Genomic DNA, 72,089 nt, shown 5'->3' with positions numbered 1-72,089 from the left:
GGGTTGGAATGTGGATGGGTGATGCATGTATGGATGGTGGTGATGGTGTATGTAGTGATGATAGTCATTGCTAGTGCATGAATGATGATCTCCCTCTCTCTCTATCCCATGTTGGCGATGATATCATTGATATTTTGTAAATATCGAGATATTCTCGCGGAAAATTGATCAAATAATATTTATCACATGATTTTCAAAATATTGGAATTTTCTTTATTTCTGGTGAAATCGTTGCTTTTTAACATAAAATTAAAGGAAAAGAGAGATTATTTTATGACCATAAATTAAAATTTGAAAGTTAGTTATTAGTTTAAATAAATATTTTTAATATTTTATTTTCGGCTTTAAAAATGTCGATATATATATATATATATATGAGAATCTCCCGAGATATTCCGTAGTAATTCGTAGACGAGAAATTGCCGAGAACAAGATTCGGGTCCCTATGATGATGGATGGCTATATGTGCTTGCATTGGGAAAATAATATTCCTGTGGCGGTACGCGTGCGAGTGTACGCTTCCGTATATTTGATGGAAATAAATGAAAGGAGATCCCAAGGCTACACAGAGCGTGATAGTTTTGGGATAAGTTAAAATGCAGGTGGTCCACTGGACTGTTGAAGTGAAATGGTAGTACACGCACATCAATGTGAGGCCCACCTTCTAGTAGGTGCTGCCAACGATAGTTGATGTAAGATTATCTAATCATTTAATTGAAGATCACAAAGAAATCTAATTGTGGATATGTTTAGTATATTAAAGGTTCTTGATTAAAGATCTTAGACCATTTAATTATTTAGATTGAAGATACCTCGTGTTGACCTTGGTATCGATTCCCTAGTGGGGGTGGCTAACAGTGAAGTGTGAACCGATTCCCTAGTGGGGGTGGCTAACAGTGAAGTGTGAACTAAGAGTGGGTGTACTAACAAGCTAACAAAAATAAAATAAAATTATTTAGATTGAAGATGTATTATGTCAGATATTAGATCAGCTAATTGTTAATCGGCCACTTAAAATTTTCAGTCATACCTTCATAATCCATGGATTTCGGAAAAAAAAAGGTAAGCTGTGGTAAATGAATAATTATTTCTTAGTATGGTAAATTCATGTAAGCCCCCTTATGATGTTGACAGCTTCACTGCAGATGAGGAGAACAAGATATGTAAAAGGTGTGGGTCATTGTGATACATGTCCGATGATGCTGTTTTATTAGCTCATTGTAGGGCATGAGCCAAAAAATAGGCAAATTCAAAGCGAAGGTGCATGTGAACCTCATCACAAGCTATAAAGGAAATTGAATGCCTACTATTAAAATCTTTTTTGTGGGCCACGATAACATTTCTTTTGATCTTCAATTAAGTTTTGGATACTATTTATATTTGTGTTTTTAAGTCTTCCATGTCTTTCATACCTTATGAACATGTTGGATGATGTATGCACATGGCCCTACACAAATTTTAGCTTTTAATAGTGGGGGATTAGATTTCAAATCTCCAGGTTGTTTGGTAGCATAAAGTAAATGGGTTTCAAATCCAGGAGGTTTCAATATCTCATCGAAGAGGGAGTTTCAAATTCAATGTGAGAGCTTGGATTACATTTAGAATCCTTCCAATGGTTGCATGTGTAACAAGTGTCTCACGTGACTATTATTGATCTATTGGGCACATGGCCCACTAATGATATCCCAAAATAATTAGATTATCAACTACATCACTATAGTTATTTTAATATGATGATCAACATTGTCCAAACATTGTCCATTTAAATCAACGTTTAATAATTGTTGGTTAGTCACTCAAACATGATCTTGTGCTTGTGGCCCATCCAAGACTTGGAATTTCATCATTTTCGGGCAAAGCATATATTTCAGCGGGCTTATTACAATCATCGTGTCAAACATTACATACGTCACTAATTAGAGATGTTAAAGTTGATTTAGTAATTAAATTCAAGCATTTGTAGATGTACCATGTATAGCTACTTTTGGATTAAAGTTGATTCTAATTCCCAATCCTGGGTGCCAAACACAATAGGAGGATTTCAAATCCAGGGGGTTCCAAATCCACACTCCCAAAGAGGCCAAATGAGTAAGTAAAAAAGATAAAAAAGATGGGTGGCATAGATTAGACACATACATTATGGTAGGACTCACAAATTTTATAGAAGCATTCCCCTTGATATAATCTTGACTCTCAATGCATAATTACTCCCATTTTCTTCTTTTTCAAATATGTTATACAAAGTAATTATTGTTTATTTACCGCCACTTATTTTGTAAATGGTAAAACCAACCAACTTTAAAGGAATTGACATTATTTAAAATGAGAGATAATAATTTTTTTTTAAAAAAAGTTAATGCTTTAAGATAAATGCTTTACTAGTATAATAGTTGTTTTTTAGTAGAGAGAGTTGCAAATAAATTATTTTCATGGCTATAAATGTTCTTGAGCTCCAAGTTCTATAATAAATGTTTTATCATTGCAATAAATGTTGTCTAATTCATGGATTTGTAGTTGGATATCCGGTGCTTCGAAATTTATCATATCCAAATTTAATGCAAATTCATGAATTTGACAACTTCATGGATTTGCCAAATTTAATCTCATTTTTTTTTTAATTCAAACATTTAGGAAAATAAAATTTGTGATCCCAAGCAAGGCCAAAGAAAAACAATAAGAAAAAGAATTCATAAAATATAATAAGAAAATCATAGGCCTTTTTTTCTTCGTCTTCATCATCGCCTTCTTCTTCTTCTAGAATGTAACCCTATTCGCTCGTTCTTCTATTTCAGATGTGTTGCTATAAATTCAATCAAATTGGATAACTCATGCTTAGATTAGGTTTTCGTGTGTGGGTGTGCCAGAGTTTACTCAACTCAAAGTTTGACTAAACTACTCGTGTTCCTTTATGTTGAGCTAAATAGATTGGAAACTGGGATTAAAGATCCAGCGTCCTCTCTACCATCAATATTTGTGCTTTCATTCATGCGATTTGTGAAAGGATAGTGGTTAGCCTTTTCGAATGGATTCTTTTTACCTTGTTACAGTACATGTGAGTTTATGAACTTAATGACTTGTTCTTTCACCATCACTCTCAGTTCAATATTTCTCAAAGGAAAAAGAATACATGTAAATTAAATAAGGTAAAATGTTGTTGATTTCATTATAATTAATTGACAAGTTGCGAGACAACCAAATGAATAAACGAAAAAGGAAAAGATATATACCTGATGCATCTATCAGACCAAAGCATCGAGGCGGGTTTGATTAGATAAATTGAAACTTAAATGATCACCGTCCTATAAGGTTGTAGAAATTTACTTATACCCCTTAGGTATTATAGCGAGAGCCAATAGGCAGTAGCTATGTAAAACTAGAGTAGGCTAAGCTACGCTAAGAAAGATAAATGAAAGATAATTTAAAAAATAGATTGATGTATTTGGCATAGGGCCTCGAGCTTTTCTTCTATTACTCCTTTTATAAATTGTTGAGGCAGTGAAACCCTTGTCGAGGTTTCCTTGTTGATCTTGCATCCTTCTTACTCACACCATAGTTTTGGATATGGGTATCTCCTTAATTGATCCATAACTAGCAGCTTGCATTGGAAAGAAATGACTCCAGCTAGACCCAAGCACGATAGCTTCTCTATCTTCTTCTTGTAATTGATCATTTATGGAGATGTTCATGTTACACTAAAGATCAGGCTTAGAAATTAATGTCAAGATTCCTCTACTGAAGATAACCAGACCGACGACCTGACCCAAATCAATCCAGCCACTCAATGTCTCCTGCTGATGGCCCACCTTGTCAACTTCAAGGTGTTAGATTGTTCGGATCAAATCTCCTCCCATACTTAGCCATCCCACAGGTGATGGTTTGGAGTGATGGTGGAATTTGACACCTGATACAGGTATGCCATTGGCCTAGATCTACTCCAGTTCTCCCATTCTCTTAATTCTGATTAATGTACAACGGGGAAGTCTTAAGACATAAATATTGCATATTTAGCCTCAATTATGCGTTGCCTTTCCATATAATTCAAGTATATTAAATGGATCTGATTAGATATGTTTTCTACATGTAGAATGATTTTAAAGTCTAAAGTGAATATGTGCTTAAAATAGTAAACTAAATCCCGAAAAGAATATAAGTTAAAGAATAAAAGATTGGAGGATGGAATTGAAGATCTGAAGATCCAAAGATTCAAGGAAAAGAAGTACCGAAGCTGAAAAAGCGACCGAAGAACAAGTGTATTGGAACTGAAAGAAAGCAGCAGAGTTCAAGGGATCGACTAGAGGGTTTGATCGATTGACAAAATCCTTGAAAGATCTTGATCGATCAAGAATTAGATAAAGGAAATTTGGATTTTCATGTTGAGCTTGTTGGACAATCTTTTTCATGTTCGCTCGATCGAAGTTCAAAGTTCGATCGCTCAACAGTTAACGGAATTTTGAATTTTAGTTGCTGGACTTTTTTGGGAATGTTTGATTGATTGATCAATCGACGGTGGCAGTGACTGCGTAAGTTCCGATTTTTCAAGGGCGATACGAAAGTGCAGAAATTATACCTATTTAAGGAGTCGTTCCCTACAATTCTAAGTGTACTCTAGGGTTTGGAGAGGGAAACAACTTGGAGGAGCTTCGATAACGCATTCCCACTTCGATTTCTTCTATGGTTCTAATAGTTTTCTATTTTTCCTTTGTTTTTGAGTTAGCTATGTCTAAATAATATCTTATCTAAGGCTAAGGGGTGAGGCTTCTAGTTGATTATAATATTTTAGTTTATTAATTAATACTTTAGATTTCATGATGAATATTTAATTGAATTAGATTTAAAACTTTTGGATTATTTATCGCTGGGTCCGTTGTGAACTTCGGGTACAACGAATGCTTTGAAAGTGCTATTTTTTGGATTAATTAGAGAATGAATCAATCTGTAAAATTTATTTATACTCTGAGTACAATAGATGCTTTGAATTCCCTGCAATTGATGTCCGAGTGCTTGATGAGAAAATCATTTAATTAAATTCTTATATTGTTGGAATGTTTGTGAATAGATTAACTAATTTATCTTCCAATTAGAGTAAATTGAAATTTGGTCCTAGTTGAGTTATAAAAGATGAATCAATGAATTAGACGTAGTGATTGTTAGAAGTGGATCCCCATATCCTTAGTTGTTCTGTAATTATTGTTTTCACCCCATCTTATTCACTGAATTTTCTTATATCTTAGACTCAAACGGTAGACTAGTTCTAGTTGTGTTCTCACATTTCTTGTGGGTCGATCTCGATCTCACCAAGTTATTACTACATCATAGTCCTACACTTGAGATTGTTTATCCAGTTTTTGGCACCGTTGCCAGGGAATGGCGTTGAACACAATAGGTTAGTTTCTTCTTCTTCTTCTTCTTCTTTTAAATTTTAAGGATTTTAGGTTAGGATTTCATTTTTCTTGACTTTTTTTAAACATAGGGTTACTCTTTTTTCTTTTCTTTTTTTGGGTTTCGAATTTCAAAATTTTTTTAGGGTTTCTTCTATTCTAACATCACTAAACTTGCTTGCTTTTGTTTTGTAGGATTTTTTTCCTAATTCTAGTTCTTCTTTATTGGTAACATCCTTCCTTACTCTCTTTTTAATTGCTTTCCATATTATGACGTTTCATTTTGCTTATATACAGTTACGTTTCCATCACAATCGGTACTCTTTGTCCTTTGACCATCTTCATCTTTTCTCTCCTTCAGTTTCCTTGCATCATGGCTTATTCTTCTCAGGATGTCAAACCCGTGAAGGGAGTGCTTGGGTTAACGACCATGGAAATCTCGACTCTTGAACTGCTCGATCTTGTTCTTCGTCGCCTTAGGGACTCCATTCGCTCGGATATTCTAACTCCTTACGCTTTCCTATCTACTGCAGGCCTCATGCTTAGCCTTTATTTTACTCCCACTATTGACCTTGAACCTCTCTCACATTTCTTCCCTTTATACTCTGAAGATCAACTCTTGCTCCAGAATCGTTCTTTATCATGGAGTCAGTGGCTAACTACCGATTTAAAATTTCGTAGCATGACCCGACTCCTGATTGGATAGTCTGGATGAAAAGGGTTCAAGCCGCATTCGGTCATCTTTGGTAGAAAATCGGGATCTTCGATTGTATCCAGCTTTCTCGCTTTACCATCCTTATACAATCTCCTCTATCGGCCATGGCCATTTGTTTATGGGGTCAGTCAACCAATACTTTTCACTTTTTATGTGGGTTTATGAGCCCGGCTATTCTTGATATATGCACCCTTACTAGATTACCTACCTAGGGTGAGCATGTTGAACCATTTAGTTCTTGGTCTTCTAGCGAATTAAACAACCAGAATGCTGATGGGTCTCCATATAACGCATTTATTCATGTTGAAATGGGTGACAGTCCGGTTACCTATCAGGAGCATTGCTCTTTTCTCCTCTTGTGGCACTGCCATTTCGTCTTTTATGTGAAGGCTGGGCAGATGACTAAGGAGTACAATGCCTTGGTTGATGTGTTAGCTCTCAACCGACAACTCGTCTTTACTTCCTCTCCAATTGTGGTTATGAAAGTATTTTCACTTTTTCCTTTCGGCCGTGGTCGAAACCTCTCCAAATCAATCTTCTACCTACAGTTACCGTCGGTTAGTGTATTTTCACGTCGTAGAGCATACTTTTCATGATTATATAGAGTTCTTTCTTATTGAGTTGTGACTGTTCCCCGATGTGTATTTCTTCCCATTCCACGAGATGTCTCACGGGCCAACTTGGTTTCATCGTACGCGACATGGTCTTGTTGAGAATGAGGGCGTTCATCGTATGACCTATGGTCTTATCTCTTTTTCGCTCGGGATCTTCCTAAAAGCCTTCATCGTTTTCTCCTTGTTTACATGCCTTCCCGTTCGTGGCCTAAATGCAAAGACCATAGTAGAGTTTTATCCATCCTTCTCATACGCTCAACAATTTAGGCTAATCCGAGGTCTTCCGCTTCCCCATGCATTTTCTGGAACAACATATTTCCATTGTTGCGGGCAAAATTTCATTCTGCCGAAGAGATGAAGCCCATTCAGACTAACTTCGAGGATACAATTCTTCACATTTCTTATGTTCCATGTCTTTCTTGTTACGCACACATTATCCCTCAGTTTTGAGATTGGTGAGTGTCATACTAGAAGAAATATCCATCATCAATCACGACTGTGTAACCATCTGTTTCCTCCACTTCCTGGCCCTATGAGACCAGCCGCTTCGTCCAGTGGGGTTCCTTTCGTCGATCAGTTGTTCCAGGACGTGGCTCATCTGCTATGATATGGTTCAGACATCCCACCCCGTGCAAGCTTCTATAAATGCAGGGGCAGCTCAGCCGTCTCAAGCCCCTTCGTCAGCCCGATCGACTCCTGGTTTGCCAGAGAAAGTTGATATGGGGAAACAACTAATTAAGATGCCTTCTTGTTCTGATAATGGTACCAAGTGGTCCATCCTTCGGGTGGTATTTCTATCAGATGACAACTATCTATCTCCCATGCCAACTTAGAAATCGTTTGGATCTCTGCCTCATTCCTGTGGTGTTTTGGTCTAATCCATCCTCACTATTTCCTAACCCATCTAAAAAAGGATGGATTGAAATTCTATAATATCGTGTGGACCATCATGTGACAATTAATAAAATGAACACAAAATTCCTCAAGGCGCCAATAATCAACCTGATCCAAAACGATCATGCAGACCGCAGTAGAATGTAAAATCAAAATTAAAACCTGTAAATACACTCGATGTGGTCTACCTTAATTTCAGAACAGATGAGTTATGGGATGTCTCTTAATCCTGGTCACCTCATCTATGAACCGATTGGATGTGATATAAACATAACGAAAGCCCCAGAAAAGTTACTATGGTTGGTGTCTCCTATCCCACTGCCCACTATGGTGTGACCCAAATGAATCTTGGATGAACATCTAGCCCAGAAATCATCTACATACAAAACTCACGTGGGCCATACCACATGAACTTACAGATTTCAGCCGTTATCTTGTTTTCTTACATCGTTACCCATGATGGGCCCCAGTTGAGTTTTAGATGGGAAGCCTCGCCTTGCCCGCACGTATGTGAACCCAGCTGTGGCCACACGTGCCAGCATGTGTGGGACCTGGATGCAACCATTGGTAAAATCTAACGGAAGGGACCCGGATGCAACGGATATAAATTAATCAGGTACCTTAAAAAGGGGATTAATTTAAGTATAGGAATGCAATATCCAAATTAACAAGTTAGTCGTATGTAAAAATCCCACCGTGATGTATGTGAACTCCATTCCGTACATCCATTAGGCATATGGCCGAAACATCACTCCTATACGTGATTCAGGTGGGCCAAATGAGTGAAAACAGTTTGAAGGGTGAGGCCCACCCTCCAAACAATTTCCCTTCATGTAAGCTGACTGATTAACGGATGGGACTGATGTTTGGGCCCTGGGACAATATTTGAGTGTTTCATGTAATGGGTGGAGTGGATTTCATATAATCATCGTGGTGGGCCCTGAAAAAAATTTCAAGGGTGGATCTCTCCAACTGTTTCCTTTAGTATTGCCCAGCTGATTCACATTTCAGCCTGATTTTTTTCTCTAGACCTAATTTGTAATCATGGATGTAATAGCCAGAGTGGATTTCTCTTGAGCATCTTAATGGGACCATGTAAAATCAATGGTGGGCATCCGTCTCCCAATTGTTTCATTGCATATAGCCCACCTGAATCACGAACCGAAGTTGAATTTTGAGCCCTGACGCACCTGATATCAGGGTGAATTTCATTTAAACATCACAATAGGGCCCACTTCAACCACATTTGAAGACCTACTTGTCCATCATAGCCCATGAGTGCCTCCAAAGTCTTATCATAATCATATTTTTGGAACCCAGCATGCTAAAACACCCAACCAGCATAACTAGAAAAGGGTCAGGACCGGCCAACTTGTTGGTCCTTAAAGCAAGCAGCCAGGGACCCACCAAAAACAGCCCATGGGATAATATATGCACAATCGCCCATTGGAACAGGTCAACCTATCTTCCGACACCTTGATACAACTGCCATGAACTAAAGATAACACTCTCATTTGCCAAGTTGACGTCCAACCAATCTTATGCAGAAGCCACTATGGCGTGCTTATGATCATAATTCAAAAAAATCAAAACTCAACTCGACGTCTAGCTGGGTTGAGTCGACATGAAGACTCGAGCAAGTCTTTACTTGACTCGGCTCAATTTTTTAATACTTATAAAGTAATTAGTCAGTGTGGAAATCTTAAAATGTTAGGAAGCAGTGAAGTAAATAAGATTCCTGAGTTTAAACACAAGCATGCTTCTTAGCTCATTGGTAGCATCTCTTCCCTCAATTCGAGGAGATTGCCTAGTCAAATCTCACCTCAGTTTGTCTTTTGAAAAAAGCGCTTGACTGGGCGAGTGACGTGGTTGGGTCACACCAAGTTGTATTGAGCCGTGTCAACTCAATGAGTCTTGTCAAGTCCCCAGCGAGTCACACCCATTAGTAAGTTTCCAAGAAACTCGGCTCGTAATCTCAACAAATTGACTTGGCCAAGTTTCAAGTTTCAGAACTATGCTTATGATTCCAAATAAGCACATTGGTTTGATGGTGGTAATCAACCCATATTCCTAAAGGGTGATGATCATCAGATCAGTCACATCTTTTAGTTGTCATTCACAATTACCCGAGAACAAAGAACATTTGTGTTTTAATTACCAAAATAAAAGGTGCACTTTTCATATAACATAAGCATTGTTAGTGCAATGACTCGGAGACTGACATGCCACTGTAAACCAACATACGTTACATTGTGTGAGAGAAGAGTTTCATTAGTTCAATCATTCAAGGCCAAAATGCAAAAAGCTGCATGTTTACATGAGATGGATAAATGGGTGTTAGTAAAAACTTACATGTAGCTTGCTAATGGTGTCTTCTGTTCCGTGCTGCTTGAACTGCTGTCAGAGTCGCTGTCGGCTTCTTCTGAGGCCGTGTCTTTCTTCCTAGTGTTTTCGACTACTTTTGGCAAGGTGGGATAGTAAGGGTGAGATTGCTGGGAGATGTAATTCATTGGAGGGAATGGTCGGTACCCATAAGAAGTTGGGAACGGGCATGGCGGGTACGCATTCGTATTATGCCAAAATGACAATGGCATGAATGTGTTCATTGGGTATGGCGGGAACATAGGATAGGGTGGTGGGGCTGGACCCATGTGCGACGTGCTGCTAGGATTGGGGCCGCTGTTCGAAGTATTTGACATTGGAGAAGCATTGGTCAGTGTATGGGACTGCATGGAATGGAATGCGGACATTGCTTGCGTGTGGATGGAGTTGTACCCCATAAGCCCAAACTGGGTGGGAGGTATAGAGGCGGAAGAAAGAGATGGCGGAATTGCAGGTTTCTGTGAATTTTGAGTCTTACTAACTGGAGGTGTTTGTCTCTTTCCGTGCGATTTTGGGGCGGCCAGAGCTGGCTTACATGACAAGGGCTGTGAGTTGGGGCTAGCCTGCAGTAGAAGCAGAAGGTTTATTACAAGCAAACCAAGAAAGTTTTGCATGAACAAAATGAAACTTGTGTTAGATGATGTTTGGATACCCTGCCAAGTCGCAGGACGTATGGATTTTTCACCGAAATAGATAAGGATAAATTTATGGATTTTTCACTGAGACACCTGGGATTTGGACAAAAGTTTAGTACGCCCACTCAAAACTGACCCTTGCTCTCTTTTCAGATGCAGATGCATGCAGAATTATATGATCCTGTACCTGAGGTTTCGCCTTGCATACATGGTTTTCAGTTTGGAAAAGTGGGCGCATGGTTTGCTAATCTAGAACGTTGGTCCATCACATCCCCTCCATGTATAGACCCCACAAATCTCCTCAATAGGGCAATCCTAACCATGGTCTGAATATTGTTTGATATGACTTCATATCGGTTTCGGTCTAACAAAATGAAATGCGTCACCACACCAAAATGGGACCAAGTCAGACCGAGTTGGAACAAGTTATTCCAGTTTAGGTTGATGGGCGAGTCGCAATCCGATACCGGCAGTTAAATCCATGATCCTAACATTTTGATTGTGGGCTACAAATAGATCCACACTCAATAAAACAAAGTCCCATGGTTAGTTGCCAAATTCCTCCAATCTGGGAGATTTTTGCCATATGATCCATCCACGAACAATGGTCCAGATCTCCAGATTACTGAACCATGGGCCCCACTTGGGAGAAACAAAAACATATGCAAAACCTCAGGTCGAGGATCCTATTCCTCCTAAACAAAATAGTTACATCCAAATGCAAATGAATGAGAGAAGATGTTTGTGTATTAGGACTCAAACATACAGTGTCATAAAGAGTAGGTAACGGACGAAACAAGTCCTCCCCTTCTGCATCCTCATCTGTCCTGCAGTAGAAATGTTTCAAAAGTTCAAATTAATAGTAAAGCGATGACTCGTGGCCCACATTTCCATGCACTTCACAAGGATTAGTGTATTCAAGACTAACACCCCAATATGATAACTACATTCATGCAGCACCCATGCCGCACGTGGAGGCAAGGCAATCTAGCAAAGCAGTAAATCAAGAGACTGATTTATGTGCTACCATTTTATTTTAGATTGACCCTTTGCTTGTCCTGAAAAATGTTCATGTGGAACCCACCATTTTGGTATTCCAAAATCATTAATGTGGCAGGTACCATGGTATATCAGAAATATGCCAAAAATCTCCCCCATTAGATGGGGAAATTGGTTGCAACTATCCATTTTTATTGAATGATAGCCCTTGGTGGGTCGAACAAAAAAAAAAAAAAACTCTCTTTCAGCGAAGCATCAATCATATCATACCTTTTTTGTATTAGCAACCCACCTTTAAGGACTCGAGGAAGTCCAGCATGAAGATTTTAGATAAACTGTAGCATACAAAGTTGATTACCTATAATATTTTTGAAGCAGGTCCAAGTTCCGGTACTTGGTTTCCCTCTGCACAAGGTCATCCGGAAAACCAGCCATGAACAGAAGTGTGATACCCAAGGCCTTGAAGAAGAAGCTCCCACAGCGGATATGTATCAACAATGCCATGTCACACATCAGTGGCCCGAAAGACTTCAGCTTGTTACGTCCCATTCGCTGTCGGACATATCTGAAGAAAACCAATCACAGAGAATTTCTATATCAGGCTAAAAATTGTTTACTTACGAATTATGATGTTATATAACTTCAGCTCTCTACTGAATTCATTCTCAAATCTTGGTGTACCAAATATGTGTTTTTATAGAGAGAGAAGAATGGTTCTTTTTATTTTCTTTTTATACTGTCAATTGAACAGCAATCAAAAGTCCAAAGAAAATGCACGAGTCCATTAATTGGAGGTTGGACTTGGTTAATTATGCAGTTTTTTGGTATATACCCAGTCTAATGTGGGGCCCATGATTTGAACATATCAACTGAGATATACATATGCCACGTGTACAATGGCTGTGTACATGCCTGGATCGCTACAACATACCAAAGTATCATTTTTTTTTTCTTTCTTAAAAGTAAATTTACAAGAAATGCATTCCTGACATGGAAACAGTCTTTAAGTGAATTCTCGAACACAAATATCCATAAAGTTTTTGGAATGTGTATTTTTTAAAGGTTCTCTTCATACGGATAACTTTATATGAACAAAAGTCTTTCGTAGACAAGATATTGCTTGCCAAGTTGCTGGGACAAGCTGAAAAAGATGATACTAGAGATGTACTGCCTGTCTGAACAATGAAATCAACAAAGACACTAGAGGTCGTTCGGAAGCATGGAATAATAAAAGGGTGGAAAGAAAACCTTTCTTGGAAATAGAATCTCTGGAAAAAGATTCTCTTTGTCATCTTTGGGTGATGGATTGCAATTCCATGGAATCATGAGTTTACGTTTGGATTGAAAAGGATGAAAGAGAATTGGTCGGTGAGATGTTCTAAAATTCAAGGGAAAAAGAAACTAGTTGTTGTAAGGAAAAGCTTGTGGTTCCAACTTCTATGAACTAAACAATTTATATCAGTTTCCAGCAAGAAACACTTTCCAGCCGTTGCCATGCATCCAAACATGAGAAATAGCATGCCTTATTGGATTTGTTTCGACAAGTCACAATTTCCATGTAGACAAACGACCCCTGGGGAATGATGGACAAAAAAAAAAAAAAAGAGACGTTAGTTTTATGCCATGTAACAATGCTCAAGAGGGTGCACCATGCAAAAATGCTAGTGAATTGAACTTATATTGAAATGTATATAAAAGGAAATGAAGGGCCCCACTTACTCATTTTGGGGAAGATTTCTTGTTCTTCCTCCATATTTAATGCACAAAAATAAGCACGACGGACAGCTTGGGTCAGATGGACGCATAGCCTTCTCTTCTTCAAGTATTTGAACAGGACACATGATGGGATTTTGCTGATTCGGATAGAAAATTTTCCTTCGCACACTGGGATGCTCATATAAAACATGTTCCTTCAAAAAAAGCTCAAATGGGCTGAGGATAAAATATATGAAGAGACTAATTTATTACTGAAAACAAACAGAGACACAATACTTGCTTGAATTGCAATGGACCATTCAACAAACTATCAAAAGGTTTATGCACAAAGAAGCCAATCATAACCCCCATTCAATTGCCCTAATGCACTGGTTTTTATGCAGTAATAGTAGAAGCAGTGGTTCTGTGATCCAGACCATTGGTCTGTTGGGCCACATTGTTGATGGGTCATGCCCCCATAAACTCCATGATAGGACAATCATAACCTTTCGACTGGAAGCCTGCAAATAGATGGTTAAGAAGAGAAAATACAGCATTGGTCCAAGTAAAACTGAAAAATGGCCCAAATTTGTTGCTGTCCAGACACACATTGATATGGACAGAATAGTCACATTGCAGTTTGTACAAGTAGGGTTCACGATTCCATGATCTGGAACATTGGCCCGTCGGGCCCCTGCATGGACCATGCCCAAAAATCTCATTGATAGGACAAACCTAACCTTTCAAATTATGGTCTGCTTAGTTCACATTCATCTGACAAAAAGACCCAAAATTGATGGCTAGGATCTTCCAATCTGAGACAACCCGGGGGAATGCTCCATCCACAACATGCCCAACATGTACCAATGATCTGGATCACTGACCCATGGGCCCCACACTATAAACTGAAAACCTGAGTACATTGTGCATATCCTCAGATCAAGGATCCCATACTTTCTAAGAAAGATACTTGCAACCATCATATTCAATTCATAGATAGTCGGCGCTCTCATAAAATTGCAAACAAAGTTTTTGCATCCAAATGCGTGATGAAAAATATAACACGCAAATGTTTTGAAGCACATGAGTTCTAAATTATATAAATCAAAACAACCTTAAACCATAAGTCTATATCCCTGATAATCTTAAATGTAAGCATTGGCAAGGTGCATCACATAATCCAATATATTTAGAAACAAATATTATGAGAGGAATCTAGCAATGTTTGTGATAAAATTGCATACCCCAGGATCCTTTGGAGATACATATGGCTCCCCTTTCCGTAATATCCTAAAATGATTGAAATCCAATTCATACATATCTTCACATCCATGCCGTATACCAAGAGATGCAAATACAATAATTTTGCGTATGGTATGGGACTGAGCATTTTTTAATTGAAGCGCCTCCGACTCCATCATTCTCCTAACTTCCTTTGGACAGAAAGCCACCTTTGGGGGCTTTCTATATGATGATAATAAAGTCCCCAATGGTTTATTTCCAATGTCCTGGCTAGAACAATGTGTTTCTATTGAAGCCTTTTGTTTTCTTGGCTTTTTGCTTTCTTTCCTGTCATTCCTTTTGAGTTCCCTCACATTAGATGTGTTGCTGGCATCGTGAGATAGCTTTGTATCAGGTGACAAAAGCCCTTTGTTTTGATCTCCAGGTACTTCTTGCTTCACACTCAAAGTTCTCGATTCAGTCTGAATATGCGGTCCATCATCAACGACTTCTTCGTGGCCCACCAAATTAGTTTTTGATGCATTGGCAACATGGGAATCATCATCTTCATACCTATTTTTGTCTTCAATATCGGTATCATCCTCATCATAGTAGTCATCATCATCATCGCTGTCATCTGTATCCCCACAATCTATGACGGAATCACCATCTTTAAGTTTGTCGAAATTTGGAAACTGGGTCTCGTCCATGCTCATCCAATTGACTATGTGATCAGGTTGGCTGCTTGTTTCCACACATGGAATTTGGTGCTCCATCTTCGTGGCTCCGTCAATATATTTTTCAGCCTCCGCATCTTTTACTTCATCATTCCTCGTCTCAATCTTTTGTCTTTTGAACTTCTTGAAGCTTCTGTATGTTGCACCAGGACAACCATCCTAGCAGAAAGGATGCTTGAATGTTATTTACTTGAGGAGATAAACCAAGAAAAATCTTCAAAAAAGTAAAAAAGAAAAAAGAAGAGCAGATCATGCACTAACCAGATCAGAATATTGAATGAAGTTTCATTTGAGTTTTAGTAAACATGGGATGGTGATAGAAAAAGAAATCACGAGACAATCTCATGATTTGCAAGCTATGGGAATGGGCAGCTATAAGTGGAGATAGTCCTCGAGCATTGAATCATGGAGTTCACATCAAGAGAACAATGAGGGTGCAACTAATTCACCCAAGGTAAAGATCTTAAGGTGGAGTTGAAGATCTTGGGCCTATAAATAGCACTTACAGCCCTACACTATGAGTGTGTGTGTGCCTCCTAACTCAATGGTACAAGTCTGGCAACTGCATCTTCATGACTCTCCTTTGTTTGCTTTCCCTTTGGGAGGGTATGTGTGTGTGTGTGCGAGCTGGTTGCACTGGCGGTTAGTATTGGGTGTGACCAGTTGGCGAGCAAGCATTGTCAATGTGACCCTTCAACATGGCTGATTCCAGAAACCGGGTAAAAGAGGAAGGTCGATGTCCGGTTGGCAGGTAACCATAATACTCGTGTTGATCTACCATTTAAAAGCCAAACCATAAGCAGAAAGGCTAAGACAACGACAATGATGATGATGTTCAAACATAGCAAGTGTGTGGACAAAAGAAAAGAGATCATTGCCTTCTTCTCAAGAATAGCCTTGAATTCATAAGGAGAAAAATATCTAAAAACGAAAGATAAAATTTATATTATTGATGAAAAGTCTGAAAAAAAAAAAAGTCTTTTACAAAGCCATTAACATCACTTATATAAGCCCTAAACACTAAATTTGTAACTTTTCCGAGATAGTAAAACTTTCCTAAAATAGTAAATGACTTTTAAACAGACTCAAACTCTTTCCCATGACTTAAACAAGAACTTTAAGCTATTATAAGACTTAAAACCCTAAAACACCCTTCAAATGGCAAAAATCAAAACTTTCTAGAAGTAATAAATTTTAACTCAAAATTAACTCCTAAAATGACCTATTTTTGAAAAATCGTCTGGGGCCTACCTTTGGCATTGCCCTCATGTAGAGCTCATTGATAGCTTTCCAACAACATATTATATGTGCAAAACAACTAACCAATTGCAAAATTATAGCCGTCAAAAGCTATACTGCGTGCTGGACCCTTGGATCAAACTCTCTAACCTGATTTCATTCAATCCTAGCCATCCATGTGATTTTCCTCGACCTTGTCCTACATTGACCCCTCCACTTGAAACATTAAATTTGTCCCCGAGTTTAGAATGGTAGTAGCCCATCAGAATGACTCAACCTTGTAGCATGTCTTTTTTCATCTTTGACAGCAACTGATGGTGAAGGCCTACACATTGGATTGGAATTTTACACTTATGATGGAACTTTCGAAAACAGAACCTTACATTCTATTTCTTTGCAATCCTTCACATCTAGGGTATCAACTTCCACCTTTTTTTGTAACAATGGATTTGTGATTGGTTGCTCTTGATTAATGTCCACTAGGCATATTGTTGTTGCTGCCATTACCACCCTTCGATCTATGCACTTTGATTAATGTTGTCGAAAAGGTAGAAGTGTGATGATTTGCTTAGAGCTTGACGGGATGATTATGGAAGTATCGATCTCCTTAGCCATTGAGTCATCTATATTTGTTGATCCACTGGTCCCCTACGTCAATTTATCCACCAAGTAAGGTTTTAACCCAATCGAACTTTTCAAGACCGACCGTCAATCCATCCATGGATCCATCAAGCGATCCAATAGTGGGTCCTTAGTGTTGGCATATGTTGATGCACATCTAAAGCAACTGATCCATCCATGGATTCATCAAGCAATCTGGTGATGGATACCTCAAGAGGAACTCTTTCATCCGCATACATCCACTCTTCTTCTTCATCCTCAAGAGGCACTCCATCTACATAGGTCTACTCTTCTTCTTCAACATTTGATTGTCAAGAAGCATCTAACTTCATGAGTTAGCTTCGCCTCCGTAGGATTGTGGCCTATGATTTGGCATGGATGTTGTACCTATCAAACCTCGAATTGACTAACTGTAAGCCACTTCAACGGTAATGGGCCATTCATTACCATAATATATTTGCAATCCAGGGCCTCAATCAACCGATCAATTTTCACATAACTCTTGTATATTGAATGATCGAATTCTCAGCAAAATGCCACACACTCCATGCTCATCAATGTTTGATTCGCTAAAACACCCCCTGTAGGATTGTCGCTGCTGACCTACTATTGGATTCCATGACCTATGGAAAGGCCTCGCTCTAATACCAAATAACGTAGCAAGTATGTGGATAAAAGAAAAGATATCACTGTCTTCCTCTCAGGAATAGCCTTGAATCCAAAAGGAGAGAAATCTCTAAAAATGAGAGATAGAATTGATAATATTGTTGAAAAGCCTGAAAAAAGTTTGTTTAAACAATTAACATGACTTATATAAGCCCTAAACCCTAAATTCGTAACTTTCTTGAAATATTAAAACTTTCACAAAATTGTAAAATTACTAAAAGTAGTAACAACTTCTAACTTGAAAATTTTTCACATTACTTAAAGAAAGACATTCAACTATTACAAGATTCTTGAAACCCTAAAACACCCTCAAAATAGCAAAAACCAGAACTTCACAAAAATAACAAATTTCAACTTATAATTCAAAATTAAACCCTGGAACAACCTAATTTTGGAAAATTGTCCCAGGGCTAATGGCCTTTGACATTGGCTAGCATGTAGAGCTCACTGATAGCTTTACAACAACATATTATATGCGCGAAACGGATAACCGGTCGAAAAGTTATGGCCGTCATAAGCTATATTGCATGCAGACCATTGGATTAAACTCTCTAACCCGATTTCCTTTGATCCTAGACATCCATCTGATTTTCCAAGACCTTGTCCTCCATCATATTCCTATCTTTATCATAACAATATCAAAAAATCTAGATAGAAGTAGCTTGATAAGATGCCATGTTAATTCATAGGGGCCTATTTGGGTGTAAACCATAATGGGAGTGAACTCATTTGCATCTAAAACCACGAGCATTTTGCAGAAGTGGAATCATCTGGTGAAACCCAAAAAAAGGAAAGGAAAAAATAAATGCAGAAAGAAGCATATTCTAAATTCTCATGTCTAAGAATATGCCCAAAATGAGAATGGGATAAGTGGAAGCAAGCTCCCATCAGATTCAGTGGACAACATTCCAGACAGGCCCGTATGAATTCATTTGATAAATTGAAGTTCCCATCTGTGGAGAGATAGCAACTTATTTCTTGTAACTGTGTATATATCTCATCTTTCTAGTTGTAGTCCTACAAAATGGATGCGTTGTTTTCCCATTCAAACCATCTCTACTTCCACAGTAATCTATAACGTTGACCCTACACCACAAGAAGGAATTCTACAGTCAAGATTTCAAGTTTTCCCAACACTGTATATATGTGTGTGAGGAATTCGACCTCCCTCCTCATTCCTGATATGAGTGTGTCTGTATGGATGTTTATCATATCATTAGATGAAATTATCACAATGCATTCTCAATATGGTACAATGCATTCCTATATTTTGAACCATGGCTATGATCTAATAACATGAAAACTTTCCATTTTACATTCACCAATGGACAAAAACTAAGATTCAAAGTGCATTACATTCAGTCTGTTTTTTATAAGAACTAACTAAAAGTTGACGAAGCTTACTCGCAACGTAAGGGAAAGAAAAAGAAAAAGAAAAAGAAAGAAATTGACAATGCAAAACACAAATGGAATTAGAAAATAGAACTCCTAGATCAGATAACCGTACTTGCTCGGCGGCAGGGAGAGACGCCTTCTCTCTCGCCTGTATTTCTGCTTCCAATAATAATATTCTGTCCATAAGCTCCACATTCTTCTTCCGCTCCCTCTGCAGCTCGGCTGAAATCTCTGCAACGACATCGATACCTCCTCTTGATTCTCTCTCTTTGCAGCCCAACAGAACTTGTGGAGCTGAAAATTCACTGCATGAAGAACACGCATTGGTTCGAGCAGAACAGTCTGCAGATAAAAGGCCCAAGTCATGGCTTCCACCACACAATGCAGAAGCATTCACCATCCCAGCACGAGATTGCAACTCTGCCATTGATGAAAACCGAATACCTACTTCAGAGTTGAAAGATTGGGTCAAAACTCAAATAAATGTGAGAGAAATTGAATGCATATGAAGTAGAATTTCAGGAAAATTATTCAAATTTCAGACCTTTAAAAAAAAATCTGTTTTTCTTAAAGCAAAATAAATAAATAAATAAATTAAATAAAAAATAAATAAATAACCAGAAAACACAAAAACACACCATGTAATATCTAAAGCCAATATAGTAGATAAGCAAAAAACGTGAATACGTTTCTATTGCAGAAGAACAGAGACTGAGAAAAAAAAAAACCATTAAATAAAAAATAAAAAATACAAGATAAGACAATATTAGAAAATCTGCAGATGAATTAAAAAGCCAGATATTTATCAAAGTTTCAGCAAGGATCCATTTTAAAGAATTTATGTTTCTTGCAGCAGGAACATAAAAAAATAGAAACCCATCAAGTAAAAATTCAAGCAATGCGGCAAAGTTCAGAGCTTTTAGCAAAAACCCAATTCAAAAAATCTATTTTTATTGCAAGAGGAGAGAATATCAAAATCCCATGAAGCAAAAAGCTCAAGAAATGCAGCATACTTCAGAGATTTTGCTAAGACCCCAATTCATAAACCAGGTCTTTTCTTCTTCTTCTTCTTCTTCTTCTTCTTCTTTTTATCAGCAGGATCATACGAATCGGCAGCAGCAAGTTCAAACCTTTTTAGCAAAAAACCCAGTTCAAAAATCATTTTTCTTGCGACAGAAGAGATAATATCAAAACCCCATAAAACCAAAAACTCAATAAAGGCTGCAAATTTCAGAGACATTAGCAAAAAAACCCACTTCAATAAAACTGGTTTATTCTCAGCAGAAACATAAAAAATCAAAAGCCTGTGAAGCAGATATGAAAGATATGCTGCAAAGTTCAGAACTTTAGCAAACACCAAGATAAAAAATCTGTTATGTTTTTCTTGCAGGAAGAACAGAAGTAGTTGGAACTGCAGAAATGCTGCAAAGTTCAGAGCATCTCGCAAACTCCCAATTCAAAAATCTACTTTTTCCTTGCAGAAGGAAAAGAAAATGGGAGAGAGAGAGAGGGGGGCAAGTTCAGAGCTTTTAGCAAAAACCCACTTCAGAAAAACTGTCTATGTTGTAGTAGAAGCGTTGTAGCTGAGAATCCATGAAGGCATTGATGAATTAAAACAAGGCGAGAGATGTATTCCTTTGGTTTTCTTTCAGTTTGTAGAAAGAGTCGCGATGGTCAGGCATGCACCGACCCCTCGTATTACGTGCTCTCTCTCTCTCTCTCTCTCTCTCTCTCTCCCCTCAACCCGAGTTCTGAACAGTGTACTCGGGTTTTCAGTTCTATCGAGTGGGTCCACTGTACTGTAATCCAGTCCATTGTTCTGTTGCCTCCCACCGTGGATGAATCGTAACCCAAAAACATCCCAAACTCGGGCAGGAAAATCATGCTGATCTTGGTACTTTTTTCATTTGGATCCATGTGGGGCACACCTTGATGTATGTGATTTAAATCCACGCCGTCCATTAGTTTTAACAGACCATTTTAGTCCATGATTTCAAAATTTAAAGAGATCCAAATCTTATATGAACCACACCACATGAAAAAAAATGCTGATTGAACAACCACTGTTAAAAACTTCTTGGGGACCACGGGAATGTTTATTTTCCATCCAACCTGTTGATAAGGTCAAAAGGATCTGGATGAAGGGATCAAAAAATTATCAGATTGATCCAAGACTCTTATGGCCCACAAGAAGTTTTTAATGGTCAATCAACACTATTTCCTATGCTGTGGTCCACCTGAGATTTGTATCCGCTTCATTTTGGGGATCATAACTAAAATGAGCTGTAAAAACGGATGGACGGCGTGGATCTAAGCCACAAACATCAATGTGGGCCTCACAGTCAGGTATCCACAAAGCAGCGCCCGGACTGGTGCTCTTCTAAACCGTCCATTTGTATGCTAATCAAAAGATAGCATTTTTGTCGGGGAGATACGTTGGTTGCCGTCCATACATAGTGGGGCCCAGTAGATCAGTCACGACTCTAACAAGCACCACGTGGATAGAACTCTCACGAGATCCAGCCCGTCCATCAGGTATCCAGAACTCAGGTAGTCAACACCACAGAAAACAGCTGGAATGGGACCTTCACCATCAGCATTTTGTAGGGGAAACCGTGGTTTTTATCTGCAATCCGATCCATTCATCATCCGTGCCTCATCAGGATGAAAAGACTACCCAAAAATCCCAGTATTCTAAAACTCAGGTGGGCCATACCATGAGAATTTATAGGTTTTTTTTGTATAGTTTTTAACTGGGCCATTTTTGAATTAGTCTGAATTTTGCATCAAGGCTAAACAACGTCAGCCCACTTAATGGACGGAGTTGATTTCATGCATGCTAATTCTTATTTGCACGTTAGAGTTACGTACGAACGCGAGTTACACAAAATCCTCCTTTTTGTAATTGAAAACGCGTGTATACTTTCAAAACCCTCGGGTTGCGAATCGCACGGAGCATTGTGTGATATGATAGTTTGCCACGGTTTTGTTAAATTCTGGTGTATCATCCATCGTACACGTGTTATGTATGGACATTAATTCAGAAAGATCATATTGTATGGATCGTGGTGGATGAAACTCTTCAAGAGTTAAACTGATTGAACAATCCTGACCATCGAATTGTGGACTATCAAAAGTAGGTCAAAAATAAAACAGGTTGCTTTCCAAGTTGGCAGCAATCTCTCAGTGGTTCAGATTCTTTTTTCAGTGCAAATTTCGGGTTATGATCCATCCATGATCGGACCCACTATTTTGACGGTCCAGATTTCTGTTAGGAGACATCAATCTTTCGATAATGGTGGTCGACTATCACATTAGTGTAGGACGCCAGATCTAATACAAAGCTTTTTACGCACAAGGCGGATTAAAAACGTGGGGCAATTTTTATTTTTATTTTTTAAAAAAAGTGAAATGTATTCGCCACGCCTTTTTTTCTTTTTCTTTCAGTACTCTCAATACTTCACTTACTTCCCTCTGAGTAAACTCTGTGGGGCCCACCGTTATGTATGTCTTATCCACGCCGTCCATCCATTTTTCCAGCTTATTTGCAGGGATGAGCCCAAAATTGAAGCAAATCTAAAGATCAAGTGGACAACACTACAGGAAATGGTGACAATTGAACGGCTATCGTTGAAAAATTCTAGGGGGCAAAGGAGTTTTGGATGAAGCTGATATTTGTGTTTTCCCATCATCCATGTCTGTGTGACCTTATGAACAGGTTGGATGATAAACAAACATTACCGTGGGCCTTAGGAAGGTTTCTACGGTGGACGCCATCATCCCCTTGTCTCCTATGGTGTGGCCCATTTGAGATTTGGATATGCTTCTATTTTCGGCTCATCCCTTACAAGGAGCTGCTAAAGTGTATGGATGGCTTGGATGAGACATATACATCACGGCGGGCCCCACTACACAACCCGCATCCGAAAGGAAAGGCTCCAGGCTTTGTATAAACTCTAGGTAGTGGACCACACTTTCCATGTTTTGTGAAACACCAATAATGATAAAATGCTGTCTTAATTAGTCAGTTAGTGGCATCTAGTGTACCATAATAGCTGCTTTTCATCATCCACATGGGCCTAAATCGACTATTGATCTTCATTCCCAATCTATCTTAACCATTCATCTTCGATATTAGTGTAGTCAGACTGCTCATCTTTAATATTGGTTGGCCTAATCATGCCGTTTGTTTTCAATATTAGCTTAATTGGCTACACATTTAATAGATTTGTGCATATTACTGTAACATCCTGGATTTTTCACTGTTTTAGATTTTCGAAAATCCTTGAAATTTTCTTCTGTAATTAGTTTATAATATCACTTACTGACCATTAGTATTCAATGTTAGTTGTACACGGTTGGTACCAGTACGAACCACAAAAGTCCAATTAATCAACCGTAGGAAGCCAACAAATCCGCCTGGATCTTGACTAATAGACCAAATCAACCCTGTTACTCCTTTAGCCTAAAACCGACGATTCAGAGTAATCATGACCAAATTTCCACTTTCACTAGTTATAAATGGGTCATACTATGAACATAGTTAATCCAAATCTTAATTATTGCCTACGAGAAATCTCACTACCAAATTCATTCCAGAAATACCCCGATTCTCCGAACAAGTTGTAGACCGCTCATTGGTGGGTCACTAGTTCCAAAACTATAGAATAATGTCCGTCTTACTGAGCTTGACCTCCATCGCGGGAGTCGGACCTAAGTAGTGTCCAGAACCGCTCAACTTGAACCGAAAGATGAGTGCATGAGAAAGGCAAATACCCTAAAGAAAGGAGCTAGAACTTAAGTGAATTGAGTCGTCCACTCTTATGCAAAGTTAAGGATTTCGGACCGTCGGGTTGCGATCAAACTTCACATGTGGAATAAGGATATTTCCTTGTTCATATCCGTATAGTCGCGGCCCCGATCTACTATCGATGACCATTGAACAGACTTCTAATCATATCTGTCGATCGGCGCATCCAAATGGCAGACCGATCATGTTCATACGTAGATCATCATTATGGCAAACTATCCTACGGTGTATATCAATATGTACACCCCATAATGGGCCCTAGAGCTTAGACAGACCCTCTCATAGGTCTAGTATAGTAAAAACCTAGCCCTTGGGGCCATTTACACCAAATCTAGCATTATAAAAGGGCCTCATTTGGGTACCCCCTCTCCTCATACGATTTTGCCCTAGAGAAGGAAAGAGAGAAGAGAGAAAAGGGAGAAGAGAAAGAGGAAAATGAAGGAGAAAAAGAGAAGAAGAATGAAGGAAAGGAGTGTGTGGTAGAAGGTGGGGCCCAAGGAAGCTTAGAACCTTAGAGAAATACCTTCCCCTTTCCCATATCCATAACCACAACCCACTTCCATTCGATTGGGGAGGTAAGAACCCATTTTTTTGTAATCTTTGGGGTTGAGCTACGAAATGCATGTGATCCTAACATGCAAGTTCATTTGGCTCAGGATCTATACGAACTGACCCGCGAGTTCGGCGACCTTAGATCGTTTTCTAAAGCCTTCAACGATCCATATGTGCAGACTATTAATCTTTAATGGCCTAGCACCAATTGTAGCATGAGTCTAATGATTTTGTTTGTATGGATGATGCATTTGGAGAATCTAGGGGAGAAAACCTAGGAATTGTTGGGTTGTTTGGAATTGTATGGAATTGTATGACATGTTGATTTCTCATATGATGTTGTCCTTGCCTCTCACATGATTTAGTACGAATTGATGATCTCATGTTTATGTCTTGTTTGGTTTTCTTCACATAATGTTGCCCTATAGCATGTATGCCTTATTAACTCTTGTGCATTTTGATTCTATGAGATGTAGGAAGTGCTTAACTTCCTCACCAATTCACACAACACACATGCACTTTTATTCATGATATTGTTAACATCCTTTGCTAGGAGATTCTGAATTGCATGTGGAGGTGTATGAGAACATGATGTTGTTTATGCTAGTTGATAACCCTATCAGTTGGCATGTGATGAATCCCACACAAACCCTTAGGGTTGGTCAGGAATACGAGAAGAGCGAAGACGGCCCTGTTGGTATGTCTGTCTTGAGGCTAAACCCATGGATTTGGGAGAGTGCATGTGGGCGACAATAGTTAAACTACATGGGTCACTCATACCCGATGTCGTTCCGTCACGTACTTGCCTGAACTCATGCGGTCTAGTTTACTGGCTGACCAACCTTATATGTTAACCATGTTTGCTCACATATGTATGGAACTTGGAACACCCTACAATTGTAGCCCATCGATAACCAAATTGAAACTGATCCACCGCCTCGTGAGCCGGGCATGATGAAATAGGACACTGTGTCCGAGCTGTCGGTCTACGCTGGGGTGACGCGCCTCCCCGTAGTGACCGCGAGCAATCCCTTCTTCTTGGCACTCCTCATATGCTTGAAGTCGGGGATGAGGAACCCGACGGGATCAAGGATCGCGGTGCCCGGGCCTCGCACGTTGAGGGGTCTTGGCACCGCAACTAGTTTAGGACATTTGATACGCAGGGTGTATCAGTTTCTCTAACCTGCTAGATGAATGGACTTAACTAAGAACTTGGCTAACACGACCACATTGCATCGCACTAGTTAGGGTGGTGACTCGACAGTCGAGGTTGCTCTGAGGGAGTGTTAGTCATACACGATCGTTAGATGGAATCACTCGAGGGAGAGTTGTGGCGAGGGCATGCATCATATCATCCGTCATGCATGCGCATTAATAAGATTAGTCAAGTGTTTATGATTGATTGTTTTTCATTAAATTTATATTATAACTGATACTTGTTACAATTTAAGACTAATAGCACTCACTGAGTTGTTCACTCACTCCCACTCTGGGACGGTGTTTTAAAACACCAACCAGACTCTTCAATAGCTGCAGGTAGCGATAAGTTCGAGGAGCCAGACGGCGCAAGCCTTGACGAGGAGGATGAGCTGTCTTACTTCCAGCTGATGGGCGGCTCTCCATTGGCTTGATAGGCAGGACCTGGATCACTGAGCAGTGGGCTCAGCTTTATTCTTTTTGGACATATTATTCTTTTTATAGTTTTGTTGGGCAACACCTTGTGCGACCCGTTTATATTTTTGGACCTATATATATACTAGATCTATTTCATTTCAGTAGACTTGTGTAGTTGTGCTTCATGTTCCAGGAAATTCCAGGTTGTGCATTTAAACCTGATTAAATGCATATTAATGAAAATCAGTTATAAGTGATACTCGGGAACTAGGGAGTCGAGTGTATGCACGACCTCCAATTTTCAAGGTGTTACAAGATGGTATCAGAGCAATAGTTTGGAATCAATTGGGTCATGGGTCATGAGCTCACTAACGCGTCCGTTAACTTAAGAGAGAACGCATTAGGAACTACGGAATGCTAGGAACCACCCCAGTCCCTAAACCGTCAGTCTTAGACATAAGATGAAACTTCCAAGGTGTTAGGGTTCGGTAGAGAGAGGGAGTAGTAATGCTAGAGAAGGAGATCCGAGAGTCTTACAGTGCCTCGACCTGTTCCCGGACAAGAAGTCAGAAACTTAACAGCGAGACCCGATCCGACTAACTAGGAAATTTAGGTAGTCTAGGCCACCTAATCCCTAAGGGCCCGTTTGGCCAACTGCGTTAGGTGGGATTAAGGTAAATGGAATGGTAAGAGTAGCAGTACATACATGCGTAAGGTATTGTCCCTAGATTGTCCATATCCCATGTTTTCCAATACTAGGTTTGGGATGCATGCAATTAAGGGCCCGTTTGGCCGGGTGGATATGAAGGGATTGAATGGTACTGGGGTGGATTGCATGGATTTCTAAGTAATGATGGCGTTGTCAGTAGATTATCTTTAGATCCATGGGATTGCTCTATCCCTGGATTGCTATATCTAGTCTGTTTGGCACGCCCAACCAATCACGGGATTAAACCTTCCCAGCCCTTCCAATCCCTCGAGCCAAATACGTCCCAGGCAAATTTAAACGAATTAGGGTGGATTGGATGGGATTTAAAGGTAATGATGGTGTTGTCAGTGGATTGTCTTAAGATCCATGGGATTGGGATCAGATCACCGACTCTGTTTAGCACGCCCGGCCAATCCCAGGATTTAACTTCCAGTCCCTTCCAATACCATCCAATCCCTTCCAATCCGACTGGCTAAACGGGCCCTAAAGGTAAATCGCGGGATTTCCTTTCAAATTACACTTGGAAATCCCATATCACACCTTTCAACACAAGACTTATTCTATAAAGCCTATGAAATAAGTTTTTAATTTCATCCCATACCCATTCCACACATGCCATTCCCAAATCTTGAGTTGGGAGTAGCATTGCAATCCCATTTAGTACAATTAAATGCCCTTAGCCAGACAGGCCTAAGTCGAAATCTCTCTTTCCAACATATCTCCTTAAATATTCACCTAACATCACCCTATTCTTGAACTTCCCCAGTACATTGGTAGGAACGAGTCAGAAATCGAAATATTTGACGGTCGGAAACATCGTTCTAGACCAGATGAGTGAATATCGGGCCAAATTTGGTAGTTTCGACCCATTTGGGGGTAAAGAGTTAGAGCTGAATGAAAATTTACTGAAAATAGTGAAACTGAAAAAAAATCAGATTTTGGCCACTAACTAAGAGGAATTTTATGAAATAGATAGCATCATTGCGTAGAACAACTTCTCCTACCCCAAAATCATATATGGCCCGTCCCGGGGGGCCTTACCGGCGCCTGGTAAACATCAAATAAAGTGGGCCTAGCCCGCAGTACAAAGGCCCGGCGGGACCCCGCCCACACGACCCCGCCCAGCCGACCACATGACCCCGCCCGGGCGTCCAGGGCGTCTGCGGGACCCCGCCCAGACCTCCAAAGGGTCGGCGGGACCCCGCCGAAAATTTCTGTAATTTTGGGTCAAATTCAAAAATTCATATCTCCCTCATTATTACTCCGATTTATGTGATTCAAAAGCCAAATTGAAGATTAATGAGTAGTATTATAAAAAAATGAGAAAAAAATAAAATAAAAATTATAATATATTTAAAATTAAGATATTTTACCAACTATCTAAAAAAATTATTTTTATTAATTTCGGACAGTTATTGCTGCTAGAATTTTTATAATTTATTTATAACTCCAAATGATATGAAGTTTTGTAGTATGACTTTAAACTTAATTATGAAACATTATAAAAATTTTAAAAATAATTCAGTTACCAAAAGTATAACAAACCTTATAAGAAATAGAGACATTTTCTAATCATATAAAAAAATCGCTAGTTTCAAACAAATGTCACTTCTAGAAATTTAATATTTTTTTCTACAACTCCAAATGGAATAAAATTTTGTGAAGTGAGTTTAAGCTTAATGATAAACTATTATAAAAAATTTTAAAAAAAATATAACTAAATATATAAGAAACGTTACAATGGCCCCCGCCCAGGCAGCCAATGGGTGGCCCTTTTTGTGTTTTAAACATGTGTGGGGTCACTTAAAGACCCTTCTCCCAACCCTTCTCTTCCTCATTCCAAAAACCACAACCCATTTCTCTCAAATCCCTCTCCTCATCCATGAAGCCCATCCCAACAACCCTTACTCAAATCCTTCAATTCCTCTCAAATCTTCATCAAAGCTCTCTTCTTCTTCTCAAACCTCATTTTCAAAGCCCTCTTCCATTTCTACATCAAAGCCCCCTTCCATATCTAATCTTCATAAATTAAAAAAAAAAACCATTATTACAATCCCTGAAGTTATATAAATTACTATATTTCAAGACTTAATTGAGTCATATTAAGTAAATTCGAAGGTTTTAGAAATGAGTTTACGCAGTAGCTTAATTGAGAGTTTCACCAGAAATGTCGTCAAAATTTATGGTTTGTTTCCCTTTTTCTTCAGTCTTTTATTATTATTATTGTTATTAGTTTTTGGGTTTATGACTTTCCTAAAATCCCAACACATACTTTTTAAGTCAAGTCACCATCAAACTCGTCTGTGAGCCTAACTCCGCCCTAACTTGGCATGAGACATCCAGTTAACTATTTACGTGGTCAAGTTGGCTTGGGCTTTGAATCCATGACTTCTAACAAAGGTAGAAATACCACCAGCAGGCCAATTAACATGCACATGCAACTGCGTGTCCTTGCATTATTTTTATATTTTACTGATATATATGTATTTTTATTTTTATTTTTTAAAAAATTTTAAATAGTATTACTTCAACTATATTTGAATAGAGTTGAGTAAAACTAGTCATAGGTCTCGAGTCAACCCAACCCAACTAGACATTGAGTCGAGTTTTTATTTATTTATTTATTTCTAAAACATGTGATGGATTAAGCTAGATATTGGGATCTAGGACTAATATCCGGAGGCATCTAACGGACGAGTTGGATGATACTTACATGTCATGGTGGGCCACACATAGGTTTAAAAAAGGGTTGGTACTTATCATACATGCATGCTTGCTTTAAAAGACCCTGTAGACTTTCCTATATTAACTAATAAATAGTTTTCTTAGGTCTGATTTGGATCTTGTCTAGGTTGAGTTCATTATAATATTTGATAAGATGGAACTACATGTGGTAACTTATCATTCATTGATTGATGGATGGTGTGAGTTGGGTAAGAAAGAAGTTGCATTGGACATTTTGTTGTTGTTGGGTGAGAAGGGTATTTTGCCGAATGGCGTTACTTATACTTTGTCGATTAAAGCCTACTGTAAAGAAAGTGAGATTTAAAATATATATATATATACATGATATAGCTCGTTTGACTCTATCGCCTAGTTTGCTTACTCGGCTTCACCATTTGAGGTGTGCATGTAATAGTTGTGTTGAGTTTAGTACTGGATGGGACCATGTCAAGATGCAAGTGTAGTCAATGTAAGGCTCCGCCATAGCCGGTTCTTGGATCCTAGTGTCATATTTGGAGTACTTCCCTAAGTACAGACTATGAAGCACTCGCACACACCCTCATTGCAAATGAGTCAGGCTACCACCATAGCGTAGTCATGCTATTTTGGAGAGTAGAGTAACATAAGAGAGCTTTCAAGGTAAGCGAATTTGTTACGCTAAAACTCAAGAATGGGGTCTATGTGGTTAGTTACAAATGAGGACCCGTCTTCCTTATGTAAACCTAAGATTTTTTTAGCTACCTTATATGGATAGTTAAGATAAGGCTTATGATATCATCCTGCGGCTAAGAAAACTTTAGAAACCATCTAGATAATCCTACGTAGTCTCTATAATATATTCTTTTACCACTCTAGAATTTTCTATACATGTATGAACCTCTTAACCTACAAAATGTGCCAAAATGCCCAGTTTCATGGAATAGTCTCCTTGAAATTTCTGATATATCCATGACATCAATTAACAGATGAAGATTGATGCCTTGTGGGTTGCCAATGAACCAAGTATAATTTATTTTTTTCATATTGGAGTTTTAGTATTTTGTTTCATTTTAGAAATTATTTCTAACCATGATAGAAATCGTCTAGTATGATTAAATTAGATTATTTTTAGTATATTTTTTTCTACTTCAAATAGTTTCTAGAACGGTTGAACTATGACTCTTGAATAGGGTTGAGTTTAATTGTTTAATACTTTCTAAGTTCATATTTGATGCGGTCTTCATTAAAATATTGTAAGTTTTCTTATTTTCTTATGGAATCAAGATTCATACCACATTGAGGAGATGATGTTCTTCCTCTTTCCTTTCTCGGGGCCTTTATAGGGTCACCATCCCTTTAAACCTCTAAAATATCGTAGAACTTTCGATTCTTTATTCTCTCTCGAAATTAATGAAACCCAAACATGGTTTGCTCATAACCCACTAGCCATAGGATCGAGACGATAACATAAAGATACAATCTTAGTCCATTGGAAACCTTATTAGGGAAATTGTTTAACCATAAGCATAGTGAAAGATTTATTGATCACTAATTTGGACATTAATTAAGAAGAGAACTCTCTTTGTACAAGACCTGAATGACAACTTTATGAATAAAAGATTTTAACTTTTTAATAATGTGTGATTTTTTTAAGCATTTAGATTGAATGGACAACGAAATTACGGAAGTATATTCCTGCGAAGCATTCGCGGCTTGGCCCAATTCTCAATCCTGGGCGAGTACCAATGGACTCACTGCTTTGACTGAATAGAAGACCAGGATCCAATCCAATCCACACAACACACATGCACCTTTATTCACGATATTGTTAGCCTCCTTTGCTAGGAGATTCTGAATTGCATGTGGAGGTGTATGAGAACATGATATTGTTTATGCTAGTTGATAATTCTATTAGTTGGCATGTGATGAATCACCACCCAAACCCTTAGGGTTGGTCAGGAATACGAGAAGAGCGAAGACGGCCCCGTTGGTAGGTCCATCTTGAGGCTAAACCCATGGATTTGGGCAAGTGCGTATGGGCGACAGTAGTTAGACTACATGGGTCGCTCATACCCGATGTCGTTCCGCCACGTACTTGCCTCTCATATGGTCTAGTCTATTGGCTGACCAACCTTGTATGTTAACCATGTTTGCTCACATATGTATGAAACTTGGAATACCTTACAACCGTTGTAGCCCATCAATAACCAAATTGAAACTAATCCACCACCTCGTGAGCCGGGAATGGTGGAATGGGACACTGTGTCCGAGCTGTCGGCCTACGCTGGGGTGACGCACCTCCCCATAGTGACCGCAAGCGATCCCTTCTTCTTGGCACTCCCCATGTGCTTGAAGTCGGGGATGGGGGACCCGACGGGATCAAGGATCGCGATGCTCGGGCCTCGCACGTTGAGGGGTCTTGGCACCACAACCAGTTCAGCGCATTTGATACGTAGGGTGTATCAGTTTCCCTAACCTGCTAGATGAATGGACTTAACTAAGAACTCGGCTAACACGACCACATTGCATCGCACTAGTCAGGGTGGCAACTCGGCAGTCGAGGTCGCTATGAGGGAGTATTGGTCATACACGATCGTTAGATGGAGTCGCTCGAAGGAGAGTTGTGGCAAGGGCATGCATCATATCATCCGTTATGCATGCGCATTAATAAGATTAGTCAGGTGTTTATGATTGATTGTTTTTCATTAAATTCATATTATAACTAATGCTTGTTACAACTTAAAACTAATAGTACACACTGAGTTGATCACTCATTCCCACTCTAGGATGGTGTTTTAAAACACCAACTAGACTCTTCAATAACTGCAGGTAGCGATAAGTTCGAGGAGCCTGACAGCGTAAGCCTTGACGAGGAGGATGAGCTGTCTTATTTCCAGCTAATGAGCGACTCTCCATTGGCCTGATAGGCAGGACCTGGATCACTGAGCAGTGGGCTCAGTTTTATTCTTTTTGAACATATTATTCTTTTTGTAGTTTTGTTGGGTAACGCCTTGTACGACCCGTTTATATTTTTAGACCTGTATATATACTATATCTCTTTCATTTCAGTAACTTGTGTGGTTGTGCTTCATGTTCCAGAAAATTCTAAGCTGCGCATTTAAACCTGATTAAACGCATATTAATGAAAATCAGTTATAAATGATACTCAGGAACTCGGGAGTCGAGTGTATGCACGACCCCCAATTTCCAGGGTGTTACAATTACATTAGGCTTCGATATACTTAGGCAAACTTAGACAAAACTCAATATACTTTTTTAAGCCATAAAACACTTCCATGGATATGGAATCAAAATTAATTAATGAGTTTTTACCTTTTGAGTTGTTGGGCAATGTAGTGTCACCAGGAAGTGAATTGCTTGGTTACAGGAATTCCCTTAACCCATGATATGGCTCAAATGAATAAAATAAATAAATAAATACAATCATTACTTTGGTAAGGTAATTTTTTTCTTTTAATCATAGTTTTTTTATTGACATGTACAAATGATACTTTTTTAGAAGGTTTTAAATTTTTGTAATCCTAGAATTTATAACTATCCTAATGTGCTAAGTTTGTATTATTAAATTCCAACTATTTCCACTGGTATGGCCCGCCTAAGTTTTATGTTTTCCAAACTTCTTATGTTAAGTAAAAGAATATGGGGTGGGAATAATGGATGGCTTGGATGTCAACCTTCATGCATTGAGTTGTTAATGTAGAAACATTTGTATTGGATCCATCCTAATGCATCATCAAAATAAGCCGATCCATGTATGTACATGCATGAAGCATTGTCTATATGCATATCCAAGTGTGCAATCCAATGCATAGGATCCCATGAATTCTCTTCCATGGGCCAATCACAAGCGTTCGCGCTCAACTCATTATATATTTGTTTAATCATTATATATTTGTCTAATCAATGAAAGGATTTTTTTTATTTTTTATTTTTAAAAAAAAAAACCCAAACCTATCCATGTTTGGATATTTCCTCTTATATGCCATGTTAGGATGTATGTAGTTTTCTTATTTTAAACTATCATGCATATTTTCTTTTACATATTGTTTTAAAGCCTATTGCACCATATCTGACACTCTAAATTAATCAAATCAAAATAAACTTAAATTATAAATTTTATAAAATAATGCATATAATGATTTTAAAATTAATTATCTGATCAAAATTATTTACAAAAACAAATTTAGCTAACCATATTGATCGATTATCTAATTTCTAATATAAGGTTATAAATCCTTTATTAAGAATTTTAGTTCTAAGAAATATTTAGATTAAACAACTGACTCACTATAATTTACTTAAAAGGGTTCACATATCTATAAATTGAAGTAATTCATTAAATCCTCATTAGGACCTCATATCTTTTTAAAGTCCAAGGATAAGCTTAGCAACGATAAAAAGTACAAGCCAAAGCTAGATGAAAAAATTCAAATTAACCTTCGATATTTAGTTAATGGAAACACATCCACATACCTACAAGCGTGACTTACTCGCTAGCTATGAGCATGGGGTCTTTACTCTTGCCCTTGTGGTACACTCACAAGAGTTTCAGCACCAGGGTAAGGGTTGAGTACCCATAGGTGGTGAAATTTCCCCGGCACGGGGTCTTTACTCTTTACTCTTGCCCTTATGGTAGGCTCACAAGAGTTTCAACATAGGTCAAGGGTTCAAGTACCCATAGGTGGTGAAATTCCTATGGGAAAAGTCACACTTTGTATAGTTATTGGGCTCGTCACACTTTGTATGCTAGTTAGCCATGATAATATTTTAATTCTACTCAGAACTAAATAAGTTAGGTGATAAACTTATTTCACATCAAACTTGCTAGGTTTTATTTTTTAATTTTACAAAAATCTTGAAAGTCTTTCAATCAAATCCATCTCAATCAAATCTATTCAATTAATGCACAATAACAAAACATTAGTAATTAAAAAAAAATTAAAAAAAATGGAAGTTATCAGATCAAAAGGGCATACATTTTCACACACAGTGGGGACCATGATAAGGTTGTGATCACCAACCAATCTGATCTGAAAATGCAGTACACCTTAGTTAGATGCAGTCATCTCACAACAGAAATTCTTGATGATCTCTCTTTCTACAGGTTTGTCTCAATGACTGTTTAAACACATGCCATTGATGCTCTTAGGCTGTGGACCAATCTGCGGTTCTAGTTTCTTCCGCACGTTTTTACCTTTTCCAAAGCTGTTTTTTAAATTATTTAGGATTAACAAACACAAATGCAAAGGCAACTCGCACTAAGAAAGATAAGAAGCAATATGCTCCATACGTGCCAAAAATCGTGCACGTGTGTAAGATCCAAGCCATTCTATAGCTGGGCCCCACTGTGAACATATCATGGATGAAAAATCAGGCCAGTCCCCTTCACAGTTAGGTTGCACACGTGAGTCTAATACAAATGGTTGTTCCATCTTTTTTTAATCTTTTGCACGCTTATCCATCACTCAATGAATGGATAAGTGTGATTTTCTGATCATGGAATGTTATCAATGGGGCCCACCTTATGGATGGATCAGATCTCGCACAAGGTTAGTGTTCGCAATGTAATGCTGCGAATTGCCTCGTGGAGGGAACCATCTTGTCCTGTTTTTTTGAATTTTAATTATTATTTATTTATAAATAAATAAAAGAAATGGCATGGGAAAGATGGAAATTTTCACCTTGACTAAAAACCCATTTCCCAAGATAGAAAAATGTGTGCACACGTGTATATTATATCCCTGGCTTTGGTTTACTACAAGATAGAAAAACAAGCTCACGTGCAACACTGGTACTTGCATGGTTGTCTCAAATGCAAGTGTGTCAGGGGAATATGAGACTAACCTTGGATTCCATCATTCCAATTATAATCTATTAGTGGGCCCCACATCAAATGTCCTTCTTGAGGGAGTCTTTCTCATGAGTACCCATGCATCCGTTGATTTTTCTAATCTGAGATTAGCAAGTGGGCCACTAATTTAAGGTTGATTGTCTTGTGGTTTGTGTTGAATAAGATGCAGAGGGCTGTGGTACTTAGACTTATCTTAAACTAATGACCTGCACATGATATGTTATAATAGCTGCTTGTTAGCTTAAGTGGAATTATGAGCCAGAATCCAATGATGGCTCATCACCATTTTAAGATGTGGTGACTCATTCTCTTCACACGTGGCAGTTGTGCATGTCTATCCAGACCATCCAAATTGTGGAGTACATTGTGGATGGATCATATTTCTAAAACCACACCCATAGATGAATCATAACCTTCCATTTGATAGCTATCAAATGGATGGGAGCGTGTAGAACACTCAAGCTCTTTGGGCCCACCATGTTTTCTATTTGCGATAGAATGAATAATGGAGATGGGATGCCAACCATAGCTTTGTGTCTATGCTTTTAATGGGAAGATATTTTAAGACGTCAGGATATTTTGAAAACTGAAAATTGTAATTGCTAAATTTCACTAAAAAGATACATAAGTTAATTTTGTAATTTTTAATTCTTTTATTTTAATCCATCTTTTCTTTAGAACGCATTTGTGGCCGCCATAATGATAGTATGAAATTCACTTTGTAAATCTAGAACTCCACGGTAGTAAAGGCGATGTATGATGCAGAAAATTGGGCTCCTTGAAATAATGCCAAGGACTCGCTCACCAAACGAATACATAAAGTGGGTCAATGGTTAACATTCAAATCATATCTCGGAATGGTGGGTTTTATCTCTTGAATGGCTTCGATAACACCCACATACATGGCCAACTAGGAGTGAGTATTCCTTTGGAACCATGAGGATTAAAATACCTTGTATCTGATACATCTTTTTTTTTTTTTTTCCAGTGAGTACACTTTTAAATATCTAAACCGTTAATACAATTGAAAATATATACTTGAGTAGGCACTACATCTAACAATAACCTGCCATTCAATTAAATCCTTGCTGAGCTCAGTACTTGAGTGCACCTCGAGGTTAAAAATCAGCTAGATCTACAACCGGATGGACCACACCATACGAAATAGTGTGAATGAAATACCAACCACAGATTTATGTGTGGGTCATCATGTGGTGCATCCTTCCTCAAACCCATTAATCAGGTTTAGCTCACCAAGATAAAGAGAGTATATAAAAATCAACCTGTTAAAAAACTTGAGTAAAATCTTAACCATTGAGTTCACTTGCAGTTGAAATCTTAGCCGCTTCTTATTAATTGAATTTCTCCACTGATTTTACTAAACCCCTCAGTTCATGTGTCCCATCCTAAAACCCAGGTCATCTACTTATCAGTTAAGCAAAACAAGCACAGTGAATTAGAATCCCTGCATGTCGCTCATCCAATGAGTAAACCAGATGGTTTTTGGGTTAGAGAATGTACACTTTGGGGCCCACCCTTGTTAAGTCGATCATTCTCCATTCAGTCGGGTCGGGTTAACTCAGTAAACCTGATTACATCTTCATTGGACTCGACTCGGTATTTAATAATTAAATCAATTACTTCTAAAATAGTTATAAATAATTAAAAGGGAAATGCTCATGTCCAACCAGTTGGATGATGAGTATCCCAAGACTGGATAAATTTTGAGCTAGCAATGAGCCAGGCCTGGGCTAGGTGAAATCAACTTTTTTTACACGCCTGGCCGGTGCGTGGCTAAAATTCCAGGCTCAGATTGCATGATGACCCCAACACTGCATAGCTTGTGGTGGGATTAAATTGGTTCATGTGAGTGCCCTGGAGTAAGTACAAAACCTAATAACTTTCAAACATGTTTTGTGTAGCCCCATCTCTGATAGCGCCATGTGGCCGAATCAAATCCTGCCACGTCCCAATACTCCAAGCTACATGGCAACATGTTGGGGTCACGACACAATCCATGTCCTAAAATTCCAACCCATCCAATAGGTTAGCCTCAACATGATAATCAGCTAGTGCAAAAATCAATTCACACCATTCAACAGGTGAGCCGCACTATATAAAAACAATGGACATACCTGCTGCTACTACGATAACAAAATACAGGTGTGGCCCACCTGATGTATAGATAGGCTGATTTTTTCAAAGGCGATCGTCATAGTGAGGTTAACCATTTAGGGATGTCGCATACACAAAATAGGATGTGGTTGGACAACTAATCAGCCATCCAACTTGTCAGAAACGAGTCCCTCTACTCAAAATCACGTCTATTCCGGGTTGAATCATCTAAGTTCTGAGTCGAGTCACCGAGTCATAGAACCTGATAAACCCAACTCTTTGATATGGTTCCAAATACTGCATAAATTTTTTTCTTTTTAAAAAAAAGACCCTGATACCAGCAGCCCATCAAATAGAGCACAGTCATCAAGATATGAGGAGCATACATTCTCAAAAAAAAAAGAAATGAAAAGATATGCACAATACAACCATTCAAACTCATTGAGCAAATCCAAACAAGCAGCCTCACATGCTTGAATCTCCCATTCTATAAATATAAAAAATACATTGAAACTACAAAACGCATTACCTTGGAACTTTGATGGGGCCGCTCAAAGTTGCTGTGGGTCCCACCTGATCAATCATGGAGCTTTCCGCATTGTGTTCATATTCTAATACACAATTCCATGCAACATGTGTCGTGACATGGCAGAACCTCCGTGACTGAAGAAACTAGAGAAGCTTGACCGGCTGTTGCACTCCGCTTCTCATCATCGCACAAAATTCCTCATAGTTGATCCGTCCATCCTACGGATAAAAGCAAATAAGCATCAATCCATAATTTTGTAATAGAAAGCTTTGAAATTTCAAAAACAGAAACAACTTACATTATCTGCGTCCACCTCTGATATTATTTCCCGGATACTGGCTTCATCACCCATTCCATGTTCCTTCATGGCAACTTCCAATTCATCTCTTGTGATGAACCTGGCAAGGACATTGAGAGGAGAAAGTTACAAAAAAATGGGCATTATACAAACACTGGATTGAAGGAACCGTGTTGGGCCCGACCTAGCAATGGTGGATAACCTTAGGTGATCATCTGTCAGACTCTGCATCTACGCCTAGGTGTTCTGTAATGGTAATGGTGGCTGTAACGGCTAACACCGTTACCTTTACGATACAGGCTGTAACAGCTGTTACGGTCTCCTTTTTCTTTTTTATTTAAAAATAAAAAATAAAAGTTAAAAAAATTAAAAACAAAAAACAAAAAACATGCATCGGCCCTGTAATGAACCATTACACCCACCGTAACCGTTATGGCCCTTACGGCAAGCATAATGAACTGTTACGGATCATTTTTTCCACAACAGCCTTTATGCCTTTTATGACCCCATAACATGTAACGGTTGCCACCATTAACTTCATGTAACAAGGTCCTATCCCCAAAAAGGGAATCTTACATGTCTGTTTCCACTTTTATTAACTAGGAAGAACAATTGTAGGTCTCGGATATAAACAGCTCAAAAAAAAACCCTGATCAAGACAAGTGGGTCCATCTGAGCAGCAGTAAAAATGTGGTGGATCCACTGCAAAGACTTGTAGGTTAAGCTCAACGGCTCAATCTACAACGCATTGTGTGGAGCCCACTATGATGTGTTCATCATATCCAATTCGTCTATCATGCCTGGCCCCTCGTATTCTTGAAGTAAAAAATTGTACCAATCCAGAGACCCCACGCCATTGGGAGCTGCTGGGATTGGCTGGTTATGCAAAACCCATTAAAATCCTTGTGTGTGAGGCCCATCATGTTTTGCATACGCCATCAAACCCATGTAGAACATGCCCCCACCAAGATGAGTGGACACTCCAAAAATCAGGCCATTCCAGAACTCAGGTGGGGCCCGTGAGTTTGGATCCGCATGATTTTTGGGCACCAAGGGAGCTTGCATGATGGATGGATTGGATGTCATGCAAACATCATGGTGGACCCCACACATCATGTAACCTAGAAAGCTTTGCGGTGGACCTAGCCTCAATAGAAATCTGTTGCACGGAGAAAACAGTCACAATGACTGCAATGAGAATGAAAGACTCACCCGCTATGATCTGTATCGAAATATTCAAAGGCTTTGAATAAATGCTCATCTCTTTCCAGTTTGTGTCTATGCATTGTGGCCGTGATGAATTCAATGTAGTCAATTGTCCCATTTCCATCCACATCAGCCTGAAACATGAAACATGGACCAACCATCAGAGCCTTGTGGGTCCAAAGTGGATAAATATCAGATGAGGACAGTCTAGTTTTCATGAGGATTGGTTGTATGTTACAGCATCCATGAGCTGCTTGACTTCAGCCTCAGAGAGCTTAGACCCAAGTCGAGCTAACCCTGACTTCAGTTCTTCGTAGGTGATCGTGCCGCTCTTGTCGGTGTCCATATTCGTGAACATCGCTTTCAGCCCTTGGATTTCTTCTTCAGAGAGATTTTCTGCAATAACCTGAGAGTTCAAGGCATATTGGGATTATAGCAAGTACATGCAAATCAGTATGTCTGCCTAAGGGTCTTTTTCAGATGAACCCAGAATGAGAATGTGGTGGAGCTGTTTTGTGCATCCCACAAAATGCAAATGGCAGTATGTGCTAAATGCTCCTGCCCACAAAAGCAGCCACAAAATGGAAGATGTGATAGCATCATCGCATTCACATTCGAAGGAGCGGCAGCAAAGATCCACAGCTTTTCAACACGTGGAGATACTGGCACCCTCTAAATGTGGGCATATGTGCCAATATGGTATACACGTGCTGAACCCAAGCCATCCATCGGTTTGGCCCAATTATGTTTTTGTCCTGGTTGAAGAATCAGGCCGTTTAAACGTTAGGTAGGTGACACATGCGTTTCAAATGTGGATGGTTGGCCAACATTTTTAACCGTCCATTTTTTCCTATACACCGAGGTCCACCTGAGGAATAGACCAGAAGGGTTCATGAAGGGGCCCACATAATGGACAGCTTGGATCACAAGCTCATGCGGCTCTAAGTTGAGGGGTTCAGATCTACACGTGTAAAATCAGCAAAGTTCACGAATCAGAAACATCTAGCAGTGTACCTTCAATGCAAGCTTTTTGAGTTTATTCATTGCCCTGAATTGCTTCATCCTCGAAAGAACTGCACTGTCTATTGGTTTGTCTGATGCTTCTCCATCATCTTTAATCCATGGGTGCTCTGAGGATCGTCCATCACACCAAACGTACAAGTAAAAGCTTGGTCAAAAGAAACCAAGTATAGAAATTGAATATGTTTAAAAAAGAAAAGTACATACCAAGAATTTGTGCCGAAGTAATTCGCCATTTTGGATCCTGTGTAAGCATCCTCCTGACCAGATCTTTTGCACTGTTGGATATGGTTGGCCATGGGGCACTTTCGAAGTCGATTTCTCCTTGCAAGATAGCATCGAATATTCCCTTTTCCGTTTCTGTGAAAATATCACATCAAGTTAAGAAAAACAAGAAATCCGCTTGATAAAAGTTTCTCCAATCTTGATGGTTGCAATGTTATGGGGCCCTTGACATTTTCCATTCAACCCAACAATGGTATAGGGAGGGCGCACTTTTGGTAACCTGAGCCATTGATCATGCAGGCCACATCAGTGGATGAGACGTGCCCCACTGTCTCCCCTATCGGATGATCCTAGCCATCCAGAAAAAATGGACTTACACTCTATGGCCCACATTTAATGGAATGTGATTGGAAAGTTGTCATCATATGACAGGGAGGATTCTCCGAGGTGCCACCCATTTACCATGGACCCCACCAAATTAACAATTTGGATAACCAAACGGCAAGTCCCACATTAGAGTTTATTGCACCGAGCAAATGCTCTAGTGAACATTGAATATTTCCTCAATGCAGTTTCTCTTAGTAATAAATCGAGTTAAGATTGTCGCCTTTACCAGCCCAAAACGGAGGTACGCCACTAAGAAGAATATACAAAATAACTCCCGCACTCCAAACGTCTATTTCCTTCCCGTAACTACGCCGTAGTACTTCAGGAGCCACGTAGTAGGCACTTCCTACTATATCTCTATAAAGTTTTCCTGAAATGAGTTCCATAGGGTATCAGTCAAAAAGATTCTATACAAGCAGATTATGACAACTCAACCGCATGGTTTCTTCCTGATGCTATTTGAAAATTTCAAATGGGAAGACAAATTGGTTGTTGGCAGCGTTTAGATGCACTATAGAGTCAAACTGCAATTATTGGGTAGGTGGAAAAATCACCAGTTTTAGTATTCATGATAAGGAAATAGTCCTCAAATTGCATTTGGTGCATAGATACAAATATCAATACCATATTGACTGATACAATCGTATCAGCACGAGACAATACGTGGTATAGGGTCGTATCGGCCCCGATACAAAAAAAAATTGACCCCTATCGGCCTATATCGGCTTGTATCGGCCCATATCTGCTGATACGAGATTTATCGGCACCAATACAGGACCAATAAAGGCCAATACACCCATAAAAGCCCAATTTTTATTTTTATTTCATGTCCCCTCTTCCTTTTTTCATTTAAACCATGGAAGAAGCTTAAAAACTCATTTTAGGCTAGATCTAAACCTATTTTGAGATCAAAACAAATTATTTGAATGGGATTCGACAAATCGAAGCGAAATGAACCATTATTGGAAAAATAGGAAAGAAGGGTAAACCTTCACTTTCTTTTTTATATTTTCATCTTCTTTTTGTTATATTTCAATGTAATGGGCCCTAGTTCACCAAATCATACTTAATTTGTGTTCAATTGGGGCCCATTTAGTTGACCTTCAAGAAGTCAAACCAACAAACAACATTCTCATCAAAGAATAGTCCAACACGCCATCATATGCATGTGCAAATTAGAAACGAAAAAAAAAAGAAAAAAAAAAAAGAAAGAAAGAAATAAAAAAGAAGAAGAAAGAAAGAAAGATTGATTCCTGAATATCTTATTATTCTTGTTTATTTTCTTGATATTTTCCTTAATTCTTTGGCTTAAAAAAATTTCTGATCGATACGGGCCAATATGGCCCCGATACCAATACACGATGCCTTATCAAATCATTTTTCTTCAGGACTGATGTGTCAACCAATACCGACATTTGGAACCATGATTTGGGGCCTTCCAAGTCCAACTTGAAAGTGATGCAATTGCAAATTGGAGCCTGGTACGTGAAGATGAATTATGAGGTAATTACGGTTTGATCATTTTCACTTAATTGGACAATTTATTACAATTCAATTCAATTGTGCATCGAAAAGCAATGCATCCAAAAGCAACCTATTAAAGATTTGCATTCTTAAAATGCTGCAAGAAATCGCATAAGAGATCTGACTACTTATTACTTATTGATAGATTCAAATGTACAAAACTGCATAAGCCCATAAAAGTAGCATGTTAACACAGCATAAAGATCACAAACCAGCTGAAATTGGGAAAACTAAAATGCCAAATATGATTGAAAATAGAGGCGGTGTATTATGCCCGACTCAAGAATCTGTACAGTTTGCTCAGGTTCTCAGCTTGTACAAATGGCCATGGTTCAGCGATCCCTGCATATATCATGGGCCCACAATGGATGGCCCTTGCACCAATTCAATTGGTGGCCAATAAATATACAGTAAAGACAGAAAATATAGGAACAATCCAAATTCAACTACACAAGGCAAAAAAATCAACGGTTAGGTTCTTCAAATGCAGGAAGTTTTGGTGCATGCAGCACTAGGGTGGAGTCCGGCATATCAAAGGTTAGGATGGATCACTGAAACATGGCCCCACTTGTCAAAACTTGAGACTCGAGCAAGCAGTACATATCCTCTGGTCCAGTATTTTGTATAAAATTCTCTTAAAGATAGGGGTTTTGAAACGATGTAATTCATGGGATTTGTGGTGTAGTATACCCTTTTTAGAATTAATTACTTACCACATGATTTTCTAAGGGAAGGGATGCTGTATGACTGATAGCAGCAACTTTTAGGTATGGAGAACGAGACAGGACTCTGTGGGTCCCACCATGATGTATGTATTTTATCCATGCCATCCATTCAATTGGCTAGATGATCCTAAGGTATGCTCCGAAAAATGAGGCAGAGATCAAGTGGACAACACCACAGAAATAACATTTAAATGGTTAGCGTTCAATCTCCACTGTTTTCTGAAGTGTGATCCACTTGAGCTTTGAATCTGCCTCATTTTCTGGCCCACACCCTGAAATGATCCTTACTCATGAATGGATGGCATGGACATAATACATATATCATGGAGGGGCAACTCCTCCATTTCAAACGCCTGTGGTAATTACAATTCCCCACATTTATTGCTGATTTTAGAGTAATTACATGAAAATGCATGTAAATACATCCAACCAAACAGGCCAACTCTCCCTCTGAAGTTGAAGTTGAAGAGGTTTTGTAATCCCCATTTAAAGGGGAACGCTCTCCAAGGGGCACGGATTGGGTACTACCCACGAGGATCTATCTAGAGGGCTCTATGGGGCGCACCGTGACATGTTTTATCCACGCCATCCATCCATTTTGATGGATCATTTTAGGGTATGAGTCCAAAAAGGAGGCGGACTAAAGACTCAAGTGGACTACACCATAGGAAATATTAGGGATTGAAAGCTTACCATTGAAAACTTCTTGGGGGCACAAGAGTTTTGGATCAAGCTGATATTTATTTTTTCCATTAATACAGTTTATGTGACCTTATGAATAGGTTGGATGGCAAATAAACATCACGGTGGGCCCTAGGAAGTTTTCAACAGTAGGAATTCAATCCCCAATGCTTCCTGTAGTGGGGTCCACTTGAGCCTTCAATCTACCCACCTTTTTGGCCTCATGACCTAAAATGGTCTTTCAAAATGGATGGACAGTGTGGATAAAATGTAAACATCATGTTAAACCCCCACCAATCCCCTAACACAACCGTCCGTCTCTAGCTAGGCCATGGTGGGCGTAGTACCCAATCTGCACCCCTCTCCAAGGGACAGGGATTTCCTACGGAAATGATCCTGTGTTGGGAAGCTAGGTGAGGCCCACCATGTTGTTTGTTAGAAATCCACCCCATCCATCAGTTTTTTGAGCACATTTTAGGAGATGAGACCAAAAATGAGGTGGATCCAAAACTCAAGTGGGCCACACTAGAGGAAACAATGGGGATTCAATTACGACCATTGAATCATTCGAAATGCCACAAAAGTTATATATTAGACAAAGGTTTCTTGTATTTTCACTTCATCCTAGTGGTAATGACCTTATAAACAGTTTTGATGGCATATAAACATAAGGTGTAGCCCAAGAAGGTTTTAATGCAGGCATTTCTTTACCCAGTTTTCCCTCTCATGTGGCCCACTTGAGCTTTAGATCCACTGGATTTTTGGTCTCATTTCTTAAAATAATATGGTAAAAGGATGGAAAGGAGATTTCTTGCAAACATCACAGTGTGCCCATCTAACTTCCTAACATAGGAGCTTTGTGCGAAAGGCTTTCGCGGGAAATCCGCGTCCCTCAGGGGAGCCGATTAGGTGAGGACCCGGCCTCACCCAAGACAGTGTGACCCTTACAATGGGCCCACCTTGTTGTATGTATTACGTATCCACGCCGTCCATCCATTTTTCCAAGTCATTTTAAGGTATTTTCCCAAAAATGAAGCAGATCCAATTATCAGGTGGACTATATGACGCAGGGAAGGACGTGAGGTCAGGCACCGTCTTCCTCAAAAGGATAATTATTCCGAATCCACAGAACTTCTCTGGACTCCTCACAGAGACTTCTCGAATCCATGAGGAAAGTAAGCAGAAAATAGAAATAAATTCTAATAAATCCGAAATTGATTAATGAATATAATCGTCTAATGTGTCTCCTTATACCATTAATAAAAAAAAAAAAAAAAAACTAAAATTCGTAATTACCAAAAATAGCAAAATTCTAACTCTAATAAAAGTCCTAATTCTAATAAAACTCTTCTAATGCCTAATTTCTAAAAATAAAAATTCCAAATAAACTTTCACTAGAAGAGTCCTATAATATAATTAAACGTTATTTCTAAAAGGGAAGAAAATCTAAAACTATAAAAATAGAAAAAAAAAAAAAAAAAAAAAAAAACATTAAAATAAAAAATCGGAATTACTAAAAATAGTAAAATTTTCCTAAATTTTCGTTTTTGAGCTCAAAGCGCGCGTTTTCTGACGAAACGGACAGATGCGACCCACTTTGTGGGTCGGTTCACCTCGGATGGCCCGTTTCAGTAAAGATTGATAGGTTGTGCGCCCCGTAACAATACCCGGATCAAAAGTTATGGCCAATTTACGGTCCATCTTCTTTTGGCCCAACCATGCTAGGAACGTATCTGTGACACGTTCTACATCACTATACCATAGGAAACAATAGTGATTGACTATTAATGAGCCACAAAAGTTATCAATTAAGCTTATATGAACTTATCAACAAATTGCATGGCAAATAAACACTAAGAAAACATTGAGGTGCACCCTAAAAAGTTTTTAATGGTAGGGTCTTCAATCACCACCGTTTCCTAGAGCATGCTCGACTTGAGATTTGGATCTTCTTCATATTTGGGGATCATGCACTAAAATGATATAGAGAAACGGATGGACAGTGTGGATACAGAATACATACATCAAGGTGGGAGCAGATTAAGCGAGACCCCGCACTCCCCCAAGATGGTGCGGCCCTTACTGTGGAGCCCACCTTGGTGTATGTATTTTGTATCCACATCATCCATTTGTTTTTCTAGATAATTCTAGGATATTATCCAAAAAATGAAGTAGATCTAATTACCAGCTGGACCATGCCATAGGAAACAGTGGTAATTGAACACCCTACTATTAAAAACTTACTAGGTAGCACCTTAATGTTTCCATATTGTTTATTTTCCATCCAATCGGTTGATAAGGTCACATAAGACTAGATGAAGGAAAATAACAAACATCGACTTGATCCAAAACTTTTGTGACCCATTAATAGTTGATCACCAATGTTTCCTATGGTATGGCCCACCTGGTAATTAGATCTACTTTATTTTTTAGAGAATGCCCTAAAATGATCTTTAAAAAACAGATGAACGGAGTAGATATAGAAATAGAATGCATACATCTAGGTGAGCCCCACTGTCTTGGGTGAGTCTAGGGTCTCACCTAATCCGCTCCCCATCATAATCAAGGTATTCTGTATCGGTAACGATGGCTGTAACGGTCACCACCATTACCGATACGGGTATAAGTCATAACGGTCGATACGGGAGCGCAACGACCGTTACAACCCCTGTAACGGTTGAAAATTTTCTTTTGCCTGAAAAATTCTAAAAAAATCTAGAAAATCAATAATAATGTAAATACTCCAAATATATATTTATTTATTTATTTAACATGGCAGTGTAATGATCCAATCTTTGGTGAGAGTGTTGTATCAGGCTGTCTAGTGAATTTATGAACATGATTATATGTATCTAATGTTTACACATTACAATCAAGCATTGGTACTAGAAATTTTTTTTAAAAAAAAAAAAACACATAAATACTACTTCGATTTTTTGAAAAAAATGACCATCGTTGCTCTTTTTTTTTTTTTTAATGACAAAAGGGTGTCCCCATCCCTTTAAGACAAGATTATTCCCTACGTTGCACGCAATCACCCGCCAACCACGTGCATCGGGTAATCCATGGGGCCTTGGAGCTTCTATTCACTCAAATCACTTCAATCTATAGTTTAAATCTTAAAACTATAGTAATGGTGGTCGAAATCGGATGTAAAATGATCTAGGAGAGTTTTCGGAATGAGGGAAAAAAAAAAAAGGGTGAAATTTTGAAGAGAAAAATAGATTTAAATAGAAAAAAAAAAAAAGTGGTTGTTTTTCAACCGTTACAAGGGTAACGGTTGTTATGCCCTCTAACGGCCTTTATGGCGACTGTAACAATTGAGTCGGTCCTAAAAAAACAATTGTCCCATTTCTCACTCGTATCGCATAACGATCATGGCCACTACCTGTTCTTATTGGCCTTTACAGGTGTATTGTAATTAATACGGGACGCTTTGATCATGATGGCTCACTGTAAGGGCCGCACCATCTTGGGTGAGGCCAGGGTCTCACCTAATCCGCTCCCCTCAAAGGGACTTGAGATTCAAAGGACCCGGATTTCCTGCGAAAGGCTTTCGCAGGAGGTTCCTACACGTGGATGTTATTGGGTCCCACCGTGATGTTTGTCAAAAATTCACCTAGTCCATTCGCTTTTCGAGCTCATTTTAGGACATGTGACAAAAATTAGGTAGATCCAAAACTCAAGTGGGCCACACGAGATGATATTGTAGGGATTCAATGACCAACGTTGAAACATACATATGGCCACAGAAGTTTCGTATCAGGTTAAGTTTTTTGTGTTTTCATTTCATCCAAGTGGGAATGACCTTATAGACAGTTTGGATAGCAAATAAACATCAATTGTGGGGATTCAATGACCAACGTTGAAACATACGTATGGCCACAAAAGTTTCGTATCAAGTTAAGTTTTTTTGTGTTTTCATTTCATCCAAGTGGGAATTATAGACAGTTTGGATAGCAAATAAACATCAAGGTAGAGCCCATGAAGGTTTCAATGGTAGGCATTTCTTTTCCCAATTTTCCCTCTCATGTGGCCCACTTGAGTTTTGGATCCGCCTCATTTTTTGTCATATGTCCTAAAATGAGCTCACAAAATAGATAGACAAGATAGATTTCTCATAAACATCATCGTGGGCCCCACTTAGCATCCCAGTGCAGGAACTTCTTGTGAAAAGAAAGGTCTCATCAAATACCTTCGACAAATCCATGAACCAAGATCTAAACTATGCCATTAACGTGAAAGCGGAAGGACCAGTTGTGGAGCTTTGTTAGCGAAGATGTACGATTTATATAAGAAATGCGCATCCTAGTCGAACTATAAGTAATAGCGCATCCTAGTCTCATCGGTTTACCTGGACCGTGCAATCGATCAATCTGAACCTTCCATTAAGTCTAGAACACATTTCATGTGCTATCATGCAAAAATTGCATTGATCAGATGATCCAATCCATCCTTGATTTGGCGCTTTTTTTTCAATATCGATCCTTAAATCCATGGATAGAATGGTCATGATTGCCGAACAAACGCAATTCTTTAGAATCTTAAGTAATCCATGATGGGCTCTAACAAATAGGTGGATTAAATTGTTGATTGGACCTGTTTTTCTTTAAACAGTCTTGACCATTCATATTGAAAGCATTGATCAAATGGTTAAATATTTGTTAGATTGGCATTATATTTCCATGCTAGCCCATGAAATGTGCTCTGGACCTAATGACCAATCTAGTTTAAATGCATTGGACTAAATGTCTCAATGCAACTAGGACACTATAACTTATAGTGCTTTGCAAAGACTGCACCGTTTCTCACTATATAATAAAATAAACTAAAATGCGATTCACCAAAATCTGGAAAATTAATAGATCTTAGCCCTACAAAAGGGTGCACCCGGTAGAAAATTTTATGCTGCAATTGGATATACCATTGAATTGCAATAATTGGTTCAATAGAGTGGAAATAAACAAATTGCAATTACCTTATCATTCATACTGAAGGACTAGGATCCGAATTGAATTTCTGTTCCTCCCAAGTTGGGCTTGAAAGGTATATAAGTCTAATGTGAGGGCTACTTCATAATCAATCCAATCTAATAGTGCATCCAAACCCAGCCTTACTACAAATGCAGTATGAAAAGCAACACTTACATGGAGCTAAGAGACAGAATTCATTAACTAAATCTAAAGAAGCACTAACAACCTATGAAGAAGTTAAGCAGTTGAATCATCTTGATAATGGAAGGAACCGTTTTCTAAAGAAAGAAAAATAAATAAATAAATAAATAAATAAATAAATGGAAGTTGAGAAAGAAGAGAAAGGAAGGAGATAGAGATTTGGGAGGAATTCTATTTTAGTTATCTAAGATGGATGGCTCGGCTCTCCTTCTATTAATAAACCATAACAAAAATCCAAAAATACCCTATGCAAATAAGAAAATACAAAAATACCATGATGAAACCCCGTGCACTTATACACTATTCGCCACCCTCCTAAGTAGCCCTTTGAACAATCATCTTTCTAACATTACTCAGAATAAATTTTTTTTTTTTTTTTATAAAAAAAAAAAAAAAAAAAAAAAAAAAAACCTCCCTCTCTTTGAGTTTCAGAAGATTGGGACCACACAAAAGTATGAGACTGACTACAATAAAATTGTTGAAAATTAATCATCTTCACTATCCAAGAACATATTTCCAACATAGACATACAGGAGATTGGTATGCATTGTATTTTCTGACTCCCTCCTATGCAGGTCTTGGTACAGATGTCGAGTAGAGCACGAGTATTGGCACTTAGCACCTGACATGCCAACATCCAATAAAACAGAATGTGCGTATGACCTAAGTTTTACTTATTTTCTCAGTATACCTTTTAATCATTGCTACCTCAGGGAATCACCCTAGGCAAGACAATCAGCTAAGAGTCTTGCAACTATACATATGCCACCTTGATGACCAAGACCCAGATGATCACTTAGGATCTAGGGTTCTTGCAACTAGACATATGCAAGCTTGGTGACCAAGACCAGGTGGTCACGTTAGTTTCAAGATGGTCAGTCACACTGGCTCCTCATTATGGGCCAAGGTGACCACCTGGAACCTAAATGACCATCCATGACTAGGGGCAGTGAAAGCCACCCCTAGGGGGGTTAGAATGGTAAAATTTTCCTTTGAATAAGGGAATATGGCATCGGATAAAGGTTTATCAGTCCTCTAAATTTAAGGAAAACTTCTTCCACTTTGTAGATCAATCATATATGAATAAGAAGGTTAAAAAGCTACAATCTCCTAACTGACCTAGAGATCGCGTTGACAACCCAGACCCAAGTGACAGCTTAGGTTCTAGGCGAGTGCATTGGCCCTTATGATGATTATTGACTAGGGTTCTTGCAACTAGACATATGCCACCTTGGTGAGTCGATGACCAAGACTAGGTGGTCACAATGGTTTCAAGGCGGTCAGACACTCTGGCTCCTTGTTATGGGCCAAAGTAACCTGCTGGAACCTAAATGGCCATCAATGATTAGGGGTGGCAAAGACCACCCTTGGAGGGTTAGAATGGTGAACTTTTTTGCTTGGATAAGGGAAAATTGCAGCGGGTGAAAGTCTAACACTCCTCTAAATTTAAGGAAAACTTCATTCTCTTAATCAGACATTAATCCGAAGATAAAAGGATTAGCAATCTCCCAATCGACCTAGAGATCACCTTAACGACCAAGACCTAGGCGATTGCTTTGGATCTAGGTCAACGCTTTGGCCCTTAAGACGATTGCCTAGGGTTCTTACAACCAGTGTTCAAAATATCGATACTATCGGCCGATATTATCGTTATCGGCCCCCGACAAGACGATACCCCGGCGATAACGCTCGGAAGATACCAAAAACGCACGATATCGCCATGCGTATAGGTGAAGGATTAAAAAAATGAATTAGAAAAAAAAAAAAGGAGAAATCGGAGAGTACCCGCGAAGATTGGTGATCAGAGGAGGGCCATTCAACAGGTGAGTACGATATATCTGTGGGGATTTCTCGGAAATTCCGACGAGAAATCGGGCCAGATTGAGGAACCCCTTCCTCCGGAACGAGAATCGTGGCCGCCGCGATCTTTGGAACCTCTGCGTGCGTGAAGGAGAGGAAAACGAAGAAGAAGGGTGCGAAGATGGGGTGAAAAGGGGTTTCGATCGTGCAGTGGGTTACGGAGTACGCTCTTATCGTACTCAGTAAACTCAGTTGGGCCCACCTTTAATGTATGTTGTCTATCCACGCCGTCCATCCGTTTTCCCATATAATTTACGGGGTTGATCCCTAAATTTATGAATTTTAAGGGCCCACCTTTAAGGAGTCACTCTCTCCACTGTTTTCTATGGTGGGGTCCACTCGAGCTCTGGATCTGACCCATTTTTTGGCTCATGCCATAAAATGATCTCTTCAAATGTATAGACGGTGTGGATACAAAAAATACATCGGTGGGACCCACATAAGTTGGCCATGTGGCAATGGGGTCGTCAATGACGGAAACGGATTGGATACCCCCCCTGACACCAGCCCATGGATGGTGGTCGGTGCTCTGTGGGCCCCACCATAATGTATGTATTTCATCCATTCCGTTCATCAATTTTTAAAGATAATTTTATGGCTTTAACCCAAAAACGAGAGGGATATAAATCTCAGGTGGACCACACCACAGGAAAACAATAGTGATTGGATATCCATCATTTAAATCCTCCTAAGGCCCATTGTACTGTTTATTTGACATCAAATCTGTTGATTAGGTCATAAAGAACCAGATGAAGGGAAAAAAACAAATATCAGCTAGATCCAATACTTTTATGGACCCCAAAAAGTTTTTGATGGTCAACGTTCATTCCACACTGTTACTTGTAATGTGGTCCAGTTGATATTGGAATATATCTAATTTTTTGTGTAATATCATAAAATGATCTAGAAAAATAGATGGACGGCATGGATGAAACACATACATCATGGTGGGGCCCACAGAGCACCGACCATCAGCCATTGGCTGGTGGAGTAGCCAATCTGTTTCCGTCAATGACGGGCCACATGGTACGCTCGTACCAAGTAAACTCTGTTGGGCCACCGTGATTGCACGTGGTTTATCCACGCCATCCATCCATTTTTACTGATCATTTTAGGTGTTCAGCCCAAAATTGAACCATATCCACAACTCAAGTGGACCATACCATAGGAAACAGTGGAACTGTTAATTTCCACCGTTGAAACCTTTTTAAGGCCCACAGTGATGTTTATTTGTCATCCAACCAAATATTTATTTTTTCCCTTCATCTGGGTCTTTATGACCCAATCAACAGATTGGATGTCAAATAAACAGTACAGTGGGCCTTAGGAGGATTTTAATGGTGGATATCCAATCATTATTGTTTTCCTATGGTGTGGTCCACATGAGATTATATCCCTATAATTTTTTGTATCAAGCACTAAAATGATCTGTAAAAATGGATAAACGGAATGGATGAAACAAATACATTATGGTGGAGCCCACGGAGCTGAGATGAACTAAAATCACAAATATTAACCTGATTCAAAGCTTTTATGGCCCCACGAATATTTCGACTATGGATGTTCGATCCTTACGTTTTCAGCCCATTTGAAAATTGGATCCTGTTCATTTTTGGCTCCTTGTTCTAAAATGATCTCAAAAAGATGGAGTGGATTACTCACAAACATCACGTTGGGCCCCACTTAAGTTTTCAGCGCCGGAACTTCCTGCAAATGGCCTGCACAGGAAATCCGCGTCCTCGGATTCTCAGGACGCGTAGCCAGACCGGCTACTAAAGTGACGTCACCAAGTTCTGTGGGGCCCACCATGATGTATGTGTTGTATCTACACCGTCCATCCATTTGGCTAGATCATTTTACGGCATGAGACAAAGAATGGGTCAGATCCAAATCTGGAGTGGACCCCACCATAGAAAACAGTGGGGAGAGGGACATCCACTGTTGAAACCCTGATCGTGGGTCCACTATGATGTTTATCTGAGATCCAACCTGTTTATAAGTTAAGACAGACATGAAAAAAGGGGGGGGAAAAAATAACTTTCAGCTTGATCAAAGACTTTTGTGGCCCTTAGAAATTTTTAATGGTGGGCATCACTCTCTCCACTGTTTTCTATGGTGGGGTCCACTCGAGCTTTGGATCTAACTCATTCTTTTTCTCGTGGCCTAAAATGAGATCTTCAAATGGATGGACAGTGTGGATACAACACAGGTGAGGTGATGTGACTTCATGTCCACATCATTGATACGTATATTTCTCAAATTTTACTTCTTCAGTGATTCTCTGTCTTTTCAATGAATTGGTTGTGTTTTCATACATAACTATGATATATTTATAAATATCATGCATCCAATTTAAATATAGTTGCATTAGTTCAGTTAAACATTGCATAGCTTAGGACCCTATACAAAGGAAACTTATTATGTGCATTTTATTTTATTTTTTGAGATGTTATGATTTAAAAGTGTGTATTAAGGGCTTTTTTAACAATCCTCAAAGTTTCATTAAAAAATTCAACCATTTTCCCAATGTTTCCCCATGTTTCCCAAAAAGTGCGATAAATTATGCGATACAAACGATATATCCCGTGCGATAACCGATACTTATCTGTATCCCAGGGGTGCGATACATAGTGCGATACCGATATTTTGAACACTGCTTGCAACCAAACATATGCCATCTTGGTGACCAAGACCAAGTGGTGACAATGGCATCACGGCAGTCGGTCACTCTAGCTCTTCATTATGGGCCAAGGTGATCGGCTAGAACCTAAACAACCATCCATGCCTAGGGAGCCAAAGACCACCCATGGGTGGTTAGAATGATAAAACTTTCCTTTGGATAAGGGAAAATAGCATTGGATGAAGGTTTATCACTCCTATGAATTTAAGGGAAACATCTTCTTTTTGTGGATCAATCAGATATCAATCTGAACATAAAAGGCTAACAATCCAATTGACCTAGACATCACCTCAATGACCCAGATGCAAGTGATCACTTAGGAACTATGCTAGCCCCATGGCCCTAAGGGCCTGTTTGGCCAGGCAGATCCAACGGTATTAGGAGGGATGGGATCGGCAATATCCTCGGATAGGCATGATGAGCCAAACAGATCCGGTGAACTTGTCCCAGGATATGAGCAATCCCATGGATCTTAAGACAATCCACTGACATCACCATCATTACCTTAAAATTGATCCTATCCCTTGGTTGGATGGATTGGAAGGTAAAATCCTGGGATATGCACGGAGTGCCAAACAGACCGAGTGAGCAGGTCCCGGGATATAAGCAATCCCATGGATCTTAAGACAATCCACTAACACCACCATCATTACCTTAAAATTGATCCCATCCCTCCTAATACCATGGGATCTGCCCAGCCAAACAAGCCCTAAAGATGATTGACAAGGGCAAGGTATTCAGTAATGGTAACGGTGGCCATAACGGCCACCATCAGTACCTTTATGTAACACTGTTACGAGGCCATTACAACCTTTCCAGGGGGTGTAACAGGCCATTATGGGGGTCTGGGCAATTTTTATTTTTTTTTATTTTTTGAAAGATAACGATTTCTATATTGACAAGGAGAACGGATTACAAAAGTAGGGGGGAATCAGCCCGCTGAGATAGCGAGCAGATTACCCACCTAAAAAAGACAAGTTACAACCCTTTAGAGAAGTAACATTTGAAGCCCATTCCACCATGAAGAATTTCACCCTATTAACTAGGGAATCTGCTGAATTTGAGACATCCCCAGAGCACCTCCCATTTCTTTCTTCCCAAACTTTCCACCAAATAGCGAGGGGGGCTATTCTCCAAATCTCCTTTCTGTGGTTTCCTAGGTCAGCACCTTGCCAGGCTGAGAGCAAACTCTCTGTGGATTCTGGAAAAGACCAATGAATACCAAAAAGGTGGGGGTCTGGGCAGTTATAGGTCAATTTTTCCATATCAGCCGTTACAACCCTGTAACGTGTAACGGTTGCCACCATAACCTTTATGTAAAGGCTGTTACGGCACACCATAGACTAGGGTTCTTGCAACTAAGCCTATTGTACCTTGGCAACCAAGACCAGGTGGTTGCAACAGTTTCAAGGCAAGTCAATCACTCCATCTCCTCGCTAAGGGCCAAGGTGACTAACCATGACTAGGGGTGGCAAAGACTACCCACCCATGAAGGATTAGAAATAGAATGCTCAATTTTTACTTTAGATAAGGGAAAATGGCAACCGTGAAGGCTTATCAGTCCCTTAAATTTATGGAAAATGCCTTCCCTTTTGCAGATTAATATGATTGGAATTGGACAGTAAAATGCCAGCAATCTCCCATTGACCTAGCAATCAAATGCTCCACAGTTTATTCAATGATCAGATAATATGGGTTAGTGGGACGTTGGCAATTTACGTAAAATGTCGGGTGTTTGGAGAGGTGTGGCAAACAAAACCATAATTACCAATAGAATTCAAGCATGCCTAATTTATCCTGGAGACAGACTAGCTAGAAACTCATTGCAGTATTTGGTTAATTGGGAGCATCTACTGTCATAATGGGCCACATGATCCACAACTCGAGCTGGCTTCTCTTTTTATCACGTTCGTTCCACTACATTATCACTCATCGCAATTCAATACAATAACATATTTTACTTACTACATAGCTACTCTAACGATATTGGATGGGAGGATGGAGGCCTAAACTGATTTATTCCAAAGCTAATTCAAATAATCTAAGTAAATCTTACCGAAGAACAGCACGCCCAAAAATGAAACATCAGGAAATGAATGAAAAAGGAAAGAGTCACAAATTCACATTATAAGAGATTGAGAATGCGAGAAAATCACCTTCCTGGATGAAGACCGACAGCCCGAAATCAGTTGCCTTCAACAGTGCTGCTTCGTCCTTGCTTGACAGCAAGAAGTTCTCAGGCTTGAGATCTCTATGCATCACACCCATAAAATGGCAGATGTGAACGACATTCACAATCGCCCTGCAGATCCCTGCAGCTGCCCGCTCTGAGTAATGCCCCTTGGCGATAATCCGATCGAATAGTTCCCCACCCTCGCACAGCTCCATAACGAGATGCACTGAGTGCTTATCCTCATAAGCCCCCTTGAATTCAACGATGTTCGCCTGGCCCGTCAAATGCTGCATGATCTGAATCTCCCTCTTTATGTCCTCCTTGTCGTTCTTATTAACAAGCTTCCGCTTCGCTATTGACTTGCAAGCATAACGAAGCCCAGTTGAATTCTCAGTACATAGATAAGTCACGCCGAACTGGCCTCTACCCAGTTCCTTTCCAAGCGTGTAGAAGGCCTTCACATCCTCAAAAGGCTTGCCGAGGATTGTATCTGGCATGGGAATGGCCTTGGGTTTTGGAGTGGACAAAGGAGATGGTTTCAACGGCGATGGTGACGCGGGCTGCTGCTGCTGTGGCGGTGGCGGCGGCTGCTGCACATGGCGTCTTTCGGGGTGCTGATGGGTGTGTTGGGCTGGAGGCTTGGGCTGATGAACGGCAACCGGTTCGTAGGGCCTTTGCTGATGCCTCGCGGCACCGGGGACAACTCCTGACCCGTGGCCATTGACATCTCGTTCTGAGACCTTAGGCTTTCCGCAGCATTGGCCCATTTCTAGTGTGACAAGAGCTTTTCCGCCTTCTAGAGATAAATCCAAGTGAAAAATACAATCTTTCCGATGAAATTACCAATCAGAGGAAAAAACCCAAATAAGTATTTGGGAAGATGATGCCGAATTTCAAAAACCCGCGTATTCTAGAGCAATACCAGGTCAAAATTCAATCCTTGTGCAGCAACCGTCGCAAAGAAAGGAAACCCAAACAGGTCTTTGAGAAGATGATGGTGAACTTAAAAAACGCTGCCTTTTCAGGATATGGTCAAGTCAATATCCAGTCCCTCTGCTGAAACTGTCAAAAGGAGAGAGAACCGAGATCAGTATTTGGGTAGATGCAGTAGATTTGAAAACAGAAAAAGGAGAAAGAGCCAACTGATTTGGGAGTTCTAGACAAATCTAGATGAGATTTTTGCTAATGAAAAAACCCAAATCAGAATTTGGAAAGATGGTACTGAATAGCGAAAACCCAACTACCATACAATCTTTCCACTGAAATCATCCAAAATATAGAAGACCCAAATCAGTATTTATGAAGATTTTGGCATTCCCGATGAGATTTTTACTGGTTAGTAGAAACCCAAATCAGGTTTTGGGAATATCTTCATCAGAGAAAAAAAATCCAAATTGGGATTGATTCCCAGAACAGATCTCCACTAATAAGTAAACTAAAATCAAGATTTATAAAAACCAGAGAAAAATTCGAGATTTGGAATATTTATCGGGAGTTTTAGAGACAAACCAAGATGATATTTTTGCAGATGAGAGAAACCCAAATCAGAATTTGGGAGGACAATGTCAATTTGGGATTGAATTTTGGAGAACACCCAGATCAGATTTCAGCTCATAAATCTGATTTCTTTAAGAAAACCCAGGTCAGTTTTTGATGCTCGATTTGGGATTTTTAATAGCTTTCCAGAGAGACAGAACAGAAAGAAATATAGAGAGGATTCAAATAAAGGCAATAAAAACGGCCTAACTGACACGTGTGAAGTAGGCCATCCATTTTCGGGAGCGAATTAGCTGTTAACCGCGTAACACCTTAGTGGGTTTTTCCTTAACTGTGTGGGGCCCATATTGGTGTATTTTTTGTATATCCACGCCGTCCATATGTTTTTACATATCATTTTAGTACGTAATACCAAAAATTAAGAAGATTAAAATTTTATATGGACCACACCATAAGAAACAATAATGAATGACTACTGAAAACTTTTGTGACTTACAAAAGCTTTGGATCTAGATGATATTTTTATTTTCCCTTCATCCATTTCTTCTTAACATTATTAACAGGTTGAATGGAAAATAAACATTATATGAAAACCTTACTATGGGCCCTCTGGAATTTTAATGGTGATGCACTGAATTACCTCTGTTTCCAGTCGTGGTATCCATCTGAGATATGGATCTGCTAAATTTTTGGGTCCTAAAATTGGATGGAGAAACGGATGTACGGCGTGGATATATATAAAATCATCAAAGTGGGCCCCACGGTAAGGATAATACCCACTAATAAAGGTTTTAACCTGGTTACACCGGACGCGGATTGCGTCCAACCCCCGCCCGTCTCTCGCCCCGAACGGGCAGTTCTGTAGGAGGGCCCACCGTGATGTATCTTTTTATCCAAGCCGTCCATCCCTTTTCTAATGTCATTTTAACCTATGAAAACAAAAATTACGTAGATCCAACGGTCAAGTGAACCACACCAAATAATAAGCTTCGTTGCATTAAATGCCCAAAGCATTAAATGCCAGTTGCATTAAATGCGAGAGTCATCTGTGTTGTGGTCCATTTGAGCGTTGGATCTTATTCATTTTTAATTTTTTGCGTTAAAATGATCTAATAAGAAGGATGAACGGATTGGATAAACGGATAAATCACGGTGGGCCAGCCCACAGAACTGCCCGTTCGGGGCCAGAGTCGGGCGGGGGTAGGACGCAATCCGCCGTCGGGTTACATACACCTAACCCGCTCCATCCATTTACATGTTCCGATGGATTCGCGCGAAGAGACATTACAGGGGCGATTCGCAGAACACGTGTACATTGGCTCACGTGTGAGAGATCCAGGCCGCTCATCAAGTGGGTCTTCCAGGAAAATCCCATTAAACGAAAACCAGGACGTTCAGAAGCCCGGTTCATCTACTAGTGTTTATGGAATAAGCTCAAGTGCTGCCATGGGCCTACTAGGACATTTCTTTTACATCCAACCCGTCCAAAATTGGGGCCTACCGAGAAATGCTAAAAAATAATCAGATTCAACATCGCTTGTCGGCCACCATGTTAATTTCCACAATTTTCTATTAATTTCTGTAGCCTGGCCCACCTAATGATTATATAAGTTCAACAGATAGCATGATAGACCCTACTCATGTCAACTTGTGGCCCACCTAATGGTTAGATCAACCTAATGTATGGGGCTTTTAAATTTTACGGTGGAGATATGTCAAACGTACCCTGGTGGGCCACACACCAGAGTAAATAGGGAATAAATGGGAAACGGATTGGTCGGTTCTCTGTGGGCCCCACCATGATGTATGTGTTTCATCCATGCCATAAATATATTTTTATAGATCATTTTATGGTATGAGACCAAAAATGAGATATGTCCCAATCTCAAGTGGACCACATTACAGGAAACAGTGTTGAATGAATGTAGACCATTAAAAACTTTTTGGGGGCCATAAAAGTTTTGGATCAAGCTGATCTTTGTTTTTTTCCTTCATCTGGGTCTGTATGACCTAATCAACAGATTGGATGTCAAATAAATAGTACAGTGGGCCTTGGGAGGATTTTAATGGTGGATATCCAATTGCTATTGTTTTCCTGTGGTGTGGTTCACTTAAGATTTAAATCCCTCTAATTTTTGGGCTCTAGCCATAAAATGATCTGTCAAAATGGATGAACGGAATGGATGAAACACATAAATCATGGTGGCGACCACAGAGCACCGACCATCAGCCACCCTATGCTGGCGGGGTAGTAGCCAATCCGTTTCCGAATAAATGGAAGCCATTGCCTGCAACACCATGTACGGAAAGTTCCTGTGGTTAGAAGTTAGGAGGGCCACCATCATGTTTGCGAGAAATCCATCCGTCCATTTTTGTCAATTCATGTTAGGACATGAGCCCCAAAAAGAGGCAATAAAAATCTCGAGTGGGCCACATGACGGGAAAAGGTGGGTATTAAAATGCCCACCATTGAAACTTTCCAGCGTCCTCCGTAATGTTTATATGCCATCCAAACCATTCATAAGGACATTCTTACCGAATGAACTGAAACAAAAAATATTAGCCTGATCCAAAAGTTCCGTGACCCCACGAATATCTCAACCGTGGACCGTTCAATCCTCACTTTTTCCTGTTGTGCGGCCGTCTTGAGATTAATATCTTTCTTTTTTTGGGCATATATCATAAAATTATCCTAAAAAACGGATGGACGGGGTCGATTTCTCACAAACATTACAGTGGGCCCCAGATAGCTTCCGAGCGCATGAACTTACTGCGTCAGGCTGTCGCAGGCAATACGCGTCCCGAGTGAGTAGCATATTGATAATCAATGGGCGCTGCTTCCTTGGACCCACCTTGATGTGTGTTACTTAAATCCACTCCGTTCATACATTTTGAAAGATAACTTTAGATTACTCTCTTCAAAAAAATCTGATCTAAGTTTAGGTGGACCACATCACAAGAACCCGTGTTTATTAAATACCCACCATTGAAAATTTCTTGGGGGCCACCGGAATATTTATTTTCCATCCAACCTATAGATAAGGTTAAAAATACCTGGATGAAGTGATAAAGTAAATATTATCTTGATAAAAAACTTTTATAGCCCACAAGGAGTTTTTAATGGTCAATAACCACCTTTTCCTGTGATGGTGTGTTTCATATGAGATGCAGATCTGTTTCATTTTCTGGACCATGATCCAAATTTATTTTTCAAAACGGATAGACACCATAGGATGTAAGGTACGTGCATTAAGGTGGGCCCCACGTTGAGGGATCTACCCACCTCAATGGATCAAGGGATCCACCTAATCCATACCCAAAAATAATTTTATAAACGGCCACTTTTTTTTACTTTTTTGCGTTATGTGATGGATGGATGTGACGAACCCAACTGATGAAATGGTAGGGCGTGGTGACGCAGGGGAGGACGACAATAGGTCAAGCACAGTCTCCGTTGAAGGATAACTGCTCCGAATCCGTAAGAAGTTGATTGACTGTTACAAATAAAAAATCCAATTTCATAATTATCGAAAATAGTAAAATACTAATTTTAATAAAATTCCTAATTCTATTAAAACCCTTAGCTTAATTTTTAAAAATAAAATTTCAAATAAATTTTTAACAAAAGATTCTGTCACAATTAAAATTATTTTTAAAAATAAAGAAAATTTAGAACCCTATGCATTTTAACGGAAAGCGCGTTAAAATGGTCAAAGACAACTCACTCTATAAGTTGGATCATCTCGGATGACTTGTTAGGATGAAGATGCTAAATCAAAAGTTATAATCAATTTATTGTCCACATTCAACCCGACCATACTGGGAATGTATAGGTGTCAGGCCCTACATCAAGTGGTTTCTCACACGTGCCAACTCCTTGACACACGTGCTAAGGATAACCTTATGAGCCGGATCTAGTAAGTGGTGTGGAGAGGAGATTAGATTGGTGTACCAAAACAGCCGCCCAAAACTCTGACAGGCTCAACCGTCCGCCAATCACTCATCCTGTCGAGACCAACATGGTGGGCCATGGTACAAAAGCTTTAGTGATTAGATGATCGCATGGATTTTGATTATAAACGTCTGATCAAGTTGAATCTGAATCGTTGGCATAAAAACATAGACGGTAAGGATGCGATGAAGGTTACCGCTGCTCCATCTACTGTTGTATGCAACTGATCAATGGTTCAGATTTACCACTGCTAAACAGACATGTGCCAATCTTGCACGTGCTGGGACATCATGTTGGGGAATTGGGTGAGCACCACACCTTTTACTTATCTAGCACAACCACGCCTTGTAAACTACAGTAAAATAAAAATAATAAAAAATATTTAAAAAAGCAAGGATGGAAACTTTGATGGTTGATAGGCATGTAATTAAAAATTGTAAATATTATATATAAATAATTAAAATGTCACCGACTAAATTGTGATTGTCATGATTATATGGGAGGAAAACATTATAAAACCATTAGATTTATGTAATAAAAAACAATATTTACATGATTACATAATCATTAGATTCATAAACATTTATTATATGATTCTAATAGAAAATTCCAATGGTCTTATTTCATCGAACAAGTGTCCACAGAGCAAAAGTATGCTAGGTGCGCCGTGTAATGAGAGTAAAATATCATCATGGCAGGAAATGGGTTTATAATATACTTGGTATGACGTGTATTATGACTCTTATGACATGGTAAATCTTTTTTTTTTTTTTAAATGCTTTAAAATAATATAATGCTTCTCAATTGATTCAAATCAATTGGGATGAGTTGAAAAGTATTGTATCTTATACATTACTTTAAGGACAATTAGATTAGGGATAGAATCATGAAAATGGATAAATATTGCACGTCTCTATCAACTTTATTATTAATGAGTTTTTGTTTAAGGTAAAATAGACCTTTCATCTAAAGTAAGAATAAATTACTCTTCAAGTTTTGATCATGCTTTAATAAAATTATTATTGGATGATTGGGAAACCATCAAAAGACTATATAAGTCTCACATAACATATTTTCACAAATTTTGAAAACAACTGATATGGCATATTAGAGATTGAAAGCTTGAACAAATACCACAAAACCCAAAAACAAAAGCATGTGTTTTGCGCATGATCGTGTTTATAGGTAAATGATAGAAACCTAGTAAGGTTGCGCATGATCATGTTTATAGATAAATGATAGAAACCTAGTAAGGTAATATAACTGATAGTGCACTTAGTTTCATTGGTTCACTTAAATAGTCAAATTGACCAATGTGAACAGTAGAGTAAATGCAGAACACATTTCATCAGCTCTCTTACAACTGTCATAATCATTAAATGATCCAATCCATCTTTCATTCGGCCTTGCTTTCTACAACCATCACTAATCATTGAAGTCATGGATGGGATGATTCTTTCGGATCATAAGCAACTCATGATTGGACTTGACAAATAGATGGAACAAATTGTTAATTAGAACAATTTTGAGTAAATTATTTTGGCCATCTAATGGCTTATATTTGTTAAATTATTATGATGTTTGCATGGTAGCCATGATATATATATATATATATATATATATATATATATATATATATATATATATATATATATATATATATATAATAAACCTAATGAGCAATCTAGATTAATGGGTTAAACTGTCTACTTAGCTTTTTTTCCTTAGCCAATGATCTTATAGACAGCTCAATGGTAGAATCACAAGAGTTTCAACACGTGATCATGAGTTCAAGTATCCACTTTGATGCAAGTGCGCAAACATGTGGTGCATGTGAGTGCATGTAAAAAATCACCATGTTTGGATTTTTAGACTTTATTATAATATGGTTATTTAGTTATAGTGACTGCCACAATTTATTTTGTTTATCACTCAAATGTATAGCAAGTGTGCATATATATCAAGTATCAAACTTGTCACACCCCGAAATTCAAGTACTGCGTGTGCACCCTTAGACTCGAGTTTCGAATCGTAACTCATATACAAAATGTACTAACTTCATTTCATTATACGATTATTCAAAGGTAAAAGTAATATTTATTTTTCCATTCAAATTAAGTCCATTCACAATCATCCACACAAAATGATTTAAGCACCAACATTCGTCCATTCTTAACATCCATAAGTATTCAATCGACATAAATTAAGTATAACTCGTCAGTCAATACAGCTTACCAATAAATACCTACTATAGACCTATAACAATTAAATTAAATTAAATCAATTAAATACTTAAAATTATACAACTAATACCATCATTCATTATATATAAATCAGATCATCATAACAAATAAAATTCTAATTAAATAATTAAGAACGGTCGAAATGCGGCCAGTTACTCTTCTAATAGGTATGGGTACGTCTCACATGTGTTGTGCACCAATTCAATCATAACTTCTTATTTATTGTAAAGCCCTGAAAATTGGGGGTCGTGCATAAACTCGACTCTCAAGTTCCCGGGTGTCACTTATGCTAATTTTTACTAATTTACGTTTAATTAGGTTTAAAAGCGCAGCTTGAAATTTCTTGGAACATGAAACATAATCACAACTGATCTACTAATATGAAAGAAGTTCAAATACATATACAAGTCCAAGAATATGAATGGGTCGCATAAGGCGTTGCCCATCAAAATATCAAAAAATGTCCAAAAGAATAAAGCTGAGTCCACAACTCAGCGATCCAAATCCCGCCTGTCAAGCCGATGGAGAGCCGCCCATCAACTAAAAGTAGGACAGCTCATCCTCCTCGTCTAAGCTTATGTCGCCAGGCTCCTCATACTCTTCGTCACCTGCAACTACGGGAGAGTCTGGTTGGTGTTTTAAAACACCGCCCCATAGTGGGAGTGAGTGATCAACTCAGTGGGTGTTATTAGTCTTAAGTTGCAACAAGCATCAGTTATAATATGAATTTAATGAAAAACAATCATTTACAAATACCTAACTAATCTTATTAATGCATATGCATGGTGGATAATATGATGTATGCCCTCATCACAACTCTCCCTCGAGCGACTGTCTACCGATCTCATATGTCAACACTCCCTCAGAGCGACCTCGACTGCCGAGTCGCCAACCTAGCTAATGCCATGCAATGATGATGTTAACTGGGTTCTTAGTTAAGTCCATTCATCCAACAGATTTGGGAATCTGATACACCCCACATATTAAATGCCCTGAACTAATTGTGAGGCCAAGGCCCCCCAATGTGTGAGGCCGAGAGCCCGCGTTTCTTGACCCCGTCGGGTTTCCCCCATCCCCGACTTCAAGCACATGGGGGGTGCTGAATGTGGGATCGCTCGCGGTCACTACGGGGAGGCGCGTCACCCCAGTGTAGGCCGACAGCTCGGATACAGTGTCCCATTCCACCATGCCTGGCTCACGAGACTGTGGATCAATATTTCATCCGGTATCGATGGGCTACAACGATGGTAGGGTGTTCCAGTTTTCATACATATGTGAGCAAATAAGGTTAACAAACCAGGTGGGTCAGCTAGTGGACTAAACCACACGAGCCTAGGCAAGTATGTGGCGGAACGACATCGGGTACAAGTGACCCATGTAGCCTAACCACTGCCGCCCACACATACTCGCCCAAACCCATGGGTTTAGCCTCAAGGTGGTCCTACCAACGGAACCACCTTCGCTCTCCTCGTGTTCCTGACCAACCCAAGGGTAGGAATGGTGACTCATAGCATGCCAACTACCAATGTAACATCAAGCGTATTCACACCATGTTCTCATATTGCTCAACATATAATTCAAATTTCTCTAGCAAGTAAACTATTAATATCATGAATAAGGTGTATATGTGTGGTGTGGGTTGGTGAGGAAGTTAAGCACTTTCTACACCTCAAGAGATCAAATACATAAGAGCAAATGAATCATACATAATATGAAACAACATATATAAGAAAAAGAAATCAACCAAACATGAGCATGTAATCATCCATACACTAGATCATGAGAGAGGCAAGATTAACATCAAAGAGAAATAAACATACAATTCATACAATTCCAACAACATGTCATCCCCAGGTTTCCTCTAGATTCTTCAATACATCATACCTAACAAACAAAATCATTAAACTCCTACTATAATCGATGTTAGGCCACTTAAGGATAATAGTCCGCACCTATGGATTGTTGAAGTCTCGGAAAACGACCTAGAAACGCCGAATTCGGTGCCGATCGGCCGGAATCCTAAGACATTGCACTTGTATGTTAGAATCTCATGCAAAACCTCCCTCAACATGAGGGGTTTCCAAAAAGATGAGGGATTTACCTACCCAATCGGCAGAAAGGACTTCTCCTGGTTGTGGATGATGGATTTCCTTGAGGGAGAGGTAGGGTTTTGCAAGATGGGACTCCCTTGGGCCCCACTTTGATATATGGCCCACCTTCACTCTCCTTCATTCTCCCTTCCTCTTTTCTTCCTCTCTTCTTTCTCCCTTTTCTCTCTTCTCTCTTTCCTTCCCTAGGGCAAATTCGTATGGGGAGAGGGGTGCCCCAAATGAGGCCCTTTTATAATGCTAGATTGGTGCAAATGGCCCTAAGTGCTAGGTTTTTACTATACTAGACCTATGAGAGGGTCTTTCTAAGCTCTAGGGCCCACTATGGGGCGTAGGAGTTGACACCCACTATTGGATAATTGGTCCTAATGATGATCTACGTAGGTATATAATCGACCCGCCATTTGGACGCGCCGATCGACAGATATAATTAAAAGTCTATTTAACGGTCACCGATAGTCGATCAGGGCCGCGGCTATACAGATATGAGTAGGAAAATATCCTTACTCCACGGGTAAAATTTGGTCGCAAACCGACGGTCCAAAATCCTCAACTTTGCATAAGAGTGGACGACTCAATTCACTTAAGTTCCAAATCCTTCCTTTAGGGTATTTGCACTCCTCATGCACTCGTCCTTCGGCTTAAGTTGACCGGTTCTAAACAGTACCCAGGTTTGATTCCCGCGATGGACGTCAAGCCCAATGAGACAGACATTATTCTATAGTTTTGGAACTAGTGGCCCGCCAACGAGCGGTCTAGAGCTTGTTCAGAAAATCAGGACATTTTTGGAATGAATTAGGTATTGAGATTTCTCAAGGGCAATGATTAGGGTTTGGATTAACTATTTTCATAGTGTGGTCTATTTATAACCAGTGAAAGTGAAGATTTGGTCATGATTACTTTAAGCCGTTGGTTTTAGGCTAAAAGAGTAACGGGATTGCTCTGATGGGTCCCTGGTCACGAAATTTATAGAATAGGTGCTCCATGGTCTGATGAAGGGCAATGCAAAATTTGAGGGCAAACGGATGCGGGGTTTTACCGCAACGGTCCGATCTGCGATCAACGGTCACCGTTTCCCGATCGGGTCCCAGATTTTTGTGGACGGGTGTAGAAAAATACATTAGACTTTCATCGTAAATTATGAAGAAATCTGACGGTTAAAATGTCTTACATTTCAGTTTTATTTACACGTGCCAGATTCCAATTTTGGCATTGGTGGGGCGCATCTGGGAAGTGCCAGATTCCACTTCTGGCTATCCACTGGGTCCGTGGTCCGCGATGTTCTCCAAGCCCGGTGAGATTTATACTCTCCTAAATTTTTATAATTTTCTGACCTTCTCGTGTCGCGGTATAGCCCGCACGAGCTGTCGCTAGGTGTAAACGGCCATCTTGCTTGGAGGCCCACACCAGGTTCTATCAGGACCCGTCTGGTCTATTCAATTGGGTTAATCTTGGTCTAATTTATTTGTGATACTTCATTATGAGTGGCTTAAGCGAACGGTCCTGTGGCAAATCCTACGTGGACGCCCTATGACACTGTTCTGGTTAGGCGGGATGTTACACTACATCTGATGTTCAAGTGATCGGGTGGATTCATTGGCTTTCTACTGCTGATTAATCGGACTTGTGCGGTTCTTTACTGGTACACCCTTGTATAAACTAACATTAACTGTTAATAGTCATTAAGTGATATTATAAGTTAATTAATAGAAAAAATTTCTACGATTTTTGGAAATCTAAAACAATGAAAATCCAGGATGTTACATTCATGCACCAACTCATCAGCTAATTGCTCATCCGTACGGTTTTCCATTAATAAAAATGTAAGCTAGTCAGACTTAGTGAGAAAACTCAGAATGGTTCATGCTTATTAAAATTAATATATAATACAAACGGAATATGCACAATGATATGGATGCAAATAATGTATCAATGCACATATGAGATGATCGTACATCTGCTTGAGTTGTAGATCATCAACCCCCATTTACTCATTGGGTAGGCTTCCACTTTTCAATAAGCTTAGGCATAGTACGCATTTAGTAACACTTTATCAGAATCGATATTTCTTGCATGAGGGCCCATAGGATCGACTATGTATTATACAAATGTAATTAATGATGGATGATGTATGAATGCATCATTTTTATGACTGTCATATATACTTATCTTGATAAGTGAATTCAATGTACAATTATTATAATTTATGCAATTTAGCATAGTTTATCATGTGATTTACCGTTGTATGTATTCACAGTAGTTAAAAATCAATAACATCGTAACAAAACACTCCAATCAGTATATCAATCAATCAAACAATCACAAACAATATATTTTAATTCCAATGAATCATCAAACATGTTGGGTTACGTACCTAAGTCTAGTAATATTGTAAAATCTACAAGTAATGAGGCTAGTTCGAATTCAGAAATTCTATCAATTATATCAACAAAATTATTATTTATTCGATTATTTTACATGGTGCTGCCATAGACGCACAACAATATGTTCTTTTTTACCATATGTCTAAAAAACTTGGATTTAATTAAATTAGCAATATATATATATATATATATATATATATATATATATATATATATATATATAATATTTGTTCTTTTTTAACATTCTGAAATTAAATGGCAAATGATTGATCAGGGTGGCCCACCAAATAATTGGATCGTCTAAATTCTCGAAGTCTCGGCATAATTTAAATATACACATTGGATGAATAGTATAGATCTAACCACACATTTACCAATGGCCTGTTTCAACCTTCTATGCCAAGTAATACCAACACTCGCACATAAAGTTAAGCTTTCTTTATTAAACACTTTCATTTCTAACTAGTGTAGTCCATCCGATGGTTAAATTGATATGGAAGATAGGACACTTGTATATTTTGACCGTAAGGATCATATGTTCCGTATAGATCTAATTTGATTGACCAGATGCACACCAATCAATCTTTGTGATAAGAAATTTTGCATTAAATTTTAAACTTCTATCAGCTTTACCACCTTCTATATACATATAGACCAATCAAATAAATGTGTGGCCAATTCATACAATTCATTGTATAGATCAAGTTAAAATTATATTAAATATACAAAGATTAATGAAAAAATGAACAATAAATTTACTAAATCTAAGCTCTACAAAATCTTCTCTATTTTTAGAATAAAACGTCTCTTAAAAATAAATGTTAAAAGAGATTGAGATGAGATAAATTTTTTTTATTATTATTATATTTTTCACGGGGTTTACAATTTCCCAACAGCTGATATTAAATAACTTAGATTCGCTGGCCGCCACTCTTGCACGAAAATAGCTTGACATTTTAATAAAAATTGCCGACCATAAACGGACACATCTTCCCCATCTGGTGAAGGGAACTGGACTTGTGTGAATGTTGGTCCCGGTCATATGTGGCGGGGCCCACCTGATGTCCCACACGCGTGCATGAATAAAATGTACACGGGAAGAAGTGAGAAGACTGGTCAATTTACGCGCTTTTGATTATTATCTTTGTTGTGGGAGTGGTAGCCAAGTATCTTGCTTCGGAAAACAGCGTTTGGGCTGGCATCTGCATTCGAGAAAAACTTTCATACTCTGCCGGGTTCTGATAGATGATACACTGGTACTTGAAAATTTCGTATGTCTGATCTTATTCATCCATAACGTGGAGTTCTTGATATACATTCATCTATGTGGTTGGATTTTATGATAATAGATGTCTCAAATTGCTGATTATGCCTATTTTCACGTATATGTTATATGCACTGTCCATTTTATAAGCATTGGATCGCGTTTTATAATCATAGGATTCATTGATTTTTATGTAATATATTATTTATTATGTAAATGATCTAATGGACAGTCTAGATTAACTTATCGTGCCTCTTAAATGTCCAGATACAACTGGCCGTATCATAACTTAGACCGCGGTGAGAGCACCGGTTCATTTCTCACTATTAGTTTATTAAATATATTACATTTGCGAAGCACGCACATTTGTACAGCCATACCCATCTGCACGTTCCCACATGTGCCAGCGTAGCCGACTGATACGATATCTAAGCCGTTCGTTAGGTGGATCTAACCGTTTAGATATTTTCATCATTAAATATATAGCCCATTCTAAAGTTGATACCTGATGTATTAAACCGTCTTTGAACGGTTATGGAAAGTTTAACAGAGTTTTTCTAGCCGTACATTTTACGTTGAACTTTGGCCCACCTAACAAGTGGACGAACTTGATTCATTGACAAGATCATGTATATAGTCATGGATTGGATCTCTTGCCAATGTGTATGCTTGCACAAGTCTGACGTGTACCTCAGCTGACTTCTAAATGCGCCGTGTAGACTTTGAAAGGCTACAGAGCACATTAGGTGTGACCCGGGTAACACGTAAGTCGAGACAGTGGGGCCCACCTTAGGTATGTGGTGTATATCCACACCGACCATTATTTGTTTTTAGCTCATTTAGGGGATTTTCCAAAAAATGACGCAGATCTAAAATTCAAGTGGACTACACGTTAGGGATTTAATGCTCACCGTTAAAACTTCTTAGGGTCACAGAAGTTTTGGATAAAGCTAATATTTGTGTTTTCCATTCATCCATGTATATGTGACCTTATCAACAGGTTGGATGGAAAATAAACATTACGGTGGGCCCTAGGAATTTTTAACGGTGAGCGTTCAATGACACCACTGTTTCCGAAAGTGTGGTCCACCTAGCTTTTGATATGGTTTAATTCTGGGATCACGCCGTAAAATGAGCTGAAAAACAGATGGACAGATTGATAAAACGCATACATCACGGTGGGCCCCACAGAATCTTCAGACCGGAAGCGGATTGCGTCCTACCCCCGCCCGGTCGATAATCCTTCGGGGCAGAGCTCTGTGGGGTCCACCGTGATGTAAGGGTTTTATCCACGCCGTTAATCCCTATTATCAGATCATTTTACGCTATGAAAAGAAAAAAAGAAACAGGTTCAGAGCTCCAGTAGACCACACCAAAGGAATCAGCGCTGACAATGATGGTCACCATTGAAACCTTTCTAAGGAGAACTGTGATGTTTTTTGACCATCCAACCTATTCATAAGGTCATATAGACATGGATGAAGTGAAAACACAAATATCAGCTTGATATGAAACTTCTACAGCTCCTAAGAAGTTTTTAATGGTGGAAGTTCAATCCCCACTTTGTGGTCCAATTAAGCCTTAGTTCTAGATGATTTTTGGTTCCAAAATCTAAAATAATCATTAAATACGTATGGACGGCGTGGATAAAACCCTTACATCACAGTGGACCCCACAGAGCTCTATCCGGACGGATTATCGTCCGGGCGGGGGTAGGACGCAATCCGCTTCCCTTCAGACCACGGTAAACGGGTGAGCGCCTCACCGCACAATCCGCTTTCTTTTGAAAACTGATCTGCTATGTGGCTCAAATACATCCCGGTGTACTACAACGGCATACATCGGGACTTCATCCAATGATCCAGATCGTTTATATGACGAGTACCACTTTGTATGATGGAAATACAACAAATAGAAGGTCTTGATTGGATTATTTCAACCATTTGACTGTTTGGCTCTTTTGTTTTGAAAACGAACGGTCATCATAACCTTTATATTATAAAAAGCTAAAATGTTCACCGTGAGAGGTTCCTTTTTCGATGAATCTACCCCAAGTGTAGCCTCATCAAATATACGGTTTGGATCATTGATAAAACCTAAATCCAGCGGCTGGAGCCGCAACGTATCTTATTACGATACGTCTGATAAAGGAATATCTCTTTTGAAACGTGGGATGGATGAGGTTTGCGGCGATGACAGGTGTTTGTTAGACTTTTCTGGACTGTAGCGATGGTGGCTTGGCCGTAACTGGCATCTCGACCATACTAATCGGTGATCAGATCCGTTAATCTGGTGGAATACAATGCCGACCGTCCATGGTCTGAACATAGAACTGATTGGACAACTCACGATTGATTGTAGAACGGTACTCTTTATGGTTGGCTTCGCTCACGCTAGATGACTGCGGACATGCTAGAGATTAGCTCACATCCATTCACAGCACATGAATGAAAATCCCCACCATCCAATTGTGGGTCCCACTGCTGGTGGATCATAGGTCGAATTTGCACCGTTGGACGATCTTAACCGTCTGATTTAGCCAGATGAATTTAAACGCCTGAAGTTGCTTTTTAACCGTTCATTTGGTGGCAAC

General features: G+C 39.1%; 3 protein-coding genes across 6 annotated transcripts in view; 1 reads left to right on the top strand and 2 right to left on the bottom strand.

The window, feature by feature from the left end:
• The window catches only part of LOC131240197 (peroxidase 42), a 3,325-nt gene extending 3,221 nt beyond the window's left edge, over positions 1 to 104 (top strand). The window contains exon 4 of the mRNA XM_058238310.1: positions 1 to 104. This exon is cut by the window's left edge and continues 603 nt beyond it. The gene's annotated coding sequence lies outside the window, so the exon portion shown is untranslated.
• Positions 105 to 9,730: 9,626 nt separating this feature from the next.
• Positions 9,731 to 20,865, bottom strand: LOC131240178 (uncharacterized). 4 transcript variants are annotated; one of them, XM_058238285.1, is made up of 7 exons: positions 20,736 to 20,865; positions 19,304 to 19,635; positions 14,557 to 15,429; positions 13,337 to 13,527; positions 11,976 to 12,182; positions 11,385 to 11,445; positions 9,731 to 10,546 (listed from the first exon to the last, which is right to left on the bottom strand). In XM_058238285.1, the coding sequence occupies exons 2-7, from the start codon at positions 19,616 to 19,618 to the stop codon at positions 9,950 to 9,952; spliced, it is 2,244 nt and encodes a 747-aa protein (XP_058094268.1). In that variant the 5' UTR covers positions 19,619 to 19,635; positions 20,736 to 20,865; the 3' UTR covers positions 9,731 to 9,949. The 4 variants fall into 4 exon arrangements, with proteins under 4 accessions (XP_058094268.1, XP_058094284.1, XP_058094275.1 ...); XM_058238301.1 differs by having other exon boundaries at positions 19,304 to 19,611; positions 20,736 to 20,862; XM_058238292.1 differs by having other exon boundaries at positions 19,304 to 19,638; positions 20,736 to 20,855.
• A 17,117-nt stretch (positions 20,866 to 37,982) lies between these two features.
• On the bottom strand, positions 37,983 to 57,744 carry LOC131240173 (calcium-dependent protein kinase 2-like). The gene is made up of 10 exons (XM_058238260.1): positions 57,558 to 57,744; positions 56,971 to 57,110; positions 56,032 to 56,844; positions 41,458 to 41,601; positions 40,827 to 40,979; positions 40,614 to 40,729; positions 39,838 to 40,005; positions 39,606 to 39,733; positions 38,394 to 38,493; positions 37,983 to 38,313 (listed from the first exon to the last, which is right to left on the bottom strand). Exons 3-10 carry the CDS (start codon positions 56,813 to 56,815, stop codon positions 38,239 to 38,241), a joined length of 1,668 nt encoding a protein of 555 aa, XP_058094243.1. The 5' UTR covers positions 56,816 to 56,844; positions 56,971 to 57,110; positions 57,558 to 57,744; the 3' UTR covers positions 37,983 to 38,238.
• Positions 57,745 to 72,089: the final 14,345 nt, after the last annotated feature.

The sequence above is a fragment of the Magnolia sinica genome, chromosome 1, assembly GCF_029962835.1.
Source record: "Magnolia sinica isolate HGM2019 chromosome 1, MsV1, whole genome shotgun sequence".
Taxonomy (NCBI): domain Eukaryota; kingdom Viridiplantae; phylum Streptophyta; class Magnoliopsida; order Magnoliales; family Magnoliaceae; genus Magnolia; species Magnolia sinica.
Note: the sequence above shows the minus strand (reverse complement) of the source record. Positions and strands in the feature narration are given on the sequence as shown.

Bases quoted from the DNA above. Each gene is read 5' to 3' on its own strand.
- LOC131240178 (XM_058238285.1), bottom strand. From the start codon at position 19,618: ATGGCAGAGTTGCAATCTCGTGCTGGGATGGTGAATGCTTCTGCATTG. The intron at 15,430-19,303 runs GTACGGTTATCT...CCTTTCTGCTAG, and splicing joins CTCTCCCTGCCGCCGAGCAA to GATGGTTGTCCTGGTGCAAC. The intron at 11,446-11,975 runs GTAATCAACTTT...TTTCTACTGCAG, and splicing joins CTGCTTCAAAAATATTATAG to GACAGATGAGGATGCAGAAG.
- LOC131240173 (XM_058238260.1), bottom strand. From the start codon at position 56,815: ATGGGCCAATGCTGCGGAAAGCCTAAGGTCTCAGAACGAGATGTCAAT. The intron at 40,980-41,457 runs GTAAAGGCGACA...ATATTTTCACAG, and splicing joins CGTACCTCCGTTTTGGGCTG to AAACGGAAAAGGGAATATTC. The intron at 39,734-39,837 runs GTAACATACAAC...TTCATGTTTCAG, and splicing joins TCAAGCAGCTCATGGATGCT to GCTGATGTGGATGGAAATGG.